This window comes from Sarcophilus harrisii, chromosome 2 (genome assembly GCF_902635505.1).
Source record: "Sarcophilus harrisii chromosome 2, mSarHar1.11, whole genome shotgun sequence".
Classification (NCBI taxonomy): Eukaryota; Metazoa; Chordata; class Mammalia; order Dasyuromorphia; family Dasyuridae; genus Sarcophilus; species Sarcophilus harrisii.
Window position 1 is genome coordinate 30,672,251 of NC_045427.1, and position 72,089 is coordinate 30,744,339.

Below are 72,089 nucleotides of genomic sequence, written 5' to 3' on the forward strand. Positions count from 1 at the left end.
AGGTAGACACCGTAGGTACTCTCACTTAATTTCATAGATTGGGAAACTGAGGCTTAGAGGCGTGTTAAATATGAATCACTATGCTCACACAGTGTCAGAAACAAAATTCAACCCCCGGTCTTTTTTTTTTTTTCTGGTATTATATATGATCAGTGACAGCCCTTACAGAGTTTCTTCCACATCATTCTGCCTTTGTAATAAGTCCCAGCCTGCTCACCCCTATCAGGAATCTCTTTTTGTTGCCCTTTGGGTGACCCCCCAAGCATTAATTCTTCTGAGACTATAGTTTTCTGCAACTCAAAGCTATGCAGTTTCTCCAGAAGAATCATTAAAAAAAAAAGATAATCCTTTAAAAAAAACAATTTTAGAATTGTTTGAAAGGAGACCATGATCTAGTCACCTCTCTGGGTCCCAGTTTCCTTATCTGTAAAATGGGTATAGTAGCTTCACCTACCTCCCAGGATTGTTGTGAGGATCAAATGAGATAACAGTTGTTAAGTGCTTCGCAAAGTTATAAATGCTACATAAAAGTGTTATTATGATCATTAATGTTATCATCATCATGGGATTTCTCACCAAGACCGAGTTGTTAACAGAGCCACAGAGTTTGTATTAAGCCCTCCTCATCTCCAGATGAGAGTAACAAATGCATATCCGAGGGGATTTAAGAATTTGATGTGAAATCTCTGTGATGACTTCCTCTCCTCGGTCCCCTCCCCCAAGAAAAACAACTTCCAATTCCGTCCAGAATGCATTCCTTGATTATGAAGTATTCCCTAAAAAAGTCAAGGGGGAAAATGCTTGGCAGCTTTGTAGTGTCCCGGCCCCATCGAAAAACTATTTTTACAATTCTGTGAAAAAAAGGCTTTTCTGAAGTCAGAGATGGAAGACTCTAAGGGACAGCGGCGCTGGATGCAAGACTCATTTATGAACAGTGAGAAGAACAAAAGGCAGCTTTCGGATCCCTGGTCCTGTCTGGCCCGAAGCCCTACTGACTCACTCGATTTGTTTGTGATTTCTCTCATTCTCTTAGAAATCGCTTTGTAACTATTTTATAACTTTACTTATCTGTGTGTCTATTTTCTATTTATCTATCTCTGTGCAGGCAGTTTCACCCTCAGTAGAGTGTAAGCTCTCTGAGGGTGCCAATTTCATCTTTATTTGAGTAAGATCCAGAGTCTGGCATGCAGTAGGGGATTAATAAATGCTTATTGAGTGAGTTGAATTGGAAAATGATTGTTGATTCATGGAGGTGGCACAGGGAGTCCAGAAGAAGAGTTCGAATTTTACTTCACCCGTTTCCTAGTTATGTGATCCTGAAAAAAATCACTTAGCCTCTGTCTGCTTCAGTTTCTTCTTTTATAAAATGGGAATAATATCAGCACCTCTGTCGAGGTTGCCTCGAATATAGAATGAAGAAATATTTATAAAGCACTATAACTAGTAATTATTATTATATTAAATGTGGAGTTAGTACTGACCCCAGATTCATACCATAAATTCTATGGAGAATCAGCTAACTAGCTAACTAAATCACTTTATTTATTTTATTTTTAATTAATGGTACAAAACAAGCATTTCCATAAGTAAATTATAGTAAAAAATGGTTGTACATGAAATTGAAAATCTATTATATAGCTCTTGTTGTTCCTTTTAAATATACAACAAAGTTGTATATTTTTTTCTTCTTCCCTCCCCCTATTTTAAGCTCTTATTTTGTGCCAGACACTATGTTCAGCATTGAGCATATTAAATACTTTATGTATATATATACTATTATTTATTTATGTATATCTAAAATATTTTATGTATATATTATATATACATGTATGTATATATGTATTTATGAATATATGTATGTGTATATACTATTATTTATTTATGTATATATAATATTTTATGCATATATACATGTACATATGTATGTGAATATGTATTTATGTATATAATGTATATATGTGTATATGCAATATTATTTATTATATATTAATATGCCATGTAAATAAATAATTAAATTGCATATATATATATATATATATATATATATATATATATATATATATATATAAGCAAGCAAGATATTTCCTACCCTCAGGGATTTTACATTTGAATGGTTCGTTTCGGCTGTGTCTCACTTTTCATGAGTCCATTTGAAGTTGCAAAGGTCCTGGAATGGTTTGCCATTTCCTTCTCCAACTCATTTGACAGATGAGGAGACTGAGGCAGAAGGGGTGAAGTACCTTGCCCAGGGGCACACAACTAGTCGAGGCTGGATGTGAACTCAGGAAGAGGATTCTTTCTGACTCCAGGACTGGCAGTCCATTAGCTGCCCTATATTTGAATGAGAGAAGACAGGAATGAGACAGGAGGAGGGGAGCTGGAAAGAATATAAATAAAGTCTGGTCCTGGAGAAAAATAAAGCAAAAAGATTCAATGGGCAGATCTGGGGAGAGTGAAGGACGAAGGCAGCCTCGTGATGGAAAGGTTTAGAAGTTTGCTTTCTTTAGGTGAGAGGAAAGAGGTCTATTTCTGGCCTCATGGGAAATCAGGCTGCTCTCCATCAAGGTGGTGTGGGTTGAGCGCCCTTGGGGATGTCAGGAACAGGGACCAAAGCATTGACCTCCTGGAGACCCAAAGGATTTTTCCACTAGGTCAACTCCATCAAATAAACAGGCAAAGTTCAGAGGGAAAAATACTCCCTTGAAAATATTTCCATTGGTCAGCTCCATCAAATAGCCAGGCAAAGTTCAGGAGGAAAAATACTCCCTCAAAAGCCTTGTTGGATGGACCGGAGAAGGTAGTTTAATCCAAAGAGTTTGGGTGGCTGGGGCAGCGGGCCAGAAACAGCCATAACTTAGAATCTCAATGGGGTGACCTGGAATTGAGGGAAGAAATACAAAATAGAAGAAGCAGCCTCCAGAAACTTCAGGTGCCCTCTGGGACTCACCAACGAATGCACACATTCTGGATCCACTTGTGCCCATCGTTGTTGCTGAGGCTTTATTGGAAGACCAAGGAGGAACAGAATGGGCAGCCCTTCCTAGCTCAGCCCAGTCTCATCTCATGGGGACCACACTTGAAGATCATCTAGAAGCCTCTGGCTGCACATGTCCTCCCCGTGGAAGCACAGTACCCATGACCAGTTCCATGGTTGGTAATCCCCAAACAGGAGATCAGAAAGATTCCTCTAATCACTGTTGTTACAAGGACTTCTTCTTACAGTTGTTTGGATTTTGTTTTTGTTTTTGTTTTTATTTTTCAAGGCAATCAGGGTTAAATGACTTGCCTAGGGTCACACAGCTAGTGTCAAGTGTCTACATATTTGATTCCAGGTTCCCCTGATTCCAGGGCTTGTGCTCTATCCCCTGTACCACTTACCTGCCCCCCTTCCTACAATTTGCCGATTTCTTGCCTTCTTGAGGAAGAGTATGATAAAGGAGAAATAGGAATCAAGAAAATGGGGTTCTGTGAAAACAGATAACTCAGAAAGATTTTAGAACCCCAATCAGTGCAAAGTCCAGCCAGGATCAGAGAACTCATGATGAAAAGGGGAGCCTCCTGCCCCTGGCAGGGAGGGAATGGATTCAGGATGCAGTGAGATATATTTTGGTTGGACATGGACAAAGCAGGTGTTTTGACCGACTATCTACTCTGTTTTCCAAAGGTTTTTGTTTTGTTTTGTTTTGGAAGCGGGAGAGGACAAAGGAGAGAATGAAAGAAAATTGTTATTAAGTGAAAAACATTTAAAAAAAAAGAAATCTCCTATTTTCTTCTTGAAGCATCTGTGAGATTAGAAACACTTCCTCTCTCTCTGGACCGCAATTTCCTTATCTGTACTTTGGGAAGGATGCGCTACAATGGCCCTCACTCATATCCCTTCCCAGTTCCTACATTCTGTGATTCTGATACTTTGGGATTAAATACATTGTCCCCAGAGACTTCCTGCTAAAATGCAATTCTGTCACCTGGGAAAGATATCATTAACAGCTCTGAGCAATCCCCACATGGCTCAATTTGCCCTGTAAATACCTTATATGTTCAGAGTTATTTGCATGTTGTGCGCTGCGAGTTCCCTGAGGCAGAAAAAGTTTTTCCTTTTTTTTTTTGTAATTGTTAGTGCTAAGTGCATTGTAAAAAGGCATTAAGGAGATACTTGTTGATTTTCTGTTGACTTCCTACCTTGATCAAAGTTTTGATGGAACGAGAGATTGGAGGAATGCTTTTTGCTGTGGAGACGGGTGGCAAATTTGGGGAACATGAGAGACTACTGGAGGAAAGCATAGGGCAGGACCCAGAGCAAGCTGGAGGCCATACCAGGGTCCTGAGCATCCCAAGCTGACTCCAGCAAACAATTATCTTTTCTTCAGCGGTAATTTCCCACTTCCTTTACAATATGCCCCAAATTCTCGCCTTTCTTGATAACTGATTGGTCTTTTTAACCCATTTGTCAGAACTAAAATAAAAGAATAAAAAGATATTTTCCTTCAATTCAACCTTAGCTGAAATGGTCAGTGACGAAGACCAAAAGAAGTCATCTCATCATTTCATTGAAAACAACTGATTGCTCTTGTAATTGACTGATTTCATTAAATTGGCCAATCTGGGCCGGCAGAGCATGGGTTATAGTAAATGGTAAAGCTGGTCTGTTTGGGCATCTGATCCCTCTTCCTACCCTGGGCACACCATCCTTCTGCCACTTGGGGGACATGTACCCCCTTTTCCTTTCCTCCCTCTCAGTCACTTCTTAATTCCCAGCCCCTGTGCTTTCCCCTTCTTGCCCCTATGGAACCAACCTGTCCCATATGCCATGATCTTAGTACCCTGCCTCCTGGCAAGAGCCAATTGGTGGAAGTATATTTCAGAGAAGATGCTACTGACTGATAATTAATCTGTGTGCTGAGGCAGGGAGGTACGATAGAAAATGCCCTGAACTTGGACCGAGAAGCCCTGGGCTTTAGGCTAAGCTCTGTTGCTTAATAGCTGTACCCAAAGCAAGACATTCAACCTCTCTGGACCTCAGTTTTCTCATCTGTCAAATGAGCATGATAATAATAATTGTACAGTATTTCTAACCAGACCATTGGGGAGGTCAATCATCTATTATGTACTGTAATGACTCTTAATACAAGGGATCAACTCTGAGGTAGAGATTTAAGGAACTGAAGGGAGGGATTTCTGGGTCTTGGAAAGTCTAACCCATCGTATAAGCTACTGACAGTTTTTTATAGCTACGGGGTGCCACCCAGGAACCCTAGTGCAGCACCAATTTCACTCTTCTGAAGCACACACCCCTACAGAATCATAACATTTTAGGACTAGTTACAGGCTTAACAAAGAAAAAAAACCTTATACATCATAGTACAATTCCTCTTCCCTTCATTTTACAGGAGGAAACTAAGGCACTCTAAAAATTAGTTGACTAGCTCATGGTCACACAGATAGTAAAAAGAAGAACCGTGATTCAAACCCAGGTCCTCTCACTCGAATTCCAAGTTTATTTGAGCACTTGGAGCAAGCAGGGCTTTCCAAAGCATTCCTAAGGAGGACCTGCCCTTTCCCCACCGTATGGACTTGAACACATGACAATTAAAAGCCATGTCCTGCCCGGGCAAGCCTGAGCCTCAATTTTGAGCTTCCTGTTCTATGTTTGTTTTTATTGCTCTTTTCCCTCTCCCTCTCTTTCCAATTTCTTTTATGTGTTATTTTTCCTTCATTAGAATGTAAGCTCCTTGAGGCAGGAATGTTCTTGCTTGCTTGTATTTGTATGCCTTAGCTTATTACAGTGTCTGGCATGTAATATGTGCTTGATGAATCAATCTGTCTCTCTTGGTCTCTGTCTCCCTCTCTCTCTTCCCCCCTCCCTCCCTTCTTTTCTTCTTTCTTCCCTTTTCCCTCTCCCTCTCTTCCTTTCCTTCTCCCTCTGTGTCTCTGTCTCTTTCCCTTCCTCCCTCCCTCCTCTCCTCTGTCTCTCCCCCAAAATTCCCTCCCTCCCCCTTCTCTCTCTTTCTCTCATCTCTCTCTTTTTCTCTCCCCCTCTTACTCCTCAATCTCTCTCTTCCACTCCCTCCCTCCCCCTATAATTTTTGATAATCAAGCTTTAATCCCAAAATTGAAATGTCTAGACTTATAGAAACCACCTTGGGAATTTAAAAGATTTGTAGAGTTTGCGATTGCTCCAGTGCTCTTGGAGAGAACAACCTTTGGTCAAAGGATGAAGCTGATCCTTGACCTGGTTTACATGGACTTTGAGAGAGACAGTGCTAAGTCAAGGTGAAATGTAGTGATGATTATCCAATGGATCCTCGGGTTGTTTTATTGTTCTGACTTTTATGACACAACCTCCCTGAAAACATAACATCAGTTACTAGTCACTGATTATTTAAGCTTTGTCGATGCGAATTATAAATCTTTTGTGTCTTTTAGCATTTCTTTGATATATAGAAAATAATACTTGTTCTGTATCTGATTCCCTTTATGGAGAGAACGTTGACATGAGCCATGCCCTCAAAACACTGATGAAGTCATAGATCCTTGAATTTATTTTGTATGTTTTAAATTTATTTACTATGTGTAGCTTACCTTCTCCCCCCACCCAGACTGCAAGCTCCTTGAGGAAAGGGATTGTTTTATTTTCGTCTCTATTTTCAGAACCTAGAACATAGTCCTTGTTTGATAAATGGTGATTGAATCGAATGAAATTTGGTAATCAGGGAGACGCTATTAATTTCTCTTAACAAATGAGGAAACTGAATCCCATTGGTCAGGTAATTACCAAAAATACAGAGCCCTGTACTAAATGAATTATGGAACCAAAAAAGGAGACTTAAAAAGAGGTCCTTCCTTTCCTACTTCTCCCTTTCCCATTGAGAAAGAAGCTAAAGGCAGAAAGCGCTAGGCGGGCATCTCTGAATAAGTCAGTCCTGGTCCTAGCTTTTGTGTCTCTGGACTTCATCTAGTCCACATGTTCCCAAGGAAGGACTTTTCCTTCCCAATCATTTCAAGCTAAAATATTGAGCTCCTGGGATAGCGAGACGTACATTGAACTAATTCTCAGCATAGTGGAAGGAGCTCTGGGTTTGGAGTTGGAAGACCTGGGTTCAATGACCCTGGACGAGTCCTTTACCATATCTGAGCTTCCTCTTCCACATATATAAAATGTGGAGGTTGGGAGGCTGCTGGAAAAATCCCTGGACAGGAACATCCACTCTATAGTGTGTGTGTTATCCAAGCCAGTTGCTTAGTTGCTTGCTGAGTGGCAGTGCCTCCAGCAGAGGGCCACCAGGGCCAATAATAGTAACAGAGATGTGGTGGGATTGGGGGCGAGCAGAATCCACATTTATGTGGTGCTTAAATGAGATATAAGTGGTCTTATGGAAGTACCATCACTCAATCAAGAAGCATTTAGAAAGGGCCCACTGTGTGTCACTCTGTGTTCTGGCTTCAAAAGAGTTTATTTTCTCCTGGGGGAGACAAGTTTGCAGATAAAAAGAGGCTTTATAATTATTCTGTGAAGAAAAAAGTTCAAATAATGTCATTTTTAATTTACAGGTTTAAAAAAAAAACCCACTATGGTTTAGGGTGGGAAAGTCAGCTCATAAACCGAGAGCCAGAAGGAATGGTAGAGGTCACCTAATCCCACCCCCTCACTTTATAGCGGAGGGAAAGGAAGCTCAGAGAGGGGAGGTAGGGGCTGGCCCCAGGGTCACACAGCTGGTGGAGCCCACATCTTGTGGCTCAGGGCCTGGCGCTCATTCTGCGACACCAGGCTGAGAAGGGAGCCCTTAAATGATTCCATCTGTTAACACATCTCATTCCAGCTTTGCAGGCTGAGAAGCTTGTAACTAACAGCCTAAACGCAGCCTGCGGGTTATCTGCTTCCCAGAGGCCCGGTGCTCACAGATCACTGTGACTCAGTCACTTCACTGGGCATTTTTTATGAAGGTTGAGCTTCTCTCTCATCTGGGCTGACAGTACAGGGACCACCTCTGGTCAGATCCCGGGGCTGATCATCACGGGGGCAGTGACTTCCATAGTCTCCGATTTGGGTCCATCCAACCTTCCATAAGCGGCCCGGTGATCCCTGGCAAAATCAGTGCCAGATTTCGTTTGGACATAGATGAACTTTAGCCTTACTGCAGCTCAGAACTCAAGACTCATCAGCCTGAATCATAAGCTCTTAGGGAGCCTAAGCAAGAACGGTCCCAGAACAAGAGGATTTAGAGGAGAATCTGTAAGCCTTTCCTTATATAAATGATGTCTTCCTTTAGCAGGCTGGGGAACCCTATCAGTGGTTCTCAAAGTATGGTCTAGAGAATCCTGGGGCTCTCTGAAACCCTTTTAGAGGGTCTACAAATTCAAAAATAGTTTTTATTTCCAATATGGTAAATGTCAATAAATATAATCCGGATAAACAAAAAGGCTTTGGAGAGATCCTCAATCATTTCTAATAGGATAAAGATACTGAAAACAAAAGTTTGAGAACCACTGCTAGACCTTCTCAGAACCATGATTCTAACTAGTTACATAAAATAAAAATGCATAGGATTGTAAGGAAAACCAATTCTATTTAAATAGTTGTCAAAATATCTAACATAAAAACAAGTTCACCGACTCCAGGTAGGAAATCCAGGTGATTTTTCAAGCTGGAGGAAACCTTGAGCATTCAGAATACAAAGGAGACCTCCCTACAGTAGCTCTGAGCAGGAGTCGCCTGGAAACCTGGGACCAGGGACTTTGCTGAGTAATGCAAAGTGCCCTAATCTTGTTGATAAGCAATCTGGGTATGAACACTGACTTATCTATCTCAATTCTGGCAAGCTGTTTTTCTTTGCTGAGCCTCAGTTTCCCCTTTTGTTTGTAGAGGGTGTAGATAACTTTCAGAGCTCTTTCCAGCACCGCATGTTATGAACAGCAGCAGAGACACTGCTGCATTAGAGTGGAGGTCTAAACTGTTACCCTTTCCCCTTTCCCCTCATCCTCTCTCCCCCTCCCCAGGGGAAGCTGCTTCTCCACGCTGAGCTTCTCTCTAGAACACATCCCAGACCTTCAGGCTCCCTTATGGTCTCCTTGAGAATAGTGACTTTTTTTTGCCTTTCTTTTTATCCTAGTGCTTAGCACAGTGCCTGGCACACTACTGGGGCTTAATAAATGCTAGCTGACTGCTCAGATCTCTCATAGTCCTGTGTTTTACCCTACTTGTAATATTGTATTATATTGTAACCTATTTGCATCTTATTTCCGAGATCTTAAACTCCAAAAGGGCAGGGACTTTTTCTGTCAGTGTTTTTTATTCCCTTGGCAAAGCCTAGACATTTTAAACACAGTAATCTACATGCAACAGGCAGCTAATAAGTGTTTGTTGAATGAACAAATGACCTCTCTATGACTCAGTTTCTTATCCATAAATGAGGGGCTTGGACAAAATGGCCCCTAAGGTTCTATCTTTAAATCTGTGATCGTGAAACCTCCCCAGGAGGTAAAACAGGTATTTGGGGTAGAATAAAAAGGAATAAGGAAGAAGATAGGAGTCCTGTGTGAAGGGAGAAAGGTTTCTGGGGGCGACAGGAAGTATGGGGCTGTGCCCAAACATCTTTCTGTGAATCAGACTTTAAAGGCAGCTCTGGGGTAAATGGAGTGATGGAGGATGGGAGAAGATACTTTTTTACTCTCCTTCCAGGAAGTAGTGTGGAGGGAAGGCTTCAATGTGAATCCTTCCCCCTGTCCCTCCCCCAGTTATTCAAGTACATTGTACAAAGCTGTTGGATGTGTTCACTCCAGCTAGACCGTGCACTCCATCAAAACTGGAACTTTTTGCCTTTCTTTTTATGTTCAGTGCTTAGCATGGTGCCTGGAACATAGTAGGTACCTAATAAGAATCTGGTGACTTGTGGTTCCCACTTCCCTTTTCCATTTCTGAGACCCCCTCATATCAGATTTTCCTTCCTGGGAAGAGACTGGCCTAGATAATCCCTTCAATCTCTAACATCCGGTTGTTATTATCTCTCATTGATGAAGCCCAGAGTTCAGGCATTAAGAATGGAGGTCTTCCCAGTCCAGACTGTTGCATTCTATTTGAATATTACTGGAATACTGCTGAATAATTTGGGTATTAAGGAGGTAAGCCTGGAAGTGGGTCCATCTTAAATCCCTTTTTGGGATTCATTGGCTCATAAACCTAACCCAGAAGGGACTTTAGAAGCCAAGTAATCATGGGAGCATAAGTCCAGAGTGGAAGGGGCCTTAAGAGGCCACTAGTTGAGGGACTGGAACAGCAAGGTGGCAGCTAAGTGAGTGCTGGGCCTGAGGTAGGAAGGCTCATCTTCCTTTGTTCAAATTTGGCCTCAAACACTTCCTGGCTGTGTGATCCTGGGCAAATCATTTAACTGTGTGCCTCGGTTTTCTCATCTGTAAAATGAGTAAAAAAAGGAAATGGCAAATGATTCCAGTAGCTTTGCCAAGAAAACCCCAAATGGTGTCACGAAAAGCCAGATATAACTGAACAACAAGTTGTGGAATCATATATTTGGAGTTTAAAGGGACCTTGGGACTACCTAGTCCATTCTCTATCTGACAAACCATAGGACCTTGAACATATTTTGGAATCTCTACCTCGGTGAGACTTAGCCCAGTGCTCAGAGAGCTGGGTCAAGTGATTAGTTCAAGTTCAAATGAGTAGCAGCAGAGGGGGGTGTTTGAAGACAGATTCCCCAGAATCCGAACCCAGTCCTTTTCCCACAATTCCATGTTGCCTCTGAAGTAACCCTGTTCTCAAAAATGAGCCCTGGACTGGGTTAGAAGACCTGGTTCTGAAATCTAGCTTTGTGACCCATGACTCTGACCGGTGTAACTGGGGACCTTCAGTCCAGGAAGACGAAGGAGAAGATCTGTAAGGGGCTGACCGAGACCCCTTCCTTCCAACTGCTTTCTGCCGATTTCTGTCTCTGCCTCCCTCAAGGTGAGGTCCAGCAAAGCCAGCGCTAGGTCTGTCGGCCAAAACAAGACAGCGTTTTCCCCTCCTTCCTACCGCTCCCTCTAACATCATAGCCTTGAGACTCAGAAGGGAGGAAATGTCAATAAACCACGTGCAGGTGATGAGTATTCTAAAAGGACATGGAAAAGTCTAGGCAGTAAAAAGTAAATGAAAATCAACTTTGGGGGGATGGGGCAGAAGTTATAGGAATTACGGAGAAAGAGAGAGAGAGAGAGAGAGAGAGAGAGAGAGAGAGAGAGAGAGAGAGAGAGTGGACAAAGGAGATTGGCAGCACAGCTGTTTTGAAAAATGCTTCCTGTTTCTTTAAAGGAGCTCATTCAGGTGGGCTGGGGAAAAGGGGCCCTGGAAATCCCTTTCCGGGAAAAACCAAGTTCTCAGCGGCTCTAAAAATCTCACCAGGGCTTCGTGAACCTGAGGCCCAAAAAACCCCAATGTCCAGGGCCCCAGCGGCCAGCGAGGAAGAAAGGGAGGGGGAGGAAGGGAGGAGGGGAGGCAAGGGGGGGAGAGGAGGAGGGAGAGGAGGAAGGAGGAGGGAGGGAAGAGGGGGGAAGAGGAGGGAGAGGAGAGAAAGAAAAAGAAAAGAGAAAAGGGGAAGGAGAAAAAAGGGAAAGGAGGGAGGGAAAGTTTGGGGAAGAGCAAAGGAAAGAAGAAGGGGAGGAAGGGGGGAAGGAAGAGGAAGGGGGGGAAAGATCCGGGGGGACAGTACGGGAGAGAAGTCCCGCTATTCCCGAACAGGGTCCCGGCCCCCCTCCCCCGGCCCTCACCTTGCCCCTGGCAGGAGCCTAACATGAAAAGCCTCCCGACCCTCGAGGGGGGCCCGTGGCCGACTCTCTGCATCAAGGAGGTGAGCTGCCCCAAAAAGCTCAAGAGGAAGCCCCAGGAGGGGCCGAAGCGCGTGAACGGCTACAAAAGTTTCCGAGCGGACTTGAAAGTGCCGGAGCCCCGGCCAAGGACGGGGGCGCACGACGGCTGATCCGGCCAAGGGCGCCGGGGGGCCGCGCCGCCCGAGGAGAGCCCGAGCTGCTGCTCCCGGCGGAGCGCGGTGGCCGAGGCTGCGGCGGGGGTCCCGGGGGCGGCGAGATCTTGGACATGCGGAAACGCTGCTTCCCCCCGGGGCCCGGCCGAGGTCCGGCCCCGTCGCCCCCGCCGCTGCCCGCGGGCCTGGCGGCTCCCCCCGGGAGCCGGGAACGGCGGGAGGCTCCGCAGACTTTCGGGGAGCAGAGCGCGCGTTCCCGGATCGTGCTGTGCCCGCCGCCCCCTCGCCAGAGCGCTCCGCAGCCCCCGCCGCCCCCCGTGCCCCCGCCGCCGCCGCCGCCGCGTCCCGCGGGAAGTTCCTTCTCGTCCATTTCCCACGTAATTTACAACAACAGCCCCGATTCTGCGGCGGCTTCGCCTCGGAAGCGCCCGGGCGAAAGTGCAGGCGCCTCCTCGGAGATCAAAGCCATCCAGCAGACCCGGAGGCTGCTGGCGAACGCCCGGGAGAGGACCCGGGTGCACACCATCAGTGCCGCCTTCGAGGCGCTGAGGAAGGGAGCCGCAGTCACATCCGCCACGCCGGCCTGCCCCCTCCCCCTGGACCGGCCTGGGGGGGCCCCTCCTCTGCCTCCCACAGCTGCCGGCTCCCTTGGGGGCCCCGAGCCTGGGGATGGAGGCGGGGAGGCTGGTCCCAGGAGGAAGCATCCCGGGAGAGAGCAGGGGTCCCCCCGAGGCTTCCCACCCGTGTGGGACCTCATAGCAGCGCGCGTTTATTTATACCTCGCTTTAAGATCCACAAAAAGCTTAGCTCGTTCCGTTTCCCGGAGCCTCAGTTTCCATCTCTGCAGAATGTGATTAGCCTCTGAGATGCCTCCCGCAGTTAATCCTCCCGCACTCCCCCCCTCCCCCTTTAAACATGGCCCAGAGGCTTCTTGGGGTGGGGTGGGGAGGCCATTTCTCCTTACTATCTGCCCGCCAGGGGCTGGGGGGAAGCTGTACTTCCTCTCCCCTGCGAGCCCCCAGCAGCCTGTAGGAGTTCTGAACCTCCCCTCCCACAATCCATGGGGCTAGTCCTACTTTCTGAAGAGGTGTCTGCTTATCTGCCTGGAGGTGGGGAGGGAGGTCGGAAGAAAGAGCGCCTGGGATGAGAAGTGACCTTTGCCCCCGCCCGTCGGAGGAAGGGCTTGCCCCCTTTGATGGCGATGGTGATTTGCCTGGAATGTCTCCTTTTTCCTGCTCCTTAGACCTCCTTGGGACTCTAATCAAGCAACAGCCCTTTCCCGAGTCCCCATAATTTCCTACTGCCCCCCCCCCATTATTCTGAATTTAATTTATGCTTGGACATATATACATGTTCTTCCCCCTTCCCTCCTATTAGAATGTGGTGAGGGTTTTGAGGCAATCTGGGGTTACCCAGGGTCACACGGGGTCAAGTGTTGGAAGATGGATTTGAATTCAGGTCCTCCTGACTCCAGGGATGGCAGCTCTGTCCACTGCACCAGAATGGAGGCTTCTTGAGGACAGGAACCTTTTTCTTTTCTCCCCTTTGGTTCTGTGGCTCGTGTTACTGTCGCTGGGCACATAGTAGGTGCTTTCTTAATTTGTGTTACATGAACAAATGATGTTGACGTTGATGGTGATGCTGATGAGTCAGAACTCCCGGGGTCAAGGGCTGCCATTGTCTACTGAACTGCTTTGCAGCTGGAAAGACAGATTCCTATGACTGGGCAATTTGGTGCCTCCTGACTTTAGACCTCATATTTCACTTTCCTGGCAGCTGAAAATTCCTGTCTTCAAAAGCACTCCCTTGGGTTGGAAGAGGAGGAGGAGGGGGAGGAGGGAGGAGCAAAGAGAAAGGCAAGGCGGTCTGGAGTCCCATCACAGGTCTGGGTGGACCTCACTCTCCCCCAGTCCCCGGCTCCAGCTCGAGGTGTGCAGCCGGTCGGTGTTGGAAGCCAGGAAGATTAGGAAATAGGGCATCTGGAGAAGGAGGGGAGGCTGGCCTTCACTTGCCTGGGAAATGCAGGCTCTTCTCTGTTCACAGCTGTGTTGCTGGATTAGTGCGCTGGGGAAGGACTGGGGGAGGCAACCCTTCTCCTCCATTCCCCCCTGCCCCCCAAGCCAGACCCAAGAAGTCACCAGTCTCAAAAGTATAGGGCATCTCAGCCTCTCTGAAGGGACTCCTCCGTCCTGAGGCATCTTGGCTCCCACTGAATGCATCTGGGGCACTTACTATCTCCAGTGATTGTATTTTGGGGGACACTCAGGATCCAGGAAGAAGTCAGGGATGACAAGATCCAAGACACCCTCTCCAACCCTTTTAGGAGATACATTGTCGGTGACTTAGAGTGGGAGCCAAACTGGATCATTGGGCTCTTTCCTTCATTGGTGAATTACCAGCTTATTCGAAATTCTGACCTTGAGTACTATTACTACTAGTATTAACATCACTACTATTAGTACTCCAACTACCACCACCACCATCACTCCTCTTCCTCCCACTACTATTATCTTTACTACTATTCTATTTTCTGACTCCCAAACAGCCAGCACTTTATTATTTAATATTTACTTTAAAATAATATTTAACATTAATAATTATTATTTTGCTGAAGCAATTGGGATCAAGTAACTCACCGAGGGTCCCACAGCTAGGAAGTGTTAAGTGTCAGACCAGATTTGAACTCAGGTCCTCCTGACTTCAGGGCTGGTGCTCTATCCACTGCACCACCTAGCTGCCTCCAGGCACTTTATTTTAAACGCGCATTTCCTAAATACTTCTTTGCTTTGCAGCAATAAGATCTTTCCAATTTATGAGCATTTATATCTCACAAACAACTAGCAAACAACTATTAATCGACTTGGCTAGTAAGTGTCTGAGGCAGGTTTGAACTTACAAACTAGATTCAGCCAGGGGTTCACACCTAACTGCTTAGATTTTACTAGTATTCTTTCTGTTTTTACACTTTGCTTTCTGCCATGATGAGAATGTAAATTTGGGAGACTGGGGAAAGAGGTACATTAGAAATATCATAGTTTGGGAGAGAACAGGACTTCTGAGTTCTTATTTCCTCTCTGCTACTCAGTGGCTCTATGAACTTAATAAGCACGTTCTTCACCTCTCAGCCTCAGTTTCCCTGTCTCTAGAATCAGGGGGTTGGATTGGTGATTTCTTAGTCCCCTTCCAGTTTAAGGCTCAGTGGCACATACCTCTTGGGAGAAAGGTCCTGGGATGACTTTACTTTTGAACTAAAATGATCATTTTAAGGGTAGGGGCAGTAGAGGGAAGAGGAGTTTTCAAAAAACGTATTTAAAAAAAGCTTTTTTATTCCTGGGGAAGGTGAACCAGGGATAAATCATCCCCAAGCAGCTCCCCTGTGATGGCTATGCCAGCACCAGGCAGAGTTCCCTTTGGCACATCCCGCAGTGGGGCAGATGGCCTTTCCCTCTGTGGCTCTGTGCGGCAGTCCGCCGTCTCCGATGGGAACGTCCATGGGCTTGGACATCAGCTGGCACTGCTACTTTGTCTGGTGGAAATCCTGTGCTTTGTCAACATTTGCTCTTCTTTTTATTGATGCTATTTATTTTTTGACATCAAATTCATTTCTGAATCTAGCCACTGAGGTATCCTTTGGAACAAAGACTTTAAAAAGTGACTCAGTCAACAAATCATCTGGATTTGATGGCAAATCGAGTATCCCATACCTGTAGTTCCCCATTTCCGAAAGGAAGATAGAGAGGCGCACTTTCCAATATTGTATATGAGGCTTTTACTTAATTCACTACCACTTAAAAAGAACCTCGTGTGTTCAATGCACTGGGCTAGGTGCTAGAGATAACTAAAGCAGGGTCCCCATTCACAGGGAGGAAGCAGATAGAGGAAACCTGGAAGACTAGTATTTGAATTCTAATTTTAACAAACTCTGGGCAAATAATTTCTTAGTGCACTAGGCTAATGGGGTCAAATTCAAATAGAAAAGGGGGCTACTAAAATGCTATACATAAGTATATTGACTTAGAAAATCACATATTAACATTATCTATATCTCACAGTATTTTAGTTTATTTTGCTAAATATTTCCCTATTCCGTTTTAATTTGGGAGGATGACTGGTAGCTGTTGCTGCTGCCTTGCCGTGAGTCAGACACCCCTCCTTGAGGCAACTCTCTAAGACTACAAGGTACAGAGCTGCCTTGGGAAATGGGGTTCCCTATCCCAATGAGAGCTCAAGCCATGTTCCTTTGTCCGCTCTTACTTGTAATCTTAGTAGAATTGCTAAGCTTCCTGCATGAATAAAATACATGCAGAACTGGGTAAGTAGGTAAGAGAAGTGGGAGCAAAGTGGAATGGAGGGTCACTTACAGGGAAGCTGGGGTGTAGGGAAACAGGGAAGGACTTTCTAAAGGAGATGCAAGCTTGATCTAGATTGAGATTTCAGCAGCTGGAGATGTGGGGAGGACGTTCCAGGTCAAGGAAATAAGCATTTATATAGTACCTACCTGTGCCAGGTACTGTGCTGGGCTAAAGTACATATATTATCTCATTTGATCCTTACAACAACTCTGTGAGGCAGGCCTGTTATTATCCCTATTTTACAGTTGAGGAAATTGAGGCAAATAGGTTAAGTGACTTGCCCCCAGTCACATAGCTAGTCATTCAGATCTTCCTGACTCCAGGTTCAGAGTTCTATCCATTTCTCCTCTGAGCTCTTTGTTCCAGGGAACAGCTTGTGCAAAGACACGAGATGAAAAAAGGTGGAGTGTGAGGTATAGAAGTGAGAGGAGACATTTGCTTATAATAGACAGAAGAACCTGGACTACTTCTTCAGGAGACAATAGGGAGCTATAGAAGGTTTAGAAAATTATTTTAATTACACTATATATATACACACACATTATATATACATACATATATATTTCTATGCACAAGTGTATGTATGTATATATTAGCAGTAGAATGATGTGATCAGAATTGGGAACCAGAAACACAAATCTGCAGCTTCCTGTGAAAACTAGAGAAAGGAAGGGGGAGAGACTAGAGGTCATGGAGCTGGGGAGAGGTCTGGTCAAGAGGCAGTTGCAACAGTCTAGGCGAGAGGTAATAAGGCCCTTTACAGGCTGGTGACATTGAAGATGGAAAAGATCCAGGAATGTGGTCCATGTAAAACATGTGGCAAACTCTAAAGTGCTTATACAAATGGCAGTTTTTATTAGTAGCAATAATCTTATTAACCTCAATCCAATGTTGGATTCGGCTCAATCCAACAAGCATTTATTAAGCACCTATTGTATACTAGGAGCTGTGAGAGGTACAAGAACAATGACAAAAAAATAAATAATCCTTGCTTTCAAAAAGCTTATATTCTATGTGTGTGTATTTGTGTGTGTATATATATATATGTATATACATACATATATAAGCATTATATATACACACACATATATAATATCATATAAATAGAAGGAACAAATGGGAAAGAAATTTCAGAGCTGGAGTCCACAGAACATGGTGATTGATTTAAGTCTTTTAAAAGTTCTTTCCATCCATTTATTCCTTCTACTGTGTCTGTGAGGTCATCCAAAGAAAGTATAATTAGACCCATTTTACTGGATGGAAAAATTGAGCCTCAGGAAACAAAGTGGGCTGTTTAAGGTCATGAGATAATTCGGCAGTGGAGCCATATTTATATTCCAGCTCTTTGGAATCCTGGCCCACGCTCTTTCCACAGACCCAACTTTATCAGCTCCATCAGGCTTCCTCCAGACCTGGGGGATTTACTAACAATCCATGTTTGGAAATGAAATTGGCAAGCTCAGGGTTTCTCTCTCTTGCAAAGGAGCAGAGCAGCTCTCACCCCCTCCCCACTCCATCCTCCCTTCCCCATTAAAGATTTATTAAAGGAAAAGTTCTCTTTTTCCAGCCTGTAGGGGATCCCCAAGTTCTCCCAGGAAGGGGAGTGAGGGGAGCAGAGCATCATGGATTTTACAGTCGGCAAAGCCTCTGGGATTATCCTCATCTGTAGATGACGAAAATGAGATCAGTGACCTTCCTACACTAAGGTTATACAGGAAGTAAGTGACAGAGATGGGATTACAACTTAGGTCTAATTAGGAAGCTAGCGTACTTTCCAAGAACGGGATGTCTGCACCCCAAATTCCTGCCGATGGTCACACAGTGATCAAATCAATAGAAAAGCCAAGCCTGATGATGATGATGATGATGATGATGATGATGGTGATGGTGGTGATGATGATGATGATGATCTTGGTGGTGGTGATGATGAAGATGGTGATGATGATGATGATTGATATTTTTATAGGACTTTAAGAGTTACAGAGCTATTTATATATACATTACCATATATATATATATACATATACATGTGAAGTCTTATGGATAGCCATCCTCTCAAGCAGCACCTGTATTCTTGTGGCCATCCAGCAGGTGAAGAAACCAAGGAATGGAGGAGTTAAATCACTGTTCCTTCTGGGGCCACATAACTAGGAAGTATTGAAGGCAGAATGGGAGCACAGTTTTTTTTGGACCATGTCTCCAGGTCCCCAGAATCCCAACCGATAACTTTTTCTGAGATCCCCACCTTCTTCTGTACATACTCTGTTGTGCTGGAGTTAAATTGGACGAGTTACTCCTATCCAGATGTCCTGGGACACACACACACACACACATATACACACACACACACAGATACACAGTGGCCAGCTGCAGTGGACTGTTCCTAGTCTTTTCTTCTTTCCTTGTCATCACATGAGAGACAGAGTTTGAACACAGACCCTTGAGGACAAATCTAGGACAACTCTCCATACATTTGTCCCTTTCCTTAAACATATATGCTATCATCAACCCATTTGGTTTATACAAGCATCCCCTCCTCTCCAGTGTCCATGCCTTGGTCCTTTAGTTTCTCTCTTTTGATTGATCAGATCCCTTTTATCATCTCTCTTTCCATTATGGGGGGAGGATTTGCACCTTAAACATAATCACTGTCATTCCTGCGGAAACCCTTTTGCCTTCCCTTATATATTTCAAAGATCTCACACTTACATTTTAATGCTAACAACAAGAGCTGTCCAAAAGTAGAATCAGCTGCTTCGTAGAAGGTGGTGCATCTGCCCTGGCTGGAATTCTTGAAACAAGGGCTGGATGGCTACTGGCCAGAGGACCGTAGATGATTCTCGCACTGGTCTGGATTGGACTAGATCCCCTCAAAGTTTCCTTCCAGTTCTATAGCCTTGACACCCAACCCTTACTCTGATGTTTATGTAGGGCGGTTATTTCTCAATTTCCAAACTTTTGTTATTGGTCCCTCCTTAAACATCTAGAGAATCAGGTAAGGGGAGCTCTGTGACTTGAACCCATGGATGGCTTCTAACCCCAAGTCCAATGCAATGAAAACCTGACTCTGTGCAGTCAAGTTGATGAATGAGAATAAGGAATGTATCTGAGCAACAGGGCCTCCCTCCTTGAATGTTTCTTCACGCAGGAGGTATGACCCCTCCTTTGGGTGTGAGTAGGATGGGGTGTCCTTAACCTTTTCTGTGTCTAGTAAAGCCAATGGACCCCCTTCTTAGAGTAGTGTTTTTTAATGCATAAAATACCTCGGACTAATGATAATGGAAAAAAGGGGGAAAAGAGTTAGATCCCTGATTATGAACTCCTGCCTTAGTAAATCACAGAATCTTGGAGTCGAAAGGGATCGCAGAATTCTTCTGGTCCAATTGGATTTAGATCTGCAAAAGATTCCCCTCAACAACATGCCAGATAAATGGCTGTTTGTTATGTCTTTGCCTGAAGTCACCCAGGGGATGACAAAATACCTCCCCAGTCAGTCCATCCTACTAAATACTTAGTTACCTTGTATTAGCGCAGTATTTGTGTTCACGTCTTACCCTCTCTCCCAATAGACTTGAGAGTGGAGTTGGAAATCTTTTCATCCTTCATCTTTGTACCTCCCTTGGGACTAACAGGGCTCTGTACAAAGTAGGTGCTCAAACTTGTTGAATTGAATTACAAGTTGTCATTTAAAAGGTTATGAGAGAGCTCTTCTTTTCTCCAAATACCTCCATGTCCAGAGCCCCTACTATAAAAAATATGTCATCTCAGAGTATGCTATCAATTATCATTATTAATGCTAGATAACATAATTAATGATAACTATTAACTCTTAAATATTGAATAACATGATCATTAGTAGAGATAAATGTAAATATTTGCACTTGGGTTCAAAAAATCAACTTCATAAGAAGGCTGATCTCAATAGCAGTTTATCTTCAAATGGTTCTCCAACAATAGTATCCTGTGGCACTCATGGAAGCTAATGTGATATTAGGTCAAATTAAGAAAGCTACAGTTTGCAGAACTAGGGAGATAATAGTACCGTTGAACTCTGTCCTAGAGAATTGTGTACAGTTCTGGGACTTTGATAAGCTAGTTGGAGAGGCTCCAGAGGAGGGGGGCAGTTGTAGGGCCTCCGAATCACGCCATTTGAGATTGGGTCAAAAGATCTGTGGATATTTAGCTTGGAGAAGGGAGGAGGCAGGGTGGGGGGTAATGGTCAATATGTTCATGGAATTGAAGAGCTCTCATACAGAAGAGGGCGTTACATTTGTTTAGTTCTCGTGAAGAGAAAACTCAGAGCAACAAGTGCTTAATTAAGGGGAAAAACGTCTTCTAATAACTGTTCTAGTTCAGTCATGTCCAAGTCTCTGTGACCCTATTTGGGGTTTCCATGGCAGAGAGGAACGGTTTGCCATTTCTTTCTCCAGCTCATTTTGCAGATGAGGAAACCCAGGCAAATAGGGTGAAGTGACTTGTTCAGGATCACATAGCTAGTAAGTGTCTGAGACCAGATTTGAATTCAGGAAGACTGATTCCAAGTCCAGAACGCTGTCCACTGTGCCACCTAACCGGCCTTCTACCAGAGCCATTCATAAATGGAATGAGCCACAAGAGGGAAGGAGTTCCCCGTCTTTGGAGGTCTTCAAAAGTTGGAGCCAGGATGACTACTTGTCAAGGGTGATAGAGACCCTTTTTCTAGTACAAGTTTAGTTAGGGAGTCTTTGAAGTCCATTTCAAGACGAGAGAAAGAGAGAGAGAGACAGAGACAGAGAGACAGAGAGACAGACATAGAGACAGAGACAGACAGATACAGAGATAGAAATACAGACAAAGAGACAGACAATCAAAGAGACAGGAAAACAGAGAGACAGAAACAGATAGAGACAGAGAGACAAAGAGAGAGAAAAATGGAAAGATAGACAGAGACAGAGAGGTAAAGAGAAAGACAGAGAGACAGAGAAAGAAAGAAAGACTCAGAGACAGAGAGACAGAGACAGAGAGAGATTTCTTATGTGTACACATGAGCTCTCTCATTTCTAGCCTCCTATTCATGCACAAATTCTACAACATCAAGCCACCAGCAGGGCAGAATAAGGCAGGGTGGGGGGCAGATGGAAAGCCAGCAGTGCACACTTAGCAGCCCAGATGCCCAGCCAACAGCCTTCATGGTTGTCAGATTAAGACCATGTATGCCCAGCTGGAGCCATGCCCTGGAGCCATGGGCTACAGACTCTCCCAGGAAAGACTGTATTGGAGGGATGGGGACTGGGAGGAAAGAGGGGCAAGGGAAAGAACTGAGAGGGAGGAGGCTCCTGGGATGGAAACCTCCCCTCCTTTCCCCTTCCTTCTCTCCTCACTCCTTCTTCCTCTCCTCTCCCTTCATTTTCTCTCTTCCATTCCCCCATCTATTGCTGTGTTGCTTGGGAAATATTTATTTAGTATGTGGCTGTTCCATCTCCCCAGACAGCTTGTGAGATACTTGGAAAGAATGCTGGATTTGCAACCAAAGACCTTGCTTCTAATCTTGCTTCTGTTACTTCCAGTCTGTGTGATCTTAGACAAGTCACTCTCCCTTTGTTCATCTGCCTCTTGGTTGGTTGGACAAGGGTTTGGACTTGAACATATCTGTGGATCCTCTGGCCAAACCTCCTCCCTGATAGAGACCACATCTCTGGTTCTTTGTGGTGTTAGATAGCGCTCATGAGGCAGGGGTCACACGGATTCCATCCCTACAATTTTCCTCCTCTGTCTTTTACTGCTTCTTCTTGGAGGCTTCCCAGAGCCCTGACTGGCTCCCACCATTACCTCCCAAAGACCAGCTCCCACCAATGTCTCCCAAAGGCCCGGCATTAGTTGTAAAAGGGGATCTGAGAAAAGAGTGTGGATGAGTATCACACAACCCCACCCAACCTCTCAAGTAGACCCAGCTTTCAAGCAGAAAATAATTGGTCCGGAGTGTCTTAGAAGCCTCTTCTCTCGGGGTTTCCAAGACGTTGCTCTCCAAGACCTCTTGACATTCCCGAAAGACCTCTTCCCTTCCCAATTTTCTCATTGTTTTTGAAGTCACTCCTTCCTTCCCAGTCACCCAAGTGTGCAACCTTAGTTCCAATCTGGAATCCTCATTCTCTCTCTTGTCAAAGCTTGTCATTTCTGACTTTACAACATCTCTCCCATATGTCCCCTTCTGTCCATTCACAGAGCCAGCCCCCCTGCTACTCCCCAGTTTAACTGCTTTCCACCTGTTGTCTGGACAATTGCAACGGCCTCTAATTGGTCTCCCTGCTCCATTCCATCCTTTATTTAGCTGAGAAGGGATTCCTCCGGGGCAGAGATGAGAACATGATCATACCAATGAGCCTCAGTGGTCCTAGGACCTCTAGAATCAAAAATAAAGTCTTGATCAGCATTTAAAATACCCATCACAACGTGGACCTTCCTACGTTTTCCATCTTCTTGCTTTATTCCCCTGTATCCATTCTGTTACTCGCTGACACTGGTCTTGCGTTCCTCAAGCACTACACTCCGTCTCTTTTCTCTGGTCGTCCCCCATCGCTGGAATGCTGCCTCTCCTCCCCTCTGCCTCCCGACTTCCTTCAAGGCTTAGGTCAGACTCCACTTTCTGCCCTTTCCAGGGCCCTCCTCTGCTCCCACCCCATTGCTGGTACCTTCTCCAATTTCTTCTGAAGTTTGTGCGTGTCGACTGCTCCCTGAGGGTGGGATCCTCCCGATGCTCAGTGCTCAGCACGATGCTTGGCACAAAGTAAATGCTTGTGGACCAACTCCATGAAAAGCCGGTAGGGCCCCAGGTCCATCTGCCTCTAGGAGGCTAATTTTAAAGTATACACGGACATATCGACCCAGCAATGGTAATGAAACTTAACAAGGATCTTAAATAGTTACTAAGCATAGGGAGGAGAACCTTATGTATGCGACTCAGCTCTGGGAGAAGCCTCTGATCCCAGGTCCCGGAGCCCAGATCCCCCCCTTGGGAGATAGTTCTAGGCTCTTCACCCATCTCAGAGGCTCCTGGGCCTTCCTTCATTTTCCACCTCTCAATGTAGGGACTGTCAGAGCCAGAGTCAGGGTAGAAAGGGCCCTCTGGGATCTGACCAGGGATGAACCAGTCTTTCCATGAGGCAAGATGGCCGTTGTTGTTATTCACCCCTCATTCTTGAAGAGGACCATGACATTAGGGAGGGGATGCCATGGCATGTGAGTGCATTGGATTTCAGGGAGGGAGGCTGGGCAAGGTCACCTGCCTCCCTGTCTTCTCGGCGGCCATCTGGGTCCCGCAGCCAGATCCAGATCAGACTGAGCCATGGAGGGGCCAGCTTCCCTGGGGGTCACCTACTGAGCATGTGGGAAAGCCCCAAGCCAGAGAGCACAAACTGGCCAGAGCTGTGTTCGAGGCCCAAGCCTTCATTCTGAAGATGAGGAGACCAAGGACAGGCCTTTTCCCTAGATTACACAGGCTACTACTCTGGAGAGAGTAAAGTCCATTGCTCTGCCTTTAAATTCAGGACTCTTTTCACTCCGCCATGCTGCTCCATAAAGGGCAAGACCTAGTTGGTCTTTGTATCCCCATGTTTAGCGCTGGTTAAAGAATTTATAATAATAATAATAGCATTTCTGTAGAATTATGAAGTTCATTCGACCCTCACCAGAACCCTGAGAGGCAGGTTTTATTATTCTCCTCATTTTACACATGAGAAAACTGAGGCTGAGAAAGATTATATGACTTGGCTAAGGTCTCAGACCTACTCATTGTCTGGGGCAGGATTTGAATCCAGGTCTTGCTGACTTCAAATCCAACACACTCTCCCTGGTGCTCCCCAGCTGCTTCAGAAGGCTTGTCCAATAGATTAGTGATTCTTGGGCCCCTTACCCTCATTAAGAATGCGCGCCCCAAGCAGCTGGGTTTCCCCTACCCATAATGCTGTTGACCAGGCTCAGGCAGACAGACTGTCCCTCTTGTTGAGGTCACTGCTTTTCCAGGAGGTATTTCTCAGGACTACAGCTGCTGGTGGGGGGGAGGGAGGGAGGGCCCGGCAAGGATTCCGGCCTGGTCAGGAATCCAAAGGAACCTCCCTCATCCTCCCCCCAGAGCCTGAGACCGGATTCCTCTGGGGGTGGGGGGAAGGGATGGAGGGGCGAATGAAAGGGATCAGATATTTTTCAAAGAGGAGCCCTGCTCTTGTAAAGTCTGCTCTTCCACAGCCAGGCAGAAGTTGTGAGAGCAAATGGCAAACAGGAGTTGCTGATCTGGACCATGGCGGGAGTTCCCAGCCCCCTCTTCACCTCGGACAGCCAGCTGGCCCAATCCTTCACCTGATGCACCAGACCCCTTTCTGCTTCTTCCCCCTTGTTAACTCCCCCTCCTCCACAGGGTACTAGCCAGCCCAGACCCCCAGTCTGAGAGCATCTGACTTGTCTTGCCCCAGGGAACATTGCTGTCACAGAGCCAAGGGCTAATAAAAAAGCTGGATGTTTAAATGAACCTTCTGGAAATTCTTTGGGCCAAACCTCCCAGAGAAAACAATAAGACAGGGCCGGTTCTCACAGGGCTGCCCTTGCTATCGCCACCTTCCAGCAGCCTCAAGGAGCTGCTGACCCGCTCACCTCCCCTGGTGCCCATTCCTCTCATTTCTTTCTGCCTTCACCTTTCGTTTGTGCCCATCTGGACACAAGGCTGGGCTCTGTGAACCCCAGAGGGTTCTCAGCTACTCACCGAGGCCTTCCCCTCCTGGAGGCTTGGCCTGGCCTGGCCTAGACACCTTGGGAGTGAAGCTGGGGGCTGAAGCACTGGGGCTTCTCACCCCCAGCCTCAGGGACTGGTACCCTTCCTGTGCAGCACGCCTTGTTTGTTTGTGTGAGCTGATAAAGGAGTTTGGAGCAGGGAGGGGGGGAGCACCATGTTCCCCTGGATTCTTGCTGGGAACAACCTCAACTCATTGTTCTGCCAACTTTTTTTTGGATGGGCCTGGGTGGGAGGGGGTAGCAGGGACCTTGGAATGTCCTGGAGTCGCCTTTTACTTCTGGTGGGCTCTCCTTCTAAGAGGCTGTATGGTATAAAGAGATAAGGTGCTGGCCCTCGAGGCAGGAAGAGCTGTGCTCCCTTCCCACTGGTGACATTTCCTGGCTGGGAAACCTGGCATGGAGGACCAAAGCTCACCTCTTCAAGCTTTGGCTTTTTCATCTATACAAAGGGGATGAGAATTACTAGAGCACCGCCTTCTCAGAGCAATATTTCGAGGCTCGAATAAAATCAGCTTCTTAGAGCCTTCGAGGACTTTCCTGTCCTAGATTTTAATTCAGTTCAGGAAATGTTATTAATCGCCTAGCGGGGGGCAGCAAGCACTGTGATAGGTTTTAGGGATTCAAAGATAAAAACGAAAATCACCCACTTCTGTCCTCAAGGAGCTTACATTCTACTGGAGGGAGGCAATGTATAAGTAGTTGAGTTTGAGTACACACTTTCCCGCTTCCTAGTGGTTGGATCTTTGGTAAGTCTTTCTGAGGAAACTGAGTCACTCATTTATCAAAGGAGTCAGTTGAATAGGTAACCCATGAGGCCCCTTCCAACTTCAACTCCAGATTTATGATCCTTTGAACTCTGAGAATCTCTGATTCTGAGAGGCAGTGTGGTACAGTGGGAAAGCCCAATAAATTTGCAGCCAGAAGACCAGGGTTCAAATACGACGGAGTGTGTATGATTTCAGGAAATTCACATATTATCTCTGGATCTTGGTTTCCTTGTGTATAAAATGAAAGATTAGATTTGATGTCCTCTAAGGTCTTTATCAGCTCTAAATTGATGTGGTTCTATGACTCTGAGAGTAAAAACAACACAAAACTAAGTATAACTATGAGGTAGTGGTGGTGTGTGTGTGTGTGGGGGGGGGGTATGTGGGTGTGTGTATATGTGTGTGTACTTGGTAAGCTAACTCTAAAGGCCAGTCCCAAAGGAGACTTCATTTCAGTAATGTTTGGATTCCCTTTAGGAACCTTCTGTACCAAACTCTTGGTATCAAAAAGTACTCTGAGCCTGGGTGAAAGGGGACAGGCCCTGCTTACTTAGGGGAAGAATTACTCAACCAGGAGTATGATTGGGACATTGGAGTTGACTCAGAAACCATTTGGATTTTCTGAAAGATCCTTTCCTCATTCACTTGACACTGTCCGCCAACCTTCCATTATAATAGTTTATCTCCTCAGCACTCCCCTTCCTAAATTATACTATAGGAACTCTTGATTGTTTGGCATCTGTGACCTTGACAAGTGACTTCTCATCCACTAGATTAGTATATTTAAAATATACACTAATATTCTCTGAAATTTGGTTCTCAAATATTCATAAGAGGACCCTTGGGAGAGACATAATGACATGTGCTGTGGCATATAAAATTTGTCTTCTCTCCCTAGCCTTCTCAACCCCTTTATTCAAGGAAGTTTCAGATGGAGAAAGTGGGAAGAAAGGAGGGAGATCGGGGAAAGGACAGGGAATGAGACAACAGAGCATTGGACTGTTTCATGGAATGCATTCTCCTAAAGCGAAATTCAGGACTGGCAAATGTCAAGTCTTGTACGTGGGCTCAAAAAGTCAATTTCCCTAGTAGAACTTGAGAGAAGCGTAAGTAGGCAGCAGTTGTTCTGAAAGAGAGCTGGGCCCTTTGGTGGACTGAAAGCTCAAAGCATTAGCAAAGTCAAGTTGGTGATATATTAAGAGAGACCTAGATTCCAGGAATAGAGAAGTGATAGCTTGACATTGTACTCTGCCCTCATTTAGAGCATTATGTTCAGTTTTGTTTAAGTTCAGAAGTGTTTAAGAAGGGAATTGATTAGCTGGATGGTGTCCAATGGCAAGTTAACCCAGAGGATCAGTTGAGGGAACTAGATATGTTTATTCTGGAGGATACAATCCTTGTATTTGAAGGCTCATGTGGAGGGAGGATTAGTCTTCTTCTATTTGGCCTCAAAGGGCAGAACCAGGAATAGTGGGTAAAAGTTGCAAAATGGCCAACTTGGGCTTGATTTCAGGAAAAAATTTCAACAAATTAGAGCCTTCTAATGGTGCAGTGGACTGATCTCAGAGGTGGCAACTTCCCTCTCTTTAGAGGTCTTCAAGCAAAGGCTGGGTACAATAGTAGAGTTGGACAAAATGACCTTTGAGGTTCTTTCCAACTCTAGGATTCTGTGATTTGATAAAAGCTTAGTTCTAAGGCTCTTGGGAAGCTCGGATTGGGCTATTTAGTTTTTATGTGTCAACTAGTGATTTTGATGATGATAATAGCATACATGATCAGGGAAAACTGTCCATTTCTACAGTATTGTTTGTGGACATAGGACTTAAAAAAGGGGAAACATAGAAAAAAACCTAGTTTGTTTTCTGAGCCTCAGTTTCCTCATTCGCAAAAGTAGTGGGTTGGACTTCATAATCTCTAAACTTCCAACTCCAATATTTTACAATCTTAAATTATGAGGATTATGGTCATTTATGTGACTTCCTTTTTTAAAATGCTGATTTATTATGTAACACTAACAATTGACTAATCATTATACGTGACTGATTGACTTTATTGTAAATTTTGTTTACATGAAACCCTCTCCATCCATCCATTCACCCAGCAAATATTTGAGTGTTTACTCATTTATTGTTTTTGATTTGTTCTGTTTCAGCTGTAGTTGACATTTTGTGCCCCACTTGAGGTTTTCTCGGCAAAGGTACTTCAGTGCCATTTCCTTTTTTAGCTCATTTTACAAGTGATAAAATTGAAGCAAACAGGGTTAAAGGATGTGGTCAGGATCACACAGCTGATAGATATCTAAGGCTGGATTTTAATTCATGAAGAGGAGCTGGGAAGACGTGTTCAAAACTAGCTTCACTCTAGCTGTGTGATTGTGGATAAGTCACAATCACCTCCTGTTTGCCTGTTTCCTCATAGGTAAAGGAGGATAATAATAGCACCTACCTTCCAGAGTTGTGAGGATCAAATAAGATATTTATAAAATTCTCTCAGTACAGTCTCTGACAAATAATAAGCACTGTATAAATGTTGGCTATGATTACCTAGAGCAGTGGTATCAGATTCTAAAGTTAAAAAGCAAGATGATTAGTTGTTCTTCTGTTTTGGGTTTTTTTTTTGATAAGGCAAGTGACGTTCTTGCCCAGGGTCACACAGCTCGTATCAAGTGTCAGATGCTGGATTTGAATTCAGGCTCTCCTGAACTCAGATTCTCCTGACTCCAGGGCTCCTACTCTAGCCACTGTGCCATCTAAATGCCCTGAATTGACTAATTCTTCAGCTAGTATACTCTTTGCAAACTAAATGTTAGAATTCAATTGCTACTTTATGGCACTTTTTAAATATATCTTGGTCTGGATTAGTGGAAATAAGAGATGATCTGAAATCGTTGCATTATTCAGATTCACACTGCCTATTTCCATTGGGTTGGAACCAGTTGCCTCATTTTCCATAATTATAAGTTTGAATGGTGTGAGGTCAAATACATTGGATCACTTCAGGGGGATTCCTTATTGGAACTAATTGGGACCCAGCTCTATTACACAAATGTCCTTTGTTAACTTGCCAGGATCTCTGTGCAGCTAGGATAGGCCCTTGGACCAATTCCTGTGCTCTGAGTCCCAGGTTAGTCCTTAAAGGGTCCCAGGGATTTCTCAGATGTAGTGTACACCGAGCGCCCCTTTAGGGAAGAAGTATTTTGTGTGGAAAATTCAAAGTCTTGACAGTACCTGTCTAGGACAACCTAGATTCTCCCATCATCCCTTATTGTATTAAAGTGACAGGTAAGTAGGCCTCTCTTTTAACAATGATGATGATAACTAGCATTTATACTAGAGCTTTTAAAGATTCTTTAGACATGTTATCTCATTTATGAAATTAGTCAGTCAATAAACATTTATCAAAGGCCTATTGTATACTAAGCACTGTGCTATACTTTGGAGATACAAAGAGAGGAAAAAGTCCCTCCTCTCAAGAAGCCCATAATCCAATGGGAGAGATAAAGTGCATATTATTATGTTCAGACAAGATATATACAGGATAAATAGGAAATAATCAACAGAAGAAAGACAACAGAATTAAGAAGTGGGAAAGAAAGAGTGCTGACCTGTAATCCAGGAAGTCTGCTTTCATATTCTATCTTTAACACTTATTAGCTATGTAAAAGTCACTTAAATTCTTTGCCTAAGTGAAATGGGGATTTTTAAAAAGCCTATAGTCCCTGGCTCACTGGAATTTCCCTCCTACCTTCAACCTTCCAAGGGGAAGAAGGAAAGAGAAGAAGCATTGATATAATATCTACTATATGCTAAGAGCTTTATACAAATATTATCTCATTTGATCCTCACCACAATCCTGGGAGCTAGTGATGCCATTTTACAGATGAAGAAACTGAGGCAAACAGTGATGAACACTCAACTAGTAAGTTTCCAAGGCTCGATTTCAATCCAGATGTTCTTAACTGCAAGTCCAACACTCTATGCCCTTATCTGTATTTTTCCTATAACATTGAAATCACAGTCCCTAACATCATATTTTGTATATACTTAAATGTCTACATGATTCTTCTTGGAAGCTGACACTGTATTATTTTTGTCTCTGTAGGTGCTTAATACTTTTTGACTTTTGACTGATTGGACTTTTCCCTGATGGGATTTCTAGATCCTTCACCATCCTAATCAGTTTCTTCCAAATATTTTCCAGTTTACCCAAAATAACTGATATTTGTTTGGTGCTTTAATACTGTAAAACATCCAAACTGTAAAGTTTACACTATACAGAGTACTTTCCATCTGTTATGTCATTTGAGCCTCATAACGGCCCTATGAGGTAAATGCTACAGCAGATATTGTCACACACTGGTACATGTCAAAGGTAAGATTCCTACCCAGGGTCTGTCTTCACGGCCAGCTCTCTACCACGAAGCCGTTTCTTCCCCTTAATGGCCTTGAACATGATGACTAAAATTGTGCATTACACTCCAATACTTGGAGCTCAGCATGGACTGTGATTGGACTTCTTGTGACCTAAATTCTCTTCCATTTGGATTCCCTGTCAAAGACTCTTTCTAAAATCTTCAAATCATTTCCCGCCAGGTCCAGGATGCTCTGTCGGAAGAAGCCCTCCTGCCTAAGAATTATCTAGAACTTCTTGCTGAGTTCTCATCAGCTCATTCAATAGTACATTTCCATTAGATTGTAAGCTCTTCGAGTCCTGGGACTGCTTTTTGCCTTTATTTGTATCCCAGGACATAGTAGGCACTTAACAAATATTTATCGAATTTAGTTGAATACTCTGCATCTAAGCAATGGCCAGACTTCTCTTACAGTGGGACCTCTGAGGAACTGAGGGTTTGATCTAGAATTGCTCTCTGAGTCACGGGGCTTCGTCCACTTCATTCTATTTGTCTTCATGGAAAAAAGACACTGAGCTGAATTCGAATCTCAGCTGTGCTGGGACCAGTCACATTTCTTAGGTCCCACTTTCCCTGTCGATAGGATGAGGTAGCTGCGCCTTCTGACCCAGACTCGACGATTCTAAGTTGTAACCAATGCAAAGATGTTATCTCCATCTTCCCACGGCCCCCTCCTGATCACAAGTCACTATTGTCCCCCAAGCTGTATCTCTCGGCCTTGTATCTGTCACTGGCCCTCGCCCTAAATGTTTTCTGTTGTCCTTTCTAGGTTCCCTGCTATTCTTATGGCCAAAAGTTGTCCAAACTGGCCATCCTGAGGATAGCCTGTAACTATATCCTTTCCCTGGCCAGGCTGGCTGACCTGGACTACAGTGCTGACCACAGTAACATGAGCTTCTCTGAATGTGTGGAACAGTGTACCCGGACCCTGCAGGCGGAAGGCAGGTCCAAGAAGAGGAAGGTAGGTTCTGTATGACATCATGGGGAATGGTTTCATCATGGCCTTGTGGGAGAGAAGAGAGGAAGGCTGGCTCATGAGTTTCAAGGGTCTGTTTGATGGAAGTCTTCTCTAATGCCATCATAGGAGGGTATGTCCGCAATGTCAAGGGCAGCTGGTAGCTGCTGGAGTTCTGGAAATCAGAGGGTTAGGTCCTCCAGGGCCTGGGAGAAGAGAGGGATTTGTGGAATAAAGTGGCTCCGGCCATCCACATATAGTAGACATCATGAGACACTACGCTTGCCAGAAAGATGACTTTATGGAGAACTCACACATGGCAAGTGCTCACAAGGTAGTCAGAAAAGGCGATACAAGACTCTAAAGAACTTTAGAATTGATTGTAAGACATGGGAGACACTGGCACAGACCATCCAGCATGGTGTGCCCTCATCAGAGAAGGTGCTGTGCTTTATGAGCAGAACAGAATTGAATTAGCTCAGAAGAAAAGCAAGATGCACAAAGTTAGAGAGTCCACCCCAAATGTTCATGGGGATTATTCGTGTCCGACCTGTGGCAGAGCATCCCGAGCTCCTACTGGTCTGGTCAGCAACGTCGGACACATGGTAATTCTACTCTAGCATACTGATGTCATTTTGGTGCTCTTCAAGAATGAAGGACATTCTTCATTCTTCATTCTTGAAGGACAACCACCAAGGAGTGGATTCTTTGGGTAATGGATGTTTAAAAAAGAAAAGAAAAGAAAAAATTGGTAACTGGGTCATACATATCCATGGGACTGTGTTCTAAGTGGGACCGTAGTTCTTATAATGAGAGTTCTCTCTCTGAAACATTAAATGTTTAAATGTGTAACAACCCACTGGGCCTCAGTTTCCCCCTCTGTAAAGGGGGGAATCATACCCAATAATTAGACTATGTGATGCTATGTAATGAAAGAACTATGTTCTTTAATGAGGGTTCCGCCAGGTTGTTGTGCTGTGGGGAGTACTAGCCAGGTGCTGAGTGACAAACTGCAGGTGTTCCTTTTGAGCCTCGGTTTCCTCATCTGTAGAATGAGTCTGGGCTAGAAGATCTTTAGGGTGTCTGCTAGCTGGAGGCATTTTTTTTTTAATTTTTACCCACTGAGACCTGACTGGAATGAGGCTGGCAGACAAAGGGATGTGGACTAATTTTTTCAAGGACAGGACCAATGAGAACATAGGGGATCCCATGCCCCCCACTTGGGTTAGGACCCTTAAAAATTGGGGCTAGATTCTAAGGATCTCGGAATTGGAAATGACCTCTCTAACAAAGAAATGGTCCTTTAGCCTTTGCCCAGAGCCTCCACTGAGAGGGAAGAGGATTTCCTCAGCTAGGTCATTGCAATAGGGACCCACAGTCTCTGGAAGAGTTTGACAGCCTCTTGACAACTCCCCCAGAGTAGCTATGACATCGGGACAAAGCGGAGGCGTCTAATCCCTCTCCCTTGTGACAGTTCTTGAAAAGCTTGCCCTGTCAGGGCTTTCCCACCTCCAGGCTGAGGGAAGGGGAGAGGAGAGATGGGGACTTTGAACGCTAGGGAGGCCGCGTAGTCAGTCTCTCAACAAGCACTTCGTAGGGACCTACTGTGTGCTGGGATGTGCTGAGCGCGGGACTAAGAAAGCTGCTGTCCAGCGGCCCTCAGTTTCACTGGGGGAGTTCTATGGGCATGTAAGCCACGGGCAGGTAACCGGGCCCCATCCGGGTCAGGAGGTCTGGCGTCTTGGCCGGACCGCTGCCTTTTACTAGCTCTGTGACCTTAGGCCCGACTCTCCCCGTCCCCGACCTCAGTTTCCTCATTTGTGAAAGGCGGGACTTGGTGATTTAGGGTGTCTTCCAGCTCCAGAGCTGGGCTCCGACCTCCCCTCTGCCCACGTACTCCCCCGCGGGCGCACATCCCTTCTTTCCTCGCCCCCCCCCCCCGCGCCCTCTCGCTTTCTCGGGGATTCACCCCGATTATCCGGCCCCGGGATGGGGGGGCCCATCTGGGAGCTGTCCCGGAGCTCTGGCCCGTGATGGGGCGGCAGCAGGGAGGGTCCCCCTGGGGCTGCCCGGAGCCCCAAGAAGCGGCTCTTCCCGGCCGGGCCCGGCCCAAGCCCCGTGGGCGCCGTCGGACGGGCCCGCCGGCCACTGGCTAATTGCAGAGCGCATTCCGGCCGCTTATTTACCGCGAGACCAATTAGATGAAATCACCATCAAACGAGGTGGGGGGGAGGGGAGGGCGAGGAGAGAGAGGAAGCCTGGCCCCGGCTGGCTTTCCTCTGGCCGGGTGACACGGGCAAATTAGGGCCGTGATTGATGGCTCCGCGCTGCCGCCGCTGCCGGCCCTCGGTGACAAAGGGAGGCTTGTAAACTCCGAGTGAACCGCCCGCAGCCGGCGGCCGGGCGTGGGGGCGGGAGCCCCAGCTGACCCTAGACGCCCCCCACCCCCAATTTAAAGAAATGGACTGGCCCAAGATCCCCGAGCTGGGATTCGAACCGGGAACCTCTGGCTTGCCCATTTGGAGAGCGCCTTGAGGGGAGGCTTCAGGTTTGCCTTCCTTTCCAGCCCACTTCTCACCCACGCGGTGCCCGCCTGGGGTAAATGCTCCTTGGATGGGCAGCTCCTCCTTTCCAGCTCGCCAAGCTGCTCTCTGGGAGGACAGGGCCGGCAGAAATGCCAGGCGGTGTGGCCTGGGCCTCAAGGGATTTATATGGACTAGCTTCTCCAACCCCCTCATGCCTATTCCGAGGAACCTTGGGCAAGTTACTTCCCCCGGCCTCAGTTTCCCTAAATGTAAAATGGGGTTACAATACTCTCACACCAGACTGTAACCTCGAGTCCACTAATTGAAAATATAGCATTGTTTTTGTTGTCTTCCTCCTCTCCATGCCTCGTGAAACCATTCTGAAAACTGTGGCCCTCTCTCTTAAGTGTGAATTGCCATTTTGTTCCCAATTGAATAGATGTTTGGATCCAGTTGATTATAATCCTATGTTCTTATGACCGGTAAGACGTCCCTGATAACCCGACTCTTACTCTTCCCTGTAGACACTGAAGTTCCTTGCTTCGCCCCGTAAATGACCATGTTCAGAGCTTCACTTGAACAACAGTTCACAGGGTATCCCTCACCATTTACGAGGTTGGGCCCATAGACTTAAACTATAGAGCACGCCATGAAAATTCACTGTCCTACATACACCAAGTTACTTTTTCATGGGGGAAGGAAGACATGCAAGTTGGGGGACTTTGTATTTCTATAGTTGAGGGTCTCAGCCTGGGGGTAAGGACAAAGGAAGAGAACAGTCTCTCATCTTCTACCAATGTGTCCTGCCTTTCGGCTTTCACTTGCCTTAGACATCATTTTCAGGAAGTCTCATTCTCACATTGCTCAAAAGTAAGAAATACAAAAGTCAGTCAGCAAGTCAGACATTTATTAAGCACCTACTACGTGCAAAAAGTTCTGAGAATTCAAAAAAAAAAAGGCAAAATTTTTTATTTCCACCTTCTCCATCAAGAAGAACGATTTTCCATCTGGAAAGGACATACGGGATCCGGTGGCAGCTCGGTGAATAATGAACTGGCCCTGGAATCTGGATTTAGATACTTAGAGCTGTGTGACCCTGGGCAAGTCACTTCACTCTGTTTGCCTCAGTTTCCTCACCTGAAAAATGAGCTAGAGAAGAAAATGGCTAAACCATTTCAGTATCTTTGCCCCCAGAAAACCCAAATGGGGTCACAGAGAGTTAAACATGATGAAACAATTCAATAACAGCAAAGGGTGAGATAAACCTGGCTTTGAGGGAATTGAGCAATGATAGGTAAGACCTTTGAAAGACGGCCCCTACTATGTAATTGCTTTAAAGGGTCCTAGGAAAACCTGTGGGTGTGATCACAGAATTGCTAAGAAATTCCTGAAAACAGAAACAGTTTGGAAAGCCTGAAGGGAGATGAGAAAAGATGGTCCCATTTTCAAAAGTATGCAAGAGGTGGGGGGCATCTGGAAACTAGAGGCAAATAAGTTTGATTTTACTCCCTGGGGGGATTGAAAATAGATCGATGATTAAAAGGAGATCATGAAAAAAAAAGTTATGTCAATTAACCCAATTAATAATAAACTCATGTTTAGTTAATTATGTCTCGTTCTTCTTGACCTGTTTGGGGTCTTCTTGGCAAAGACACTGGAATGGTTCACCATTTCCAGTTCATTTTCCAGATGAGCAAACTGAGACTTAGGTTAAGTGACTTGCCCAGGGTCACCCAACCGGTAAGTGTCTGAGGCTGTATTTGAACTCAGGCCCTCCCAACTCGAGGACTGATCTCTATCCACTGTGCCCGCAGCTGCCCGTAGATGTGGGATTTTTTAATTCTCTGAACCCAAATGATTTTGACAGACTGGAATGCTGGGCAGAAGCCAGAAGGCAGAAGGCAGCAGAACTACAGTAATTCCTGTTTTGGGGGTTCAGAAGGAAAATCAGTTGCATAAGAACAGGCTTGGAAAAGGCCCAGTCTGACAGCAGTTCCCTTGAAAGGGACTGGGCTTTCTTTGTTGTTGAAAGCCAAGAGTGTGCTCCAGCTACTCAAAACCTCCTGTGAGCTCAACTTGTATTCCCAGAAGCATGGCGGCCACCCCATGGAGGCCACATTGGAGCAGTCCGGCCTCGTGTAACATCCTTAAGTTGGAGAGTCTTATTTTAAAAGAAAAATGAAATCACTCGTTGTAAAACTTCATATTGAGCCCGATACAGCCCCTGCAGCTTGTTTAATAACGATTTAGAGTTTAATTAGAGTTGTTAATGAATTCTAATGAATAAAACAGGATCTCTTTCCTTTTCCTCCCATGGCTCTCTGGGTACTTTGCCCTTCCCCCTCTCCCCAACCAGAGCAGAAGTGACCCCTTATAACTAATAAGTATAACCAAACAACAGAAAAAGAAGAAAACAAGGGCCCCCAGTAGGGAGCCGGGAGAGGAGTTGGGGCTTCCCAGAGCTGCTGCTCTCTTTGGAATGGCTCCTGACTGCCAGGAGGAATTTCCCTAGGAAGCCAGGCCCTGAGGCAGAGTTTCCAAGGGCTCAGGTCCCTGCTAATCCTTCCCTATCCCCACATGAAAAATAAACATGCCCCATGAGTTAGTACCCTCCCAGGCCTCTGGGCACATGTCCATCTGCCCCCTGGGGGAGGCAGATTCTGAGAACTCTTACATAGCTTATATTGAGGGTCATAAGACTGAAAGCTGGAAAGAGCTCCAAGAGATTATTTGGTCCTCTGATTCCTAGCCTTGTCCTTTTATAGGGGTTATGCCGTCTCCCCATTGGACCCCACGGCCTCTCCGCTTGAATGGAAATAGTATTTAGATGGGCACTTTGGGGCAGTGGAAAAGAGTCCGAAATTTCCCCTGAGCTGAGTCCTGAGATTTGAGTTCAGACCCGGGATTTGCAGCTTATTATCTGTGTGGTCGTGGCCAACTCACTGTACTTCAGGGACTCAGTTTCCCCATCTATAAAGCGAACGGTGGGTCTCAGTGAGCCATGAGGTCCTTTTCAGCTCAGACAGAAGGTGCTGAGTATAAGACAGGTAAAAACAGATCTGAAGTCATGGGACTCCCTGATTTAGAATTAGGGAAGGATCATATGTGCATCTTAGATTGGACATTTGAGTCCAGTCCTTATTTTTCAGAGAAGGAAACTGAGGCACAGAGCAGTTAAGCCATTTGCCCAAAGTCAGTGTTTGAGGTAGGATCTGAACTCAGATCTTGCAGGTTCCAAGTTCATCATCCTCACTCTTGAAGTCTAATCCTCTTCATAGTTCAGTTAAATAGATGCCCAGAGAGGGGGAGGGGGCACATGCTTTTGTTGGATCCCCAAGACCCTCCACGGTCTGAAGCCATTCTCCCTTTGCAGCCCACCCCTTCTCACCCCACCCTTTTTGGACCAGCCAAACTGGGCTTTCTCACCTTCATGACTCAGTCTGGTCCTGCCAGAAATTCCCTCCCCTGCCTTGCCTTTTGAATATCCACTCAGGCTTTAAGGCTCAACTCAGAGTCTTTCTTGATCCCTGATTTGACTTATAATCTTTACCTCCAGCTCCCTCAATAGTTCTCAGCTACTTCCCCAAAGCATTTTTTTTTGTCCTATTGATTGATTATTGTTAGCTATAGATGCATGCTATCTTCTGCTATTTATTATAATAACATATCTATTGTCTAATATATTACCTAATAGATAATAAGCCCTAGGAGGGCAGCCTCATACAGCCCTCTCCCTACCACCCATATATGTATGCGTAACCTATATTTAAGATGGATAGGGAAGGTTCTAGATCTGAGATTTCATTGGTGGAGGGAGTCCTTGAGTGAGGAAACTTCCTTTACTTCTCCAGACTGACATCTCTGAAGCAATAGTTGAACATTTTGAGAATTTCAGTGACTTGCTGGCCCACAGTCTCACAGCCTATTTGTTTCAGGGGCTGGATTTGAACCCAGGACTTCTTGGTGGCAAGCCCAGCTCTCTATCTGCTATATATCTCTGCCTCTGTACACACAGTAGGAGGAGAAGGGAATAAATATTTACAAAATGCCTAACTTTCGTTTGGGCACTTCACTAAGTTCTGAGAGTTCAGATACAAAAGGGAGACTACCCTCATGGATCTTTCATTCTACAGGTAGATAAAAAATAAATGCCAGGTAATTAGGGGAGGAGGGAAGTGAGGATGAAAGCAGAACAGCCTGTAGGGAAAGGGGATCAGGAAAGATATAGAAGAAGATGCTTCAGCAGAGCCTTAAAAATTACAAGAGTCTAAGAAGAGGCAACGAGGGTGTCGGATGCTTGGAGGGGAGCCGTTGCAAAGATTTCAGGACTGGAAGTTTAAGGAACAGAAAGAAGGCCAGTCTGTTTGGACCAGACAGTGTGTGAAGGGCCATAATGGGTAATCAGGGTATTGTATCAGCAGCAGGGTGGAAGGGAAAGAGTGTGGGACTGGGGCGACCCAGAAGACTAGGGTCTTAGTTGCCGCCAATCCACTGGGTGACCCCGAGCTGATCCCTTCTTCTCCCCAGCCCCGGGTCTTTGTCCAATGAGGGGGCTCCGGACTAGGTGATTTCTAAGCTTTCTTCCCGCTTTGGCATCCACTGACCCAATTCCATAATCATGCTGGGAAGGCTGTGCCATAGAACCGACCTTGGGCCTCCTCCCCCCACAGAGCAGACAGGGCTCTAAGTGAGAAGGCTATGCTTCTTTCTCCCAATCCCTTTCTTCTAATCCTACCCCCCTTCAACTTCTGCCTGAATGACTCAGATCCTTGCCCTGACCCCATTCTTCCCTCTGGCTTTCGTGGGAGACCCAGATCTGGAGGATTACAGGGTGGGCAGGGCCGGTGGGAAAGGACATTGCTTGGGTGGCAAGGCTTACAGCCTCCCCCCCCCCCCAATTCCTGGGAACAGTCTAGTTCCCAAATTTATGGAAGAGAGAGCTCCCTTTCCCTCCTCCCTCTCACTTTTCTTTCTTCTTCCCCTCCCCCTTTCCCCTTTTCCTCCTCCTCTCCCACTCCTTCCCTTGCTCCTTTCTTCTCTCCTCCTCCCTCTTCTTTATTTCCTTTCCCTCCCCTGCCTCAATTTTCTTCCCCCCATATCCTTTTTCTCCTCCTCTTCCACTGCTTCTCTCCCTCCCTCCCTTTTCCTCCCCCCTTCCTTTCTTTCTCTCCCTCTTCCTCTCTCTTCCAGACAATTTGTCTTAGATGTCCAAGTCTGTGAAGTCTGTCCATATTGGGGGAGTGAGAACAAACAAATACCAAATTATCTTCTGAGCATAACAATGGATGCAATTTCTCTTTCCTGGCATTCGATGACATCGCCATTTGCCACCAGCTGTTTGTCTGAAGGCAAAAGCTTCAGCTGCTGTTTCTCCTTTCATATATGACACTGTTCACTGGAGATCTTGGATCATAAGAACAGCTTGAATTTCTAGGACACTTTACAGCTTACAGATCATTCTGCTCATCACAGTCTGGTGATAAATATTCTTTCCCCTGATTTTGTCAATAAGGGTTAAAGAAGGTCACAACTGAGGTTTTTGAGAGTTTGAGGAACTGGCCCACAAGAGGCAGGGATCATGGAACAGTGGGAAAAGCACTGAATTTGCAGTCAGAAACCCTGACTGCTGTTGACTATAGGACCTTAAAGAAGTCTTTAAAGTTAAAGAAGGTCCATCTTTCTGGGCCTCAGTTTCCTTATCTGTAAGATGAGGGATTACGTTAGGTGGCCTCTGAGGACCCTTCCAAAATTAGATTTTTATGATCAGATGGCATCGCAGCTCCTTTTTAGCTTGAAATCTATGGAAGTCCCACCAGAAGGGAGTGGCGAGATTGAGGTCCAAGGGATACAGAGTTGAAACTGAGTTGAAAGGTCATCAAATCCAGGTCTGATCGTCTTGGATAGAGGCCCAGAAAGGGCCAATCATTTACCTCCCTGTCACAAAACTAGTAAGTAGCAGAATTGAGATTTGAACTCAGAGCTTTTGACTTCCAACTAGAATGCTTTTCCTACTCTGTAATGCTCCCTCGGGTTTCCATTGTACATTTCTGTTCTGTTCCACTGAATGTATTCATCATTTTTAGGGAAATTTGGGTTTAGGGGAAGCTGTCTATTTTTCCATTCTTTTATTCAAAACCCCTCCTGCCTACCCCCCTTTTCATATGAATGGATGTGCCTAATTGAGAGAATCAGAGACAAAGGGAGAGAGGGACAGGAGACAGGAAGAGATGGAGAGAGAGGAGAAAGAGACATCTAGAAAGACAGAGGCAGAGACACAGATAGACAAAAAGGGAGATAATGAAAGAGAGACACAAACAGAGAGATGGAGACAGAAAGACAGAAACACACCCACCCACATAGAAACAGATAAAAGAAGAAGGAGAAGGAGAAAAAGGAGGAGGAGAAGGAGGAGAAAGAAGAGGAAGAGGAGAAAGAAAATATTGAAAGAAAAGAAGAGGAAGAAGAGAAGATGATGTTGATAAGAAAAAGAAATACAGAGACAGAGAGATAGAGAGACGAGGAGGAGAAGGAGATGATATTGAGAAGAAGAAGAGAGACAAAAAGATAGAGACAGAGACAAGAAGGAGGAGGAGGAGGAGGAGATGATGTTGAGAAGAAAAAGAGAGAGACAGAGATAGAGACAAGGAGGAGGAGGAGGAGATGATGTTGAGAAGAGGAAGAGGAGGAGAAAGAAGCGGAGGAGAAGGGGAGGAGAGGAACGTGCTGAAGAGTTCCCACTCAGAAAACAACAAACATCATAACAAACCTCATGATACACACAGTGATTAACCGACACGAGGTATCCAAGAAATACAGACATGCTTAGTGAAATGCACGCCCGCCGCTTTGAAATGTTCCCGATCCCCGCAGTTCTGGAGCTGCTCACAGCGAGGCAAGCCAGCATGAAGAAGACTCACCGCCTCCAGCTTTTAAAAGGACCCCAGAATACACATGGCGGCCAAGAGCCCTCAGACCTGGGCCCCGTTGTCCCATCTGCCTCTGCCTCCCGCTTCTGCTCTCCCTCCCCTCCCCTCAGCTTCTGACCCCTTTGTGACACGTAGAAACCCAAAACCAGAGGTCACCCCCCCCCGGGGCCCTCATTTTCAGAGTAGGAAACTAGGGTCCAAGGGAGCTTGGTTTGTCTAAGGTCACTTCCGTTTGGTTTTGTGTCTTTCTGGTGCATTTATCGTGTAATAATATATGCTGATTGCACCAAAACAGCAAGGAGACCTGGCTTCGTCCCCCCTCTGACCCAAACTGTCTGTGGGACCCTGGGCGAGTCACTTAAAACGTCTCCATGAGCCAGGAGACTCTTTCCTTGTGTAGACATGGGTTGCCCTCAGTCGTCAGAGTTGGGGATTAGCATTACTTGTGTTTCCTTGTGAGGGCTGGGTCTGTGTCTTTATCTAGACCAGGTAACACTCCCAGTGTGTCTTCTCTAAACTCTGTGGCTCCCCCCACAAGTGTGTTGTAGACATAGGGAACTCTCTGAATGGTCAGTCCCCTTCACACGTCTTCAAGGGTTACCTAGATCATGAGGTGATCTGGCCAACAGAGTTTGAACCCCGGTTTTCTTCCTTACTGTCCTATTGCTCTGCCCGGTGTGGGAACCTCATCTTTCTTTATATCTTTATAGATGCCTCGGGGGTATCCCAAACAAAGTCTGTCCAAAAAACCCAACCCTCATTATTCTCCCTCCCCAACTTCCCCATTTCTCTTGAGGGCATCATTTTAAAAAATTCTCTGTGCCTCAGTTTCCCCTCTCTAAAAGTAGACTCCTGCATTTGATCTCTTGATTCCCTTCAAATCTCCATAAGTATAGCACAGTCCCTAGCATGGATTTAGTGCTTAATAAAGCTTCTCTCCCATTCTCGGTCCCTGTCTCTTTCCTTTCCCTCCCCTCTTTCCCTATCTCTCCCTCCCTCCATTCATCTAGGCTAGGGTTCTTCCAGTCTTCCGGGTGGGGAACTTTGGCTGCAGCCTTTCCCTTTCTCTCACCCTGCCCAAGGCCCAGAACCGATCAACTGCCGACTCTCCCAGTGGAGTGGAGACTGCTTGAAGGCAGGAGCTTTTTGCTTCTGCCTCTTCCTTTCTAATAGACAATAAATAAGCTTAATAATAATAATAAGTTTAATAAAAGCATATGGCACCGACTCGGGTAAATCGAATTGAAGTGAGCAGAGCAGGAATCAAAATCCAGTTTCTGGGATCCCAGTCCAGTGGCCTTTTCCCATAAACCCCTCTGGCTTTTTCTCCCCAGATCCCCCTCCAGCTCTCCCCGAGAAGCCATTCCTCTATTAGCCCCACCGTACGGGGCTGTCCCAACGCCGAACCCCCCCTCCCCACGCCCCGCAGGGCTACACTGTGGAGAAACATGCGAGCTTTGATGAGAGCCGTTCAGCCCGGAGCATGGCGGGGGTGTGGGGGCCCCCACCAGCGTTGGAGCCATCCCTGACTCCGGCTGGGGGGGGGGGAGGGAAGCGGAGGGAGACAATAGGGCGGGTGTCTTAAAGCCCCCAGCAAACCCCTCCCCATTCCTCCGGAGCAGCCCTGCCAGAAGCGGCCTTGCATCTGGCGGCAGCTGGGGCGCCGGCCTGCTTCTCATTTGGGCCCCTTTTGGTTTCGATTAGTTGTTGTGTTAGTCAGTAACGCAGTGGAGTCCATGGGAGCTGAGCTGGAGCACAGAGTTTTTTCCCCCTTCTCTCTCCCCCTCCCCTGCGCCTGTCTCTCCCCCTCCCCTCCGCTCTCCCTCCTCCTCCTCCCCTCCGCTCTCCCTCCCTCTCCCCTCCGCCTGTCTCTCCCCCTCCCCCTCCCCTCCGCCTGTCTCCCCCTCCCACCCGCCCCCCCTCCTGGCAGTCGCAGACTCCAGATGTTCAGAACGCTGGTTGGGAAGTTCTCCTGGCGCCACTGAGGGCAGAGGGCAGGGGAAAGGCACGCGAGCTGGAACCAAAAACACTCAGTCACTGCAGGATTTGGCCGCCTGCCCCGGCTCTCCGCTGGCACATTCCCCAGCTCTCCCCTGGCCATCTGTTCCCCCAAAACACTTTCAGAGCCTCATCATCACTCAGGATACAACATTGAGAGCAGCTGTTTTTGAGGCAGGAGGAAAAACCGTGCAAAAGGTCCTTTGTGAGAGAGGAAACTTCGTTATGAATAACAGCCCCACTGTCAGAGCGCCGTAACCGTGGCGGCTGGGCCTCGGGGCCTGAGCCTTCACTTTTCCCCACCTTATCTGATTTTTTTTATGTTATATTCTTCCTTTCTTCCATATAAAAGCGGTTTTAAAATGTTATATTCTTCCTCTCCTCCACATTAATGCGGTTTTTAAAAATTGTTATATTCTTCCCCCTCCGCATTAACGCGGTTTTTATTTTATTTTATAATCTTCCTCCCCTCCCCAAAAAACGCGGTTTTTTTTAATGTTATATTCTTCCTCCCCTCCCATATTAACGCGGGTTTTGTTTTTTAATGTTATATTCTTCCCCCCCTCCACATTAACGCTCCCCACCCCCCTCTCCAGGTGTGTATAAAGGCCCGCTTATTAGTGCTCGCCGGGCCCGGCGGCTTTCCGTTGCTCGCTGGGCTCACACTCCCTGGGCTCGGGGACAGTTGGAAGGGATGGAGTCCAGTCTGGAGGCGGCGCCATTGGGGAGGACAGAGTGTGGAGAGAGCCTGATTGATTTTTAGATTTTAAAAAAGAACAACACGGCAGCAGAAAGTAATTATATCCGTCACCCTAAATAAACCCAGAGCATAAAGCTGTTACAGTGCGGAACGGGTGGGGAGCGGCAGGGAGGGGACTGGAGGGGAGAATGATATAGAGACCTTGTCAGCTCATCAGAAAGCCGGAGACCGAATTCTCATTAAGAGCCCCCCCCCCTTACCCACCAGTCCCGTGGGCAGCCTGGCTTAGCCCATTGCATCACACCACGGTGGAATCTTTCTTGAGACTTCCCTAGTGGAAGAGCCCTCGGGGCTTGCGGGTTGGTGTGGGGAAGTGGGGTGCTTTCGTTAGGTGAAGCTTTTGGGGGGTGTCTGCCGCCTGAGGCCAAAGGGATTGAAGGACTAGAGCAGAGAGTAATTGAGTAACTGGCCCAACCTCAGGCCCTTCCCCCCCTTTTCACCCGGACCCCACACTCCCTATCTGTCTAGGGTGCAGTAACACGGGGCCATGGTGTCCTTTCCCCACCTTATTTAACATCTGACATGGACAGAAACTCCTTCCTGGAGCTGGGGTTTCTTGTGTGGTGTCTGACAGAAGGATCTCAGGCCCCCTGAGGCTGGGGGTGTGAGGGGGAGGGAGGGAGGAAAGGATGTTTTCATGTGTCAGATAGTGACAGGGGACCCTGAAAGTCCCTCGGAGTTTGTCTGTTTTCCTCTTTCAATTCTCCCTCTTTCCTACCTTTTCTCTGACCCACCCACCCCCCTCCCAGCACAGCCACTCCACTCCAGCAGTGGAAAAAGTCGATCATAAAGCTTGCCGGTGGGTGGTCAGCTTTTTACGGCCCAAAGCATGGGATTTGGAGGACCTCTTTGCATTTCATCTGTACTTTGCTCAGCCTCCAACACTTCATTTTTCCTTCTTTCCTCTCCTCTGTTTTGCTTTTGGGTTCCAGTTGGAAAGAGCAGCAGCCCGAGAAAGGCTAAATATTTATAATTATCCGAATATCGGGGGCATCCATCTCATCCGTCCAAAGTGTCTGAGCTCCCCTAAAGGATCTGGACAAGTGTCCGTTAGACAAGCTCCCTCTCCTGAAGGGCAGAGGGAACAGAGGGAGGGGGGACCGGTGGGGGAGGGGGGACTGGTGGGGGAGGGAGCAGGGGGACTGGCTTCCAGAAGGGTCCTGGGTCTCTAACATTTAAAGGACTGTTTATTGCTGGGAACCCAAACTGAGGAAGGCCATTGAGAAACTGGAGAGCTTCCAGAGAGGGCCAATCGATTCCTTCTCCATGTATCGGCCCACTGCAGGTCTGCCTCAGTCACTCCATGTGAATTAGAAGTGGGGCTGGGGCGGGAGGGGTCTGGTTTTGTTGTTGCTATTTTTTTGTGCTAAGTCCTGAGGACTTAGCACAGTGTCAAGCAAATAGTAAGTGCTTAATAAATGCTTATTGACTATTACTCCCAAGCATGCTTCACCTCTCAGTGATCTAGGCCATTCTTTGTGAAAGTGCCCACCTCCATGGATAGAGGAAGCTTCCTCATCCCAGTAGTGTAATAACACTAGTGTAAGCGCTCAAATAGGAACTCTTCTGATATCTAAGGGGCCACGAGGTGGGGCCAGTCAGAGTTAGTAAGACTCATATTCCTGAATTCAAATCTAGACTGAGACACTTACTAGCTGTGTGACCCTGGCCAAGTCTCTTAACCCTGCTTGCCTCAGTTTCCTCATCTGTAAAATGGACTGGAGAAAGAAATGGCAAACCGCTCCAGTATCTTTGCCAAGAAAACTACAAATGAGGTCACTAAGAGCAGGATATAATTGTCACAAAACAGCAACTAAAATGTTTTCTGAAGCTCCTTTACAACCTAGCTCCACCCTCCCTTTCTGGATTTGTACATTAGTCTTCCTGTTATTTCTCATCTCCCTTCTCTGTGATTTTGTACAAATTGTCTCTCATGCCTAGAATTTACTCCTTCCTCCCCTTTATTTTGTGAAATGCCCAATTTCCCTCAAAGCTCTGTTCATGCTTCTTGCCTTCTGACAAATTATATAAGTACATAATTTATATAGCACCTTCCTTCTTCTTTTCCTCCTTCTATTCTTCCTTTCCTCTTTCTTCCTTCCTTCCCTCCTTCTTTCTTTCCTTTTTCTTCGTCCCTCCCTTCTTCCCTTCTTCCTTCCCTCCCTCCCTCCCTTCCTTCCTTTCTTCCTCCCTCCCTCCCTCTTTTCCTTCCTTCCTTCTTCTTTTCCTTCTTCCATTCTTCTTCCTTCCTTCTTCTTTTCCTTCTTCCATTCTTCTTTCTTTCCTCCTTCTTTCCCTTTTTCCTCCCTCCCTTCTTTCTTTTTTGAAGAACCTGGACCCTAAATAGAAGAACCAGGGTCTTTTCTCTCAGTTATTGACATGCTCCTACTCATGAATATCACCTTGTGTAGGTTTGACTCCTGTCTATCTAGGATGTCCCCAAAGAATGGAGAAGGGCCCTAAATCTATAGCGTTGACCAGGCACAGTACAGCTATTTATTTCTCCCAGTAGCAAAGAAATGCTTAGGACACAAAACAATTGATACTAAAACATCAAAACATAAAATAGTTGGCAAGACAGCTGAAGGGGCATTTTATCTTCTACTCCGCTCAGCACAATCTCCTTCGAGCTCTGTGTCTGGTGGCAAACTTTGCCAGGGCCGGGCACTTCCCTCTGTGGATGATTGTCTTCTCCAAGAGGCATTAAACTAGCCCTAGGGGGCATCTTCCAGAGGGCAGCTGGCACCCGCTGGTACTGTTGAATTAATAGCTCCCCATCTCTGGCGTTGCCTCCAAGACTGAAACAGCCACATCCCGATTAATGTTTAGTAGTCTTTGCTCAGCAAAGACCTACAAAGTAGAGGAGGCAGCCAGAAGTCCAAGGCCAGAGGTCACGCTCACCTAGCTAAACCCCTGCTTGTCTGTCCCCTGGGAACAGGGATTGTTCACATCCTGTCTATCAAGGTGTGTGTGTGTGTGTGTGTGTGTGTGTGTGTGTGTGTGTGTGTGTGTAAGGGAGAGAAAGCACATGTTCTGGAGGGAGAGATTGTGCAGTTCCCCCTTCTGTAGCGCTGTCGTTTTGTTCACCTTACCCCCCACTCCTGCCCCTTACCTGCCCATCACCAAGATGTAACCAGAGTTTGCTCCATTATCCCAAAATCACCAAAGGCTTTAATAAAAGAAGTAGCCCAGGTTCCGGTGAGGGGAGGAGGGGGGCTCACAAGCCCCTTCTCTTGTTAAATTGTCTGGGGCAGCTAAGGGGCGCCATAGTGGATAGAGTGCTGATTCTGGAGTCAGGAAAATTCATTTTCCTGAGTTCAACTCCAGCCTCAAACCCTTATTAGCTGGGTGACTCAGGGCAGATTAGAATTAGAAAGCTGGCAAGGCCAGCTAGAACGCTGCTTTTAAACTCTGTGTGTGTGTGTGTGTGTGTGTGTGTGTGTGTGTGTGTCCTTCATAGTCTGTTGAAATCTATGGACCCTTTCTCAGAATGTTTTCAAATGTATAAATATAAACTATTTTTTGTGTGTGTCTTCATGGTCTGTTGAAATCTATGGACCCTTTCTCAGGATGTTTTCAAATGCATAAATAAATAGGATTAGAAAAGTAACCAATGACAGGATATAGTTAACAAAGAATATATTTTTTAAAGTTCATGGACCCCAGCTTAAGAATCTCTATGCTACATTTCTTGCTTCTTTTATGGATGGGAGATAGATGGGAGGGAGAGAATTTGGAACTTGAAAATTTTTTTAATGTAAAAATATATGTATATATATTTTATATCTATATCTATTTATATTTATCTATTTCTTTCTATCTATCTATATATGTATGTATCTATCTTTGTGCTAGAAAGAGATCCAATGATCTCAGGAAGGCCCTAAAATAGAAAATAAAAACTATAAAGAAGACCCCGGAACAGAAAAATTTAACAGTCTGGGGTCATTCGGTATAACAGTTCGAAGGTTTTCAAAGTGCTTTTTTTTTTTTTTTTTTTTTAACATATGCTATCTCATTTTATACTGATGACAATGTTGGGAGGTAGGTACTATGAGTACCCCCATTTTACAGGTTAAGGAAACTGAGACAGAGCAGTTACTTAACTTGCTTAGGGTCACATAGCCGAGGGTCTGCCATCCACCACTCTGTATACTGCTCCCCCTAGCGGTTAATTTATTAGTAGTGAGTGAAATCATTGAAACTTCAGACTTGGGTTTTGTGTTATAGAAAAGATTAAATCCTATTCCAGGCCTTTATTTAAGAAACTCAACAAGCTGAAAGGCCTGCGCCGTCTTTGTAAAGGTTACTGGTGAGGAGTTGGGAAAAGGAGGGCCGGTCTTGGTCTGCTGCCTGGTCTCTCTCCCCGTCTTCTCTGCCACTGGCTCCCTCTTCCTCCCGTCCCAGGCCCTGGGCAGCCCCTCTCCCCGTTGGGTGTCAGTTGGAGTGTGAGTGAATATGTGTCCGGGTGGGTCGGGCGGCAGGTGTTGCTTTGGAAGGAGCTCTCTTATTACAAATGGCGTCATCTGGAAACTGTCACAGGGTTGGGCAGCAGGTGGGAAGCCTCATGGGCTCAGTCCCCTGGGCCGTGGAAGATCTCAGCACCAGGACCCAGTGACTCAGTGCTGCAGGGAGGGAGGGTGAGCCCGAGGTGGGGGGGGGGGCTCTCAGTGGAGAAGGCCCGTGTCCCACACAGAGCTCTCCGACCAGCAAGGAGTCCTTCCTGCTCCACCCCAGCCAGGAGATGGTTCTGAAAACCTGCCTCTTGCCTTCTCCCAAGGCTTGAAAAGGCAGCATGATGGAGGGGCAGAAGTGCCAGGCCTGGAATCAGAAAAACTGCATTCAAAGCCCACCCTAGCGGCTGGAACCCTGCATATTCTATCAGACTCACTCACTATCTTGGTTAGTTTTATCAAACTGCTTCTCTTCTTCCCTTTCTCCCTTTTTCCTTTCTCTTCCTGCCTTCTCTTTCTTTCTTTCTTCCTTCCTTTATTCTAGGCATTTCTCCCTCCCTCTCTCTTTACCTTCCTCTTTCCTTTTTCCTTCATACTTTCTGAAATTTTCTCCTCTCCTCCTTTCCTTTTCCCCTTCCTTCTTTTCCCCCCTCTCTCCCATCCTTCCTTTCATTCTACTTTCTTTCTTTTTTCCTTCCCTCCCTCCCTGTCTTCCTTCTTCCCTCTTTCCTTCTTATCTTCCCTCTTTCTACCCTACCCTCATTCCTTCTTTCCTTCTTCTTCTCTTCTTTTTTCTCTCTCATGCTTTCTCTCTCCCTCCCTTTCTCTTCTCTTCTCTTCTCTCTCTCTTTCTCCTTCTCCCTCTCCCTCCCTCTGTCTCTCTCTCTCTCTCTCCTTCTCTCTCTTTCTCCTTCTCTCTCTCTCTTTCTCCTTCTCTCTCTCTTTCTCCTTCTCCCTCTCCCTCCCTCTATCTGTCTCTCTTTTTCCTTTTCTCTCTCTCTCTCTCTCTCTCTCTCTCTCTCTCTCTCTCTCTCTCTCTCTCTCTCTCCCCTATATTTAGAAGTGAAGGTGCTAGCAAAAGACAGCATTTAAAAAAAATCCTCCTAATACTTCCCAGCCAGAGAACATACCTTGGACATTTTACTTCTCTTTGTCTCAGTTTCATCATCTCTAAAATGGGAATAATAGTACTGTGGCTCTACCTCTTAGCTCCCTCCGCTTCCTTCAAGACTCAGCTCTATGTCGGGAGGCCTTCCCTGGTCTCCCTGACAATGCCTTCCCTTTGGAGATTGGCCAGTAGCAATAACATTAATATATGAATAATGGATAGCAATAATTAGCTGAGACTAATTTTATCATAAAGGGGATTTATTTTTTATCATTTTTTTTTTATCATAAAGGGGAGGGTAGGTCATGGAGTGAAATGAAGGGGACTCTGTAGGGCAATCCAGAGGGAGGCTGTGGCTTTGAGGAGTTAATGGAAGAGATAATAACAATAGTAACTATTTAAGGTTTATGAGTTTCTCTTCCTATAATTACCAGAGGAGGTAAGCAGCAAGGTATGGTTTGGCCCCAAATTATTCACAAATGTGGAAATGGAAGCTCATCGAGGCCATGTGATTTTTTTTTTCATGGCTTTTGTGACTAAGAAACAGCAAAGCTGAATTGGAACCCGGTTCTCTCGATTCACAGTCCGTGGTCTTTCTATTACATCCCATTTATGATATTCCACTTCCTAACCCCAGGCTTTTGCTCGGTCAGTACCCCATGTCTGGAGTGTGTTCCTTCCTTACCTCTGCCTCCGGGAATCTGACTTACCCAGTGGTTAGTGCTTCCCTCCCCCAAATTAATTTGTATTGATTTTGTATTTATTCATCAGCGGGTCTTCTTTGCGTAGTGCAAGCTCCTTAGTCAGTTGACAGGAGTTTCATAAGCATCTTCACTGGGCCAGTCGATGTGTAGGGCTCTGGGAGTACAAAGACAAAAATCAAACAGTGAACGCCTGACCTCAAGGAGCCTGCATTCTACCAAAGAGCTCTAAGGGCCCACAAGCTTGACCTACAGGCCATAGGGAGCCACAGCAGATTGAGTGAGGGAAGGCGGATGGAAGAAAAGGGATGCAAGGCAAGGAGTGATCCACACTTTAGGATCACTTTTGATGTGAAAGATTCATTAGCAAGGGGATAGACTTGGAGACCAATCAGGAAGCTTTCACAATAGTCCAGACGAGAAGCCATAAGGGCCTGCTTTCCTTTCTGTAGGCCTGGGGCCTACTCTGGTGCCAGGCAGTTTTTAAGGGCGTAATAAATGTCATGAATTAAACGGGTGCCCGAGGGTAGGTGAGATGCCAAGGACAGCCCTGAGCAGCCTGAGCCAGCCCCCAGGACATCCTCCCAAAGGAGATTTCCAATTATAGCTTGAGGGTCAGCCTCTGGCATCCCGCCAGGACGGTGGGAAGGTTGGGAACAACGTGTGCTTGCCCCTGAGTCTAAGTGGGGGCCACGAAACCCAGGCCCTCTCAGCCTCGGGGGTGTCGCTCCTCCTGGCCCAATGTGTAGCAAGCTTTTGCTGTTTCTGAAGTGTCGAGGCTCACGCTAAAAATGAGCTCTCAGAGCCAGTGTGAACACCCCCTGGTGGGCACTCCCAAGGGAAAACAGCCCCTGTCCTCCACTGCTATTGGCTTGCCACCTTTGTAGAGGGGAAGGGGGCCCTGCCCACTTACGCTTCTACTCCTGGGCCCCGGTTCTTGGGCCTCCAGATAAGGACAGCTGACCAGGTGGGAAGGATGTCCACAAGGGCCTGTCTGCTTCTGCCCCCTGCTGCCAAAGTACCAAAGGTGCAGGAGGTTCCTTCCTCCCCATAGACCCAGTACATGACTACCTACCTTCTCAGAATTACAGTTTGAAGGGCAGCCCTTGGTTAAAAAACAAACAAAAAGTGTCCAAAATGCCATTATTAGTCATTAAAGAGTCAAAGACTATTGTTCAATTCAACACTTACTAAGGGCCCACTCTGCAAATGGAGAGGTGGGGTGGGAGGGTGTGTGCAGGACAGAACCAGAGGTAAAAGAGTTAAGAAGAATGAGTTCAAATCATGCCTCTGGCACAGGCTGGCTTCATGCTGTGCTTGTTCAGTCACGTCCAGCTTTTCTTGACCCTGTTTGGGCTTTTCTTAGCAAAGATAGTTTGCCCACCTTTTCCAGCTCATTTGACAGATGAGGAAACTGAGGCAGGCAGGGTAAAGTGACCTGCCCGGGGTCACACAGCTGGTTGGATGGATGGTTGTGGTCTTTTATTTTCAAAGAGGACCAAAATGGCGTCACTATGTTAGAGTGGGGACGGTGGCCCATCAGAACGATACAGGCTCGGAATGGTCAGCCACAAATAGTCCCCCTGAATGTTTGGGGCAGCTGCTCTAATTTTGTACATCTCATGTTTCCTTTGGGTTAATTCAATTCTGCACCTAGAGCCCAGCTCCTTCTCTGATGAGGGTACGCCATCCTGGGGGGTCCTGGACCGGTTCTAAAGTCTGTAAGAGATACCTTGAGAGTATACTTGTTCTTTCTGACTCCCTTGTGAGTGCTTGCCATATGTAAGTTCTCCATAAATAGTCTTTTTGGCAAGCATACATTTGGCACTTGAACGATGTGGCCGGCCAGCAGAGTTAAGCCCTCTGCAGTAGAGATGGAATTGTGGACAGTTTAGTTGGAGTAAGGACCTCGACGTCTGGTGCCTTATCCTGCCAGGTGATCCTCAGGATCCTCCTGAGATATTTCAAATGGAAGCAAAGGGTCTGAGGCTGGATTTGAACTCAGGTATTCCTGGCAGGAAGTCAGACACTCTGCCTACTGAGCCCCCTCGCTGCCTCATGTGCTCCATAGCCACCTCAATTAACCTTCTCTTTACCTCCAAGTAATTCTTTGAGCCATAAATGCAGATCATCAATGAAATCAGATCTAGAATTAACTCCTTTCCATTAAAGAAGGCATTTGGCTAAAATGACACTCTATCTGCATTCATGAAAGTGTTATTAGTAATTTTAAAATCCACATTAACCTATCTCATCTGTCAATTATGTCACTTGGGCGTTTCCTGGGAAACAGGAAAAGGTAAGAGGGGTTTAAAGACTTTTACTGAGGGGGAGCCCAGTGCCTCTGGGGGAGGAGTGAGGGCACAAACATTTATCTAGTGCCTGCTGTGTGCTGGGCACTTTACAGATACGATCTCATTTGGGCCTCACAAAAACCTGGTGAGGAAGTTACTGCTATTGTCCCACCGAGGCAGGAAAGCTGCTCCTCCAAGAAGAGGGGTTCAAATTTAGTTCTTGAAGTCATAATGCTTAGCATATAGGAAGCAATAGAAAAAGGTTAGCTATTACAACAATAGAAGCAGCAGCAGCTGCCACCTAATAGCAATATGGGTGGTAGAAGCAATAATACTAGAAGCAACAACTATAATAGTAGCAACAGCAGAAGCAGCAGTAGCAGTAGCAGCATTAGAAGTAGCAGCAGTTGCTATAGGAGTAGCAAGAACAATAGTAGGAGAAGTAGCAGCAGCAGACGTAGAAGTAGTGGTAGAAGTAGGAGCAGCAGCAGCAGTAATAGCAGCATTGATAATGGGCAGGAGCAGCAATAATAATAATAGTAATAATAATAATAGGAGCAGGAACAGGGGCAGCAGGAACAGCCATAGTAGGAACAGCAGCAATAGTAGTAGTAGTAGCAGCAGCAGCAGCAGTAATAGCAGCAACATTAATAATGTGAGCAGGAGCAAGAGCAGCAGGAACAGTAGCAATAATAGTAGCAGCAGCAGAAGCAGTAATAGCAATAGCACCATTTGGAGCAGCAGCACTAGCAGCAGCAGCAGCAGCTATAGGAGTAGCTGCAGCAATAATAGCAGCAACATTAATAATGTGAGCAGGAGCAGGAGCAGCAGGAGCAGGAGCAATAATAGTAGAAGTAGCAAGAGAAATAGAAGTAGTGGCAGAAGTAGTAGCCGCAGCAGTAGGAGTAGCAGCAACATTAATAATGTGAGCAGAGCAGGCGCAGCAATAACAATAATAGGAGCAGGAACAGGAGCAGCAGCAGCAGCCCCAGCAATAATAGGAGCAGAGCAGCAATAGGAGCAGCAGCAGCAATGGTAATAGGAGCAGCAGTAGGACTAGTGCTGCTAGTGGAAGTGGAACCATCAGTTTATTGAGTAGGGGAATACCAAGGTCATATCTGTGCTACAAGAAAAATCGCTTGGACTGCTTTGTAGAAGATGGATTGGATGACCCTCCAGCCTAGATTGGTGACCCCAGGAGGGGCCAGGCCCAGGGTGTGGGCCCCTTCTCTGTGCACCCAGATATTGCAGAGAGGTTCCTGCGGCTGACCCAATCCTTCCCCTAAATTGACAGATAGCTTTCCCAAGGAGTCGGCTCCTTTAGCTTGACCACCAGGAAAGGTGAGGGTAGTAAATTATGTCCTGCTGAGTCCCCTCCCCCTCTCATCCCATGGGCTCACTTCCCGTTCCTTAATCCTCCCTCAGACTCTTAACAAAAAGCAGATTCCTAGAGGGTCCCAGAGAGCACTGTGGGCTCTGAAAATAAGAGAGCCATATTTCTCACATCGAGCCTTTTTCCATTTTAGCCACTCTCTATTGGAGAAAACTTTCCCTTTGCCAAGAATTGTTTTCTTCTCTTTGGACACTCCTTGCCCCCTCTCATCCCAGGCCCAAACCCCAGCTATTTGCAAACTCCTTCATTTCAGCTTTTCCGAAGTGGGTTGTTTTGGCAGCAAATCTGGCGCTTCTCTCTTCCCATGAAATCCCAAGCCTAGATTCCAGATCTCTCTTTCCATCTGACAAACATTTCAGAAAAGATGCCCTTCCCCTTCCTCACTTGTAATGGATAGCCACCCCTAGGATGAGCTTCTCAGACTATTTGTACATCCAGGATGAGATCAAAAACCCAGCAATATCCTAGAGCCAGAAGGCAGAGTTGTAACTAGAGTGGGGCCTCTGGGCCTTTGCCCTGGAGTGCTGACATTTAGGGAGTGTGCACAGTGATTGCAGAGCTGATAGCTCTGCCAGAAGAGGTCTTAAACATCTAGTGATGTGTGCTGGTGTCTTGGGGTCTTTGGGGCATAGGTCTCCTTAGCTCATTCTCAGAGGGGTCAACGTTGTGGGTTTGATTCTAAATGAGTCGCTTGGCTGAGTTTCAGAATAACAATCAGAGGGTAGACCTCTAGCTCAGAATCCCAGAAACTCAGAGTTTGAAAGAACTTCTAAAATGGATTCTAACCTAGAGATGACCAAGAATTTTCCTTCCAGCATACAAGCAAATGGTAATCTGGCTTCTGCTTGAAGCCCTCCAGTGATGAGGAGCTCATGACTTCCCTGAACCCAATCTACTTCTATTTCACCCTAATGATTAGAAAGATTTTTTCCCTGACATCAAGCCTGCATTTGCCTCTTTGTTCCTCCAGAAAAAAAAAAAGAAATTCCTTTTCCACACAACAGCCCCTCAAATACTTGGGAACAGATACCATATCCTCCCAAGCACTTCCCTTCTCCAGGTTAAATGCTCCTTCTCAGTTTTCCAGTCAATCCTCTAATAAGTCAATCTTTAATCCCCTATGGTTCTAGTCACCCCACCATATTCTTTAGCTTCTCAATGTCCTCCCTAAAGTGTTCTTCCTAAAATGCAGCTGGATGGACCACAATACCTTTTTAAATACCTTTTTTCCTCATTTTTTATTTGTTTGTTTATTTATAACACACATTGCTTTAGGAATCATGTTGGGAGAGAAAAATCAGAGCAAAAGGGAAAAAATATGGCAGAGAAAAACCAGAAAAAAGAAGTGAACATACCATGTGCTGATTTACATTCAGTCTCCTTAGTTCTTTTTCTGGATGCAGATGGCATTTTCTGGCCAAAGTCTACTGGGGAACACTGGGAAATGAATGTAAACTCTTTGCATTTTTCTTTTTCTTCCCGGGTCATTTATACCTCCTGAATCCAATTCTTTCTGAGCAACAAGAGATCTGTTCGGTTCTGCACACATATATTGTATCTAGGATATACTGTAACATATTTAACATGTATAAGACTGCTTGCCATCTGGGGGAGAGGGTGGAGAGAGGGAGGAGAAAAATCAGAATAGAAGTGAGTGCAAGGGATAATGTTGTAAAAAAAATTACCCTGGCATGGGTTCTGTCAATAAAAAGTTAAAAAAAAAGAATACCAAAGTCTATTGGGATTGCCTTGGATCTCTGAACAGCTGAGAAGAGCCAAATCTTTCATAGTTGATCATCGCACATTCTTACTGTTATTGTGTACAATATATTCCCGGTTCTGCTTGTTTTACTCAGCATCAGTTTATGTGAACCTTTCAGATTGTTCATCATTTTTTATAGAACAATAATATTCCATTATCTTCACGAACCACTACTCATTCAGCTATTCCTCAATGGATGGACATCCACTCATTTTCCAATTTTTTGTTATCACAAAAAGCGCTACTACAAACATTTTTGCCCATGTGGGTCCTTTTTCCTTCTTCATGATTTTCTTGGGATACAGACCCGGGAATGGCACTGCTGGGTCAAAGCACAGTTTGACAGCCCTTTGGACTTAGTTCCAGATTGCTCTCCAGAATGGTTGGATCATTTCACAATTTCACCATCAATGCATTAGTATCCCATTTTCCCCACATCCCCTCCAACATTTATCATTATCTTTTCCTTAAATCTGAGCCAATCTGAGAGGTATGAGGACCTCAATACTCTTGATGTAGTTTGAGTGAGGACAGAAAACATATTATCAAACAAGGGAATGGGATGGTTAAATGTGCTTCAATTTCCTCATGTGTAAGATGAGACAGTGGGACTAAATTGCTGAGTTCCATTTTGTGTTTTGGGAAGGACAGTGGTAGTTGTCTCAGATGACCCCCATTGAGTTCTGTGTTCATTCATTCATTTATTCATTTATCCAGTTAGTCTTAATTATGAAATCCTTCCTGGGTAGAAAATCCTGGGTCCAGAGGACACCGTGTCCCTTTAATCCTGAGAAAGGGCTCCATTTGACCGCTCTAATTCGTTACTTGTGGTTTCTTTCAGGAATGATCATGACTTTGAACGGATTCTCTGCTCTCCCTGCTGAGGAGCCTCTTCTCCAGCCCCTGCCAAGGGCACAGTCGATACCCCGCTTCTACCCCAATGATGCCCACCTATAGCTTCCGGCCTCTAAGCTGCCTCTCCTCCTTGGGAATGAACACCCATTCTTAGACTGCCGATGGACTGGACAGAGAGATCGTGAAAAGACCCCACTTTCTCCTCTTTTCTTGTCCTTCCCTGACTTCACCCATGCCCCACTGGCCCTGTTTGATGCGATTGAATGTGCCCCTTCTTCCTTCCCTCTTTAATGGGAGAGATCGAAGACAGAAGACAGGAGGATTTCCCATTGCCCACCCAGCATCCTTGGGCCATCGCCAAAGATTTGACCGACTTTAATCTGTTTGAATGCTACATGATTAGTTTTTGTTTGAAAACATCCCACATCCCTCATCCCACTTTGAGTCAAAGAAAAGTCAGGAATTCCATCTGGATCCCACAGAAGGAGCCAGCTTCTGGGGACACAAAGATTCTGAGCCCTAAATGCTCTTCCTTCTGGTCCTCTTTGACTCCCAAGTTCCCAGGACTTCAGATGGGTTACAAGCAAGCATTCCTGAATGGAGACACACAGATGTTTCAGTTGGGTACAATGGGGACCATCAGAGGGTTTGATCCTGTTCTCCAACACATAACCCTCCTCTTGGCCCTGAGCTCAGTCTCACAGCTCGGTGAGCACCCACCCCCCTATATCTTGGTGGGTTGAAAACTGTGGCTCCAGCTCCTTTGCCCATTTGGGGGAACTCGGAGACTGGGGCTTGGGAGAGGGCATTTCCTAATTTTCTTTTAGCCAGACCAAGACATCCCCAGGATCTTCTCGTGGCCAACAAGAGAGGAGCAAAAGGATTGTTTTTTTCTTTTCAGGGAGGTGTTGGAGGGAGGGCAGAGGGCTCATTCATTCCAGATCCTACAGGCAGAAGGGAATACCTGACTTGGGGAAGAAAAGATGTTGGGAAAATGGGCTAGCCTAGAGAGTGGGGCTAGCTAGGGAAGAGCTCCCATGGCTTCTCCTGGACCTCCTCCTGCTCTAATGGCCAAAGCATCTTATTTCTGTGCTTTACTGTTTGCTTCAAATTGAAGTAAAAACCAAAAAAAAATCTATATGGAAAAACACACTTGTCTGGACCGAGTGGATTTTGTGGTGGACGGAGATTTGTATTGTTGAAATTAAAACAAGTAACGTGAAAATGCTATTTGAAAATAAAGAAGTACATTGTTCAAAGTGGTGCGACATTGAGTGGTGGTTGCCATTTAGCGGGGCCCCCCCTGGGGATTTGAAATAATGTCTGAGGGATTCAGCGCTAAAAATTCTTTGAAGTAAATAATTGCAAAATGTTATGAATAATATGTTAAATTACCTTGAAAGTTTACAACACATTTTAGAGGCATAGTGGATGGACTAGAGTCAGAAGACCTGACTAACTCAGATACTAACTGTGGGACTCTTGGCAGGTCATTTGCCTCAGTTTCCTCATCTGTAAAATGGGGATAATAATAGCAAAGTTGTTGTGAGGGATGCCACATAAATATTAGTTGCTATTATTATTATTATTATTACTATTTTGTTGAAAGAGACTCAAAGAACAAAACAAGTTAGGAACCCTTGGTATAGAGGGGATAGTGAACTAGCCTTGAAAGCAGGATAAGTGAGTTCAAGTTCCCTCTCTGATGCATCATTTGCTGTGTGACCCTGGGGAGTAAACTCTCATCCCTCTAGGTCATTCAACACGGGAGAGATCTCCAACTGGGAGTTCCCTATGCCCAGAACATCATGGGTTTAGTCCTTATTTCCTATCTTACTCAAGTCCCACAACTGCCAATGAGGTAGATACTATAGGTACCATTCCACCCATTTTGCAGACAAGTAAATAGGGTCAGAGATAGTAATTCAATTCAATAAGTTTTTATTAAGTGCTTGCTTTGTGCCAGGCACTGTGCTACCTACAAAACACATAAATACAAGCAAGTCATTTGTTGTTCAGTTAGTTTTAGATACTTCATAATCCTATTTGGGACCATAAAGAGGGGATTTTCCCACTGTTTCTTCTTCCCCATCCCCCCTTGCTTAGATCAGCGACCCTGTGTCCCCCTCTTCCTTCTCGCCTTGCTTCCCACATTCCCCTTTGGCTGCGCCACAGGTACTGTGGTCTAATGGAGGTATCTCCTGTCGTGTAGACATCAGGACATGTGGATTCTTGGCCTAACTTTCCCAGTGGGTGATCCAAGGTAAGATTCACCTCTGGGAGCTTCTGTTTGTCCATCTATAAATTGGGAACGACAATCACCAATGAGAAAAGAGCCGAGGTAAGGGATGGAACCGTGGGGAATGGAGCCGAGCAGATACCGTGTAAGTGACAACTGTTTCCCAGAAGCCTGGACATCAGTTTGGTCCCAAAGCAAGCCCACTGTGGGGACTGATAGTGGGCTGGAGGTGTATAGAAGGACGCGGACCTCAAAGCAGAATGGATGAAGATGCCTTGGAATCTATTGGGAAGATCAACAGACCAAGTGTCAGGATCCTGCCACTCATGGCACCATGGTAGGTCACCTCAGAGGGTCTAGATTTCCTCCTCTAAGGGTGTAGAGTAGATCAGATCTAAGTCCTTTTCAAGCGCTGGTGCTCTCTAAGATCCTTAACTGTCCCTCCTCACATCAAGTCAACTTGGGGCACAAACTAAGTCAATACAGCTAAGAACTACTAAGTAAGGGCCAACTATGGGCCAGGGTGGGCCTAGGGGTGCAGAGACAAAAGAAACAGTCTTTACCCTCAAGGGGATTATATTCTATTGGTGTGGGGGAGACACTCTACACTCAGATAAATAAACTGAATCTACCTGGATGAATACACAGAATAAAAAAATCACTTTGTGAAGGCAGAGTCCTAACAACTGGAGAATTTGAGAGGGGCTTCTTGTGTTGAGGCTCCAAGGGGTCAGGGGCTCTTGGAACAGAATATTCCAGGCTTGAGTGAAGCCCCGAGCAAAGTCAGGGAGGGACGAGATGGAATGGAATATTGCAGCTAGCCTAGGATCAGATCAATGAAAGTTTAGTTAAAGAATGGAGACTGAGGCTAAAATGATGGAGCAGGAGAGGATGTGACCTTGTGTGTGATCCTAGGGATCTAGGGAAAGAATGGAAAGCATAGTTCCCGAGTTCACCCAGCCAAACTTCTCTCTGAGCAGTCCCTGGATCCTATTTTTCATGAAAATAAAAAGTGTGGACAGGCCATGGGGACGATGATACTTGGTGGACTTCTCACTATGAAGAATATATAGGAAGGTCCCATCCCCTAAAGTGAAGCCGAAACCCAATTTCAGACTGAGTACTGTCATTCCATTCTAGGCTCAACGAATGTAGGATGGAAAAGCTGCTATAGTGGAAAGAAAGAAGATGGACTCTTGGGAAATGAGGTCTTGAATTCAAATCTCAAATCTGACACTGTGTAATCTTGGACATAAGTATTTAACTTCCTTGAACCTCAGTTTCCTCATTTGTAAAATGGCAGAGTTATATTAGATGGTCTGCAATCTATGATCCTAGGAATAATCCTGAGTCAGATCCATATCCCATCTTTCACATAGTGTCTCCTGCAAGCTTAGAGGGGGCTCTTCTCTGAAGAGTGACCTCAGTGGGCCTCTCTAAGGAACTTTAAACTGAATCTGACCACAACTTTCCTCATGCATTTATTTATTCCAGTTCTTGTTCAAAACTCAAGCCACGATTCCCCAACCAACAGAAATAACTATGCAGGGTTAACTTTACTCACAATGATAATAGCACATATACATATTTGCATATATGGCAGATATTATGTATTTAAAACCAGCATTTATTCAATTAGTTAACAAGCATTTGTGAAATGACCGGCACTGTGCTAAGTGCTAGGGATACAAAGGAAGGCAAAACCAAAACAGATCAAAATTAACAAAAAGAAATCCATGTAGGAATATAAACACTTTAATTTTGAGTGATTAATTTTTCAGGTTTAATTTTTTGTGCTTTTTTGAGTCTTCTGTTTGAATGTCAAATTTTCACAAAACCAACTCTTAGTTTTATTTATTAGTTCAATACTTTTTTTACTTTCAATATTATTAATTTCTCCTTTTAATTTTAGAATTTCAATTTTAGTAATTGGCTGGGGGTTTTTAATTTGGTCTTTTTCTAGCTTGTTAAGTTGCAAGCCCAATTCATTAATGAATGTCAAATTTTCTACCCAGTTTCTACCCAGTTTTCATCAGGAATGCTTACAAGTCATCAATTTCATTCAAAATCCATTTTCCCCCTAAAGGATTATACTCAGCTTTGCTGAGTAGGTGATTCTTTGTTGTACTCCTAGGAGCTTTGCCTTCTAGAATATCATATTCCAAATTCTCCACTGTTTTTAATGTAAGAGCTGCTAAATCTCATGTGAGTCTGACTGGAGGCTCTACAGTATTTTAATTGTTCCTTTCTGTCTGTTTGTGATATTTGCTCCTTGCCCAGGGAGCTCCAAAATTTGGTTATAATATTCCTGGTATTTTCAAATTGGGATCTGTTTCAGGAAGTGATCAGTGGATTCTTTCAACTTCTACTTTATCACTGGATCTAAGATATCAGGGCAGTTTTCCTTGATAATTTCTTGAAAGATGATATCTAGACTCTCTTTATTATGTAATTTTTCCAATGAAATATTCCAATATTTTTCTATTTTTTATTCTTCTGACTTCTATTTTTTTTTGAAGTATCATAGAATAGAATGGGAAGCATAGAAAACATGGGACTATCTCATTGGAAAAATTACCCACTTGAAAAACGGATCCAGGAGAGATAATTTAAGATTTATTGGACAACAATTTGGCCTATTCTGCTTTTTAAGGAATTATTTTCTCCTTTCTCCAGTGCATTTCTTTTTATCTCTTTTACCATTAGTTCAATTCTGGTTTTTAAGGTGTGATTTTTTGGTCTCTTTAATAAGCTGTTAATTTTCTTTTCATAATTTTCTTGAATTACCCTCATTTTTTTCCCCAATTTTTCCACCACCACTCTTATGGTTTTCTTTAATTCTTCCAGTAATTCTTTCTAACCTTGAGTCCAATGAGCATTTTTCTTTGATGATTTGCTTGTAGTTTTCATAGCATTCTTTTCTTCAACTTATGTCTTGGTTTTCTCTGCCAATGTAATAGTTTTTAATCGTCATGTTTTGGGGGTTGTTTGCTCATTTTCCTAGCCTATTTCTTAACACTGAACTTTACGCTAGTCAGATTCTAATCACTGTGGGGAGATGCTGTGCCAAACTTCTGGCTTTTTCATGCTGCTGTTTCCAGAGCTAGGTTGGTAGTCTGCAAGTTTTTGGTATTTCCAAAGTGATGGGATGTGGGGAGAGGTACAGTCACTTCTCTCCTGGGCTGTTCTCCAGCCTTCACTAAGGAAGTGACCCTGCTTCTCTGTAGCCACAAGGAATACTAGTGCTCCTTTTGGCCCTGAAACTGTGACCAGGGTTTCCTTTGTGACTCACGCAAGTGCTGCAACTCAGAACTGCTTGTGGGAAATAGAGTTCAGTCCATCAGTGCTAGCAAAGGGTTCCCTGAAATCTCTTTCTGACCAGTTGTCAAAACCCCTTAGCATCCCTGAGCTGGGAGCCTGGAGGCCCATCCCTGTGTTCCTGCTGAACCCCAGCCCTGCGCCCACTCCTGCGTCACAGATTTCTCCTGCGGACTCCTCAGCTGTCTTAGGCTGGAAAAGTGTCTCCCTCTGACCTTTTGTTGGCTTGACGTCTCCAGAATTTGGTTGGGGGGCATTACTTTAAAGTTCTCTGGAGAGTTCTGCTGGGTCTTGGGCTGTATCCTCCATCCTGGGTCCATCTCCAGGATGACTACTTCTGGGATTCAAACCCAGTTCTTTCTTGCTCCAAGCCCCACACTCTAGCCAACAGGCAATGTTGCTTCTCAGGCTTTCCTCATTGTGCCGTTATTATAAAGGGAAATAAGATGGGTCACACAGAATGCTAGGCTGGCTGTCAGAAAGGACAAAATTCAAAACTCTTACCCGCAGCCCAACTCCAGAAAAATCACCTCTCTGAGCCTCAGTTTCCCCATTTACAAAATAAACTCTACTCAAGAAGCACTTAAAAAACGCAATATCTGTCTGGCTCTTCTCAGCCTTAATGGATTTCTCTGACGCATTCACATCAGTCATGCTCATCAGAGCCTCATGTTCAGCATCTTTTAAGTTCCATTTGGAAACAGTCTGTGCTTTCAGCTACCACTTGATTTAACTGTTAGAAAGAGAGGTCAGCAGTGTGAGATGGTCCCAGAGACATTGCCCCATAATTACCCAAGACACTCTTTGGTCTCTCCCTTTATGGCTCGCTGTCTCTCTGCTTTTGTCCGCATCCAAGAGTCCCATTCGTTGGAGCCCCTGAACCCCATCCACTGGAGGCCTGTTGGGACCAATCTGTTGCAAATTGACATTTTCCTAATCCAAATTCCCACACTTTTATCCATACTCCATCAATCCTATGCCAGTTGAATCTCAGGTCCCCATCAGTCTCCAGCTAAAGCATAAATCCCAACATCAATCTCAGAGCAGGCCCATTGGCCCACTGGGGCCCAGATCCACACAATCTTTACAATTCCAGCTCCATAGACCTATCCCACTCCAACCAGAAAATGAGCAAAGAACTTCTACCCCTTCCTCCTAAATGTAGGATTCCTTGACTTTAGGATTAGAGTTTTAGGGTTGGAAGGATCCTAAAAAGTCAAGTCCAACTCTTGTTTCCCAGATAAAGAAACTGAGATTTTGAGAAGTATGAGCCAAAAGTCTTTTACTTATTATTATCAATTACCTAATTACTTAGCAATTAGCTCATTTTCTCCTCATGACAACCCTGAGAGATCAGAGGTAGTATTTTTATTCCTATTTTATAGAGTGGGGCCTAGAGAGGTTAATAAGCCCAAGTAACTGAGTCAGGATTTGAATCCAGGCCCTCAGAACAAGAACAATAATGTTCGGTAAGAAATGACCAGCCCGAGGATTTCAGAGAGGCCTGGAGAGACTGACTATGAACTGATGCTGAGTGAAATGAGCAGGACCAGGAGATCATTATATACTTCAATAACAGTATTATAGGGTGATCAGTTCTGATGGACGTGGCCATCTCCAACAATGAGATGAACCAAATCAGTTCCATTTGTTCAATAATGAATAGAACCAAACACACCCAGCGAAAGAACTCAGGAAATAAGTGTGAACCACTACATAGAATTCCCAATCCCTCTATTTTTGTCTGCCTGCATTTTTTATTTTCTTCACAGGTTAATTGTACACTATTTCAAAGTCCAATTCTTTTTTGTACAGCAAAATAACTAAACACGTATACATTTATTGTATTTACCATATACTTTAACATATTTAATATGTATTGGTCTACCTGCTATCTAGGGGAGGGGGAAGGGGGAAGGAGGGAAAAATTGGAACAAAAGGTTTGTCAATTGTCAATGCTGAAAAATTACCCATGCATATAACTTGTAAATAAAAAACTATAATAATAAAAAAAAAAGAAAGAAAGAAAGAAAGAAAGCTTCCTTACTGAAGTGATCCAGATGAAGAAGAGAGACTGTATGGAGGAGATCATTGAGAAGCTGCTGCACCAAGCCGGTTAAGAAGAAGAGAGCCTGGTTTATGAGCAGCCACTGGGGAGAGGAAGTGACTGGTTCACAAACACCATGAATCCTTTCTCAGCTTTTAAGAGGGAGACAGGGGAGAAACTTCACATTCCAAGGCAGGTGGAATTTCCCATCCAGGGCCAAAGTCAATGTTTGACTGAGGAGTGGAAGGAAGGCAGTGGGGAGGGGGTGATGATCAGGTGGGATAAGGGGGGAGGGCTCGGCAGGGCTCCAGATCTCGTTGGCAACATCACAGGAATAAAGCTGGAGATTGTGTGTTCTTGGGCATTTTAACTGAAGCCAATCAGCAAGCCTGTGAGACCCCTAGGGAGTCCTCCAACTTCAAACAAAAAGAGAGGTTTCTAGAGGATTGGGAAACACCCAGATTCCCTTCCCTCTTCCATCTTTTGCCTTCTCTGCAGCCAAATGCTGCATGGATCATAAGATCATAGAGTTAGATGAGAAGGGACCCTCATTTTTCAGATAAGAAAAACTAAGCTCCGAAAAGTGAAATGACTTCTTCTGGATCCCACAGATGATAGGATTGTAGCAGGTATTCTCTGGTAGACTCTCAAAACCAGGCTGCTAGATCCAGGGGTATCCTGAAGGATTTGTGAGTCTCCCCTTTCTTGCTATCAGCTTGAGCCCCTATTTTAGGGTTCTCACCAAGTTTACTTTCAAAGGTCCCAGATGAGACCTTGTCCTAAGTACTGGAATGGATCCTAAAGGTCATTTCCAAAGGTCCCTCCTTGCTCCTTAGTGTATCTACAGTGGTATACCTCGGGGCTGGGATATCTGGTATACTTGGGGGCCCACTATGTTCATGTTTTGAAATTACAAGATTCTCTTAAAATGGAAAGGAGCCAGTACAATGGCAAAGGATTCTAAGGATTGTCTTTTACTTTGTTTTTAGGTTCTCTCTCATCCTACTGAGTCCTTAAAAGAAATATGAGATTACGAGCCCCATGAGGGCAGAAATCATCTTTTACTTTTCTCCTCTCTATCTCCTTCCATGCTCAGTATGGAAAGGTGGGGTGAGGGTCTCTTCTCATAGCTATTCTTTTGAGTCATGCTTATTCTTTATAATTATGTAACATTTACTTTTGGTTTTTAAAAATTGTTCTTTTCTTTTCACTTTGCTGTAGCCATTGTATTGTAGTCATTGTAGTTTCTTGGCTCAGCTTATGTTACTATGCATCAGTTTCTGTAGAGTTGTGTTCATCACATTTGTCATTTCTCACAGCATCAGAATGCTCCATTGCTAAATTCACGTGCCCCAATTTATCTAAGATGTTCCACAATCAATGGACATTGACTTTCTAATTCTTTGCCATCACAAAAAGTCCTGTAACAAATATTTTGGTGCATCCGTGGAATTTCTTCTTATCAATGATCTTCTTGGGGATAAATTCTATTAAAAAAATGTCTGGGTTCCAAAGGGTATCATGGAATATGGGGTAAGATATTGGTCTCAATCTAATTTTTGCCATTTCCCGAGGTGATTCATTCTCCTGGTAGAGTGCTCATTTATTATGAAGTTGTTCTTTGCACACAGCATCACTTTGTCCCTTTTTGACTGCTACCCTTTGCTTTGAATTCTTTCCTCTGGGATGGAACACAACAAGCAGAGTCCCCTTTTCTCGTGATGTTTCATCAGATACATAGATACTGCTTGTCTCATTTTCTCTTCTGGCTGAATTTCTCCTGCTTCCTTGGAGCTGGGAGTGATCTCCAGCCCTTGCTCCTTCCCCAGCTCCCTCATGCTCAGAGTAAGCTAGACTGGAGAGAAGGGACAATGTTTCTCATTAGTCCATGAGCTTCCAGAACTGTTTTCAGAACCTTTGGCCAAAAGGACACGATATGTATTTATTCTCTAATATATTTATGCCATTGAAATTTTGAATCCTCATTTTTGTTTTTTCAGGGGGTCCAATGCTTTGTTAATATTTATCAGCATCTATGTCAAACCAGGGGTTTCTCTTTTAAGGGTTGCCCTAATTTCCCTCCTTACCTCCAGCACTTTCCAGAACCTTTGACCAAGGAGACATGATATGTATTTATTCTCTAATATATCTTGTTATGTCATTGAAATTTTGACTCCTCATTCTTTTTTTTTTTTCCAGGGGGTCCAGTGCTTTGCTAATGTTTACCAACATCTATGATAAACCAGGGATTCCCCCTTTTGAGGGTTGTCCTAATTTCCTCCTCCACTTCTCCCTTCAGGTCTTCTGTTTCCCCTTCAAACTTCGCTCAGGACTCTGGTGGACGTTTTCTTTTCTTTTCAGATGCTCCAGTGACATTGATCACATTTATCTCCCCTTCAGATTGAGGTTGTTTCATAGAATGTCTTCATCATAGTTAAAGCTTTCTTTGCTTATTTATTTTCTTAGGTTCTCTATTATCTGCCCCCACCCCCCACCCCCCATGAATCTCCTTAGGGGATCTGTCTCATTCCCCCTGCTTTGCCATTATATTGGTTCATTTTGTGCATTTCTCCAAGTCTGATGGGGGGGATGGGCAAGGGGGGGACAGGCTTCTCCTTCACTTCTTCCTTGGCTCAGCCGACTTTGCTAGAAGTTCCAGGACTCTAAAGAATTCTCTTCTGGTTGGCTCTATTTCTTTTTAAGGTTTTCCCTCCAATAATTCTGATGCATTTGGCCCCCCTCGCGCGCGCCCTGCGGCGCCCACACTCTGACAGGCCCGGATACCCAAATGCCCCGCGGGCAGGACCTCCTCTCATCTCCAGTCTCGGATTACGTTGACACTTGTCCAGAGGGATTTCTGTAAACAGCGGCGCATGGCACACAGAGAAATCTCCCTGGGGAAGAGGGGCCGTGGCCGTGGCCGGCCTCGTCACAACCCAGTCTCCCCGCCTAGAAGAGGATTTTGTGGTTACAGCCCCTGCCTTCTGAGGCTCATTCCCGGCCATACAGACTTACATGGCGTGGCCGGCATTTAGGAGGAAGAAGGAGCATTCTCCTTGGGTGGGGGCCACCTTGGGCGCAGGCTTCTCGCCCGGGGGCAGGGGCAGGGGCGGGTGAAGCCATTCCCGGGCATTTGGGATCTCTGGGATTGTAGACAAGCGCGTTTCTATGCGCATAAGTGCATGTGTACACACTCACACACACTCACATACACTCACGCACATATTCACACTCACTCAGACACACACTCATCCACACATATTCACACACACACACGGTTGCCCGCGTTTGTTAACGCCGAGGACCCGGGCGCTCAGCTCCCGTCCAAAAGCCAAGCTCCCCAGCACAGCTGGAAACCATCGAGGCCTCCCGGAGTTTGGAAACTGAGTTTTACGAGGACCAGCGAGTGGCCCGTGGGAGCGCCCAGCTGACGGCTTCTCTCCTTTCTTGTGACCCTGGGTGGGCAGGGAGCAGAGAGAGGGAGGCGGCGGGCTGATTGCAACACAATCCCTTCCCCCAGCACCTGTTTCCCCAGGACACCCGGGGTAGCCCCGCCGCCAGGATTTAAACCCCTTGGTTAGCCTCCAACACAGATAAACCCCAGCACCTCCCGGCGGCCTCCGCGTTCAAACTCCTCCGCTTAGCATTTACAGCCTGGCTCGGACCTCTCTTTCTGGGCACATCTCCTTCCCCCTCCCCCTCCCTGCAGCTTCTGGCCCAACCACCCCAACTCCATCCGCGCCTTTTTACAAGGTCGTGCTGCCCCTCCGCCTCCACGCCTGGAATACGCTGAGCTCTCCACATCTGCGTCTTAGAACCTTATTTTTGTTTTCTCCAAAGCTGAGCTCAAGTGTTACATTCTCCTTACACGGGGCCTCTCTTGATGTACGCAGCTGTTGGGTTCCCCATCTCCAAATCATATAAAATCTACTTTTATGGCCCACCATCTCCAGCACTACTCCCTCTGCCAGGAACTCCATTCACAAGCTGGGATCTCCAAAGAGATCCTTAGGAATCTTCCCTTATCTTTCCTTGCCAAAGGGATTAATCTCCTTTTGGAGGAAAATTAGATCTCTTTGTGAACTTGGTGACTTTTACCTAGCATTTTCTCCCTCTTTACATGATCTTATTCAACTTTTCGAAACGTAATCCGTGACTCTCCCTTCTTACCTTCCACTACAATCTCCTTGCCCCTTAGGGATCTCGTGGGAATTTGCAGGCTTCTAGTATCCTAACTTAATTAATTGAACACCACTAAGTTTCAGAAAAAAGATTTGCTGGGGGAAAAAAAAAAGGAATGAACAAGTCAGTGTCCCCGATGTCTTGACCTATTGATGAGAAAGTAGAGTTGGATACCTCCTATGGGAAGAGCAGAAGTGAGAATTGTGCAGACACCCTCAAAGGGGGGAGAGACGAGGATGATCAAGAATGGGAAAGCGCCAGTCAGCTCAACCAAGTGCATACATCTCTGGTGTTATTGAAAGGCTCACCGAAAACTATGTCCCCTATGAAAAAAGGCAGCCTTCTCCCAGGACATGCAACCAAGTGAAAGTCCTTCCATCACTCTGTCAGTCTGGTTCTTGGAGAAGAGCACATGATTTCCTCTTAAGTTTGATATTTATGAATTGGTGCAGATCTTTTCCTATCTCTAGTTCTATAGAGAAATTTAAGACAAAGCAAATCAGGAGCTTCCTCTGTCTCACATTTCTTTGTTTACTGCCTGCAAATAGATCGATACCTGTGTATCTTGTTTACCTAAATGCAAACAACACTTGAGTCTCATTTCTCCACCTTGATTTAGGATTCTTATTCAATTTAATCTTATCTGCAGTTTTTGCTTAGAGAATACAGCGATGCTTTTACAAGTTAGTTTTAGGAGTTCTAAAGTTGCTTTTGGTTTGTACCATAAAGTAAAGTTTGGTATTTTAAAACAATTGCACAAATTCTGGGGGAAAGGAGTTAAAGGTGAGGGGAAAAAAATGGGTTATTTTGTAATCTTATTTTTTTCTAAACTCTAGTCATGCCATGAAGTCCAGAGCAAAATGGGAAGATTAATTAAAATTTCATGCTGTTCTTTCCATGAAACACCAGAACTGTTATTTCCTGTTCCTGGATTAAGAGTCTTGTTCCTGGATTATGAGAATCTAAGAAAATTTACTCAAAATGAAGCATCTTGCTTTGAGTCGCAGGACTGAGGAGTCTGCTATAACCCAGAAAATCCTGCTTGAGAAAAGGTAAATTTATGCATTTCTGTAATTATCTTGTCGTCTTGGATTTTAGGGGGGACTCTTAGGGACTCCACTCACATTGTGGTAGAAGATAAGAAGGGAGAGTCATGGATTATGTTTCAAAAAGTTGAATAAGATCATTTAAAGCGGGAGAAAATGATAGGTTAAAAACTCAAGAAGTTCACAAAGAGATCTAATTTTCCTCCAAAAGGAGAGTAATCCCATTGGCAAGGAAAAATAACCATTTTCCACTTGAAGCAATCTGTTTGCAGACCTCACAACTGTGGTCAGACTCCCCTTTTCATAATTATGAAATTACGCTCCTACTAATGTTTAAGTACTTGATGACATTCTGAGCTATTTTGTGCATGAAAGTTGTGGGAATGATTATCACACTGATTCTGAAAATCACCTGGTAGGAATGATTATCACACTGATTCTGAAAATCACCTGGTAGGATAAGATACCAGACACTGAGGTCCTTTCTCAAACTAAGCTGCAAAGCATTCCAACTCTACTGCAGACAATGTAACTTCGTTGGACTGGTCACTCTGTTCAAATGCCAAACGCACACTTGCCAAAAAAATGATTTTATGGAGAACTCACACAGTGAGTGTTCACACGGTGATCAGAAAAAAAAAATGGATACAATGACACTCTCAAGGTCTCTCTTAAGAACTTTGGAGTAAAAAAAAATAAAAAATAAATTAAAAAAAGAAACAAACAAACAAACAAAAAAGAACTTTGGAGTTGATTATGTGGCATGGGAAACTCTAGCACAGGACTGCCCTGCATGGCATGCCCTCATCAGAGAAGGGGCTGTGCTCTATGAGTGAAGCAGAATTGAAGTATCTCAAAAAACAAAACAAAATACCACTCGATGTGCAAATTTAGAGGATCCACCTCAAATATTCAAATGGGCTGTTTATGTCTGACCTTTGGGAGAGCATTTTGAGCTCATATTGGCCGGATCAGCCACAAGCGGACACACGGCAATCTGACTCTAACATGATGATGTCATTTTGGTCCTCTTCAAAAACAAAGTTCAACAACTAACCACCAATTTCTCTATTGGAAAATAAACTTATTCTCATTATTTGAATATGAAAAACTGCAATTTTATGGAGAAAGCATTAGTTCTATTTTGAAATTACTTAATTGCTTCAGCAATGGTACAATGAAAGGCCACCTGTCTACAACCCCGATCATCCTTAGATAAAATGATGAAATCCACATCTGTCAATTGATCAATGTCTCTTAACCCTCCTCTCAAGAAAGACTGTTTGGGGGCAGTTAGGTGGCACAGTGGATAGATCACTAGCCCTGAAGTCCAAAGGACCTGAGTTCAAATCTGATCTCAGACACTTAACACTTCCTAGCTGTTTAACCCTGGGCAAGTCACTTAACCCCACTTGCCTCATCAATAATAATAATATTCACAGTTCACTTCATTTCTTAGCTCCAGATTAACAGCAGGTCAGTTCCCTAAGGCAGATGACATTGTACCATCACTGTTGTCTCATAAGGGCAGAAGTATTCATGTGAACATTTTCTGTCTCCATAAGGCAAGTGTATTTTATTATTACTTCACAGTCAGAACACATACCCAGAGGCTTGCTGATTGATATTCCTCTGGAACCTGTACCTAAACATTTGGCATCTCCTCAGAGTTCTGTTAAAACATTTCTGTTAAATATTTCCAATAGGAAGGGAAGAATTTTATAACATTTGGGAAAATAATTGGAAGTCGATTCAATCTAGTGTGATGTATATAGCACATCCTCTGCTATAAAACTAGTTGAAGAATCTTTTTGCCCTTCCCTCTCCCCTGCTTCAAACCCCCACTGAGAAATAACTGGAAATGATCGCTTATTATGTTTCTAAAAATATCATTTTATTTGTACTTAAATGTGGTGTGTATCCATATGTTCTAAATCACTAAATCACAATGTAATAAAAAATTATATCAAAGTGTTTTCTTTTATACTTAATCATTTGTGTTTTTCAACAATAAAAATTCCTGTCCTTTGAAAAGAAAGAAGAAAAGAATGGAAAGAAGAAAAAAAAAGAAAGGACGGAAAGAAGAGAAAATGAGAGGGTATAGTGAGAAAAGTTGTTAAGAAACAATCCTGCTTAATGCAAGGGGCCACTTCTTCTTGTACATAAAAGGTCCTTGAAGACAATGAGTAAGCTAGAAGTAAGGCTGAAAATGGGCCTTTGGAAGTCCTTTTCTCCCTGTGTGGAAGGTTCCCCTTGGGTATAGTTTTTTGTTAGATGCCTTTTCAAAATCCATAAGTAACATATCTACTCATCCCAAGGAGCCACAGCCTCCAAAATTCTCCATCCTTGAGCCAGTGCCTCTCTACATCCTTCTGTAGGTACTTACTGTAATCAGCTGCTTACTACTTTGGCAGCCACTGCTGTTGGCTCTAGGGAACTCTGCTATCAACTCTGGTTGCTTTTAGGACTTCTGAATGACATCTGGATCTTCCAAATTCAAAATACTTGGACCCGTCTATCTTGGAGTAATCATATACATACTATCGGAAAAGGATAAGCACAATAGAGACAAAGGTACATGTGCTCAAGGGCAGAGGGAAGTTACATTGGAGAATAGGGCTTACTTCCACTCCCCTTGCCAGCCTCTCACAGAGCTCCTCACTAGTCATCACGTAGGAAAAATTGGAGGGGCATCCCTTTTGTATGAGCATTCAGTTCTGATAGAACACAGCCATTGCTTGCATTTTCTGCACTCTGTAAGAGATGGATTACACCAGCACCAGGTCCCTAGACTTGAATGGTTGTAAACAGGCTCCCAAAGTGGAAGTGTTACACTGGAACAAGCTAGTGATGGTTGTGCATGCTCTGTATGAGCCACTAGTTTTTTGTTTTTGTTTTTATTTTTTTTTCCTAAGGCAATTGGGGTTAAGTGATTTGCCTAGGGTCACACAGCCAGGAAGTGTTAAGTGTCTGAGACCAGATCTGAACTCAGGTCTTCCTGTCTTCAGGGATAGTGCTCTATCCACTGCACCACTTGGCTGCCCCTGTTGAGCCACTAGGAAGGACAACCTTAAGTGTGTATTAAGAATTAGACCCTCTCCAACCTGTTCCTCCCCATTATATTTTGTAAATAATTATATGGCTTCCTGTCTGATCTCCCCATCTCAATCCTCCTCCCTCTTCATCCCATCCTTTCCACAGCTGTCAAAGTATGACCACATTGCTCTGCTGCTCCTTAAACATAGGTGGCTCCCTATGACTTTAAGGATT

The 72,089-nt window shown here is 45.2% G+C and overlaps 1 protein-coding gene across 1 annotated transcript; it reads left to right on the forward strand.

The window, feature by feature from the left end:
* Positions 1-11,214: 11,214 nt before the first annotated feature.
* On the forward strand, positions 11,215-44,478 carry ATOH8 (atonal bHLH transcription factor 8). Its single transcript, XM_031949787.1, is given in 7 exon segments — positions 11,215-11,240; positions 11,666-12,006; positions 12,009-12,523; positions 31,026-31,217; positions 43,257-43,286; positions 43,288-43,373; positions 43,375-44,478. Coding segments are annotated over 6 exon segments (1,101 nt in total). The 5' UTR covers positions 11,215-11,240; positions 11,666-11,777; the 3' UTR covers positions 43,424-44,478.
* The last annotated feature ends 27,611 nt before the right edge of the window (positions 44,479-72,089 follow it).